This window comes from Scleropages formosus, chromosome 25, assembly GCF_900964775.1.
Source record: "Scleropages formosus chromosome 25, fSclFor1.1, whole genome shotgun sequence".
NCBI lineage: Eukaryota > Metazoa > Chordata > Actinopteri > Osteoglossiformes > Osteoglossidae > Scleropages > Scleropages formosus.
In genome coordinates, this window is record NC_041830.1 from 8,143,102 (window position 1) to 8,214,797 (window position 71,696).

Below are 71,696 nucleotides of genomic sequence, written 5' to 3' on the forward strand. Positions count from 1 at the left end.
AACAGCTAAAAATTTCCTAAGATCATGTTCCAAAGATCTGAATTAGGCTTGGTTCTGGATGCATCTGGACTAGGTCACCGATGTGTCAAATTAGTCAAACCCTGTTCAGCATCTTCCATAGCCTAGGGGCCGATCAAAACAGAGGCCGCCTGCGCTGGTCGGCGGCCAAGTCAACTCCACTAAACCCCATCCTTCCTTCCTGAACCGAAGGCATGAACACCGACAAGGGGGTTCCGCCAGCGGAGAACTCGGACCCAGAGGGTCGAGGCTCGGATGCGTGACCATCCCACCCCGCTACCTACTAGATCTGCAATCATATTCTCTGAACGTGACAAGGTACAAGCTTACTCGAACGATGCTCATTCAACTAGTGAAACAATGAACAGAAACATTCATCCCACCCCGTATCCTTATTAAAACTACAACCTGAATTTTGTTTTTGATCACATTATAGAATGCAGACTAAGAACTAACATCTGGTAAGGAAGTGCATTTAACTACTGCGATTCACACAAAACGCTCCCTCTGAAGAAATCTGGTTGACCCATGTCTAAGCTTCTTCAGAGAAGATGGATATTACATGATCTGATCACATTTTTAGGTCTTGGCCAGTATTACATGACCACCCCATACTAAATATGGTAACTGTTTGCCCTTGCATTGCATTATGTATATTTGCAATTTCAATATGAGTTGTGCTGTTAATGTTCTTTTTTTTTAAAAAAAAAATACTACTGCATTACTCTGCGCGCACAAGAAATAGGATAATGACGTGCTTTCCACAACTGAACTTTCTCCTGTCTGTGAGCACCAGTAACCCGATTTATTTCCTGCAATCTCTAAGAACCTAGAAAGCGCACATGGCTGCAAGCAAAGCAAGCCTGTTTACAACATCACAATCCAATCGTTTTTTTTTCTCAGCAATGGAAAAACAAACTGTGAATCCATTTCAAAGACGGGCCCAGGCGAAGGTCATCGGTTGTCGTACGCGTTATAAAAAAAAACCCTATAATCAACACAGAGGATAATATGAAACTTCAAAAAAGCCAGAGTCCATGTAATTGCACTGCTAAATGTCAAATGGAAAAGTAAATCAATGACATCATTTCCTTTCAAACCCTAAAATGTCCACATTGTTTCAGACATAAGACACCCCACTAATTCCACTCCAACTTCATGTCCTCAGCGGGGAAAAAAGAAAAAACCGGACACATCCAGCGCTACAGGAAGTGGCCATTATTACAGTAAATCACAGCCGAGATGATACCGAAAACCACCACCTTGCAATCAAACTGCTCACTTAGACCCTAAAATAGCCTGGCGCTGGCCAGGGTCGCTGGGGAAGCCCTTTATGGCTTGGATCTGTGCAAATGCAATTAGTGATTTCTGAAAGACAAAGATCCTGCCCAAACAAATTAAAATATCTAGAAAATATAACTCAGAAAATACAAAAACGCACAAACATGCACACAGAGTACACCCACACACGCACACACACACACACACACACACACACCAAGATGAAATACTGGTAGTTTTGGGAGTTTAGAGGGGAGGGGACCCATCATGTCCATGTGACATTAAAGAGCAGAAAGTTTTTTGACACAGGATTACATCAGCGGTAAAGTACCCAACTAGAACACTTGTTTCACTAGATGAGAGGCTGGCACTCGCAGGGTGTTTACCAGCAGCGGTGACATACTTTTTGCAGGAAAACAGCCTTCCATAACATAAATCAACCATTTATGCCAGTAATCTATAAGATGAAATGCACTGTAATGCTTATCAAATCGTGTCAGAGAGCCGTGTCTTTTTTCCTGCATCTTCGGCGCGCAGAAGTTTACCTGCTAGAGCCGAGCTCACGCTGGTAGACCCGTTCATCTGCACCGGGACTGTCGGAATGCTGGGGGAAAACACACAAAGAGACGAGCGGTAATTAGAAGCTCGGAACAATACGCAAAAAGACAGGCCGCGTGATGTTAGAGCATTTTCTTTATCTACAAATTGCATCTTTCCTGTTTACTCGTTTGAAAGCCACAAGGAGGTCGACCTCGGCCGAGAAGCTAGACGGCTCCGAGAGCGACGCGTCTCTCGCTCGCGACACACCTACGCGCGCGCAACTGACAGACGGTCGCACAAACGCGCGCCTCGGGCCTCCAAGAGAGGGACGATTCTACATAATTGAACGCGAAAGTCCTGTACAAGAGCAGCCCCCCCCCCAAGATATAAGCAGCAAACTCTGGCGGCACAGTCGGCAGGATGAGGAATTATCTGAGGAGCGTAATAATGACCTCTTTGTTTTAGATCATTCATAAATGATCCCTTCACTTGAGAAGGGACAGAAAACCCAGCTATTATCAGATGAGGGAAGGATGGATTCTGCAATTTTACAGGAAGACAGTCAGTCACACGCACTGGGTACTATGCTAAAATTAATCCCCCTCCCCCTTGACGCAGCTCCTGTGACCTTGCAGAAAAATCACGGCCAGGATCACGACCCGAAACAAAGGAACCCTAAATCAGGGCCTTCCTCCCTCTGTCCCCCGGTACCACATCCGACCTCCCTGCTTCCTGGCGTTGCCGGCGATTAGCTCTGATGGCGTGGAACAAGCACCGGGTCACGAGCACCACGCTCCACCAAACACACGCACACAGCATTCCTACTGCGGCAATAAGGGAATAAGATCGCCTTTCCAAAAGATCCACAAGCAGCATGCTTTGCAAAACCTTTGCGTACTCCAACTTTTTTTTGTACATGTCCACATATACATATTCATGAAGCCCAAAACGGAGGGGGGATGGGAAAAGCAGCAGCATTTCCTCTGGCACATCTCCTACCGAGACAACGGATTTGTGTGTCTGTCCCCTGAAATGGCACAATCTTTGCTTTTCCCCAGATGTCTGGAATAGATGTGCAAGTCGAAAGGACCGAACGGCAGCACGCAAAGCGCTCCCAACCACAAAACTGCACGCTTCACTTCAATGATCCCACTAACCCCGTGCACAGCTTTTGATTTACATTTCATTCGCTGCAAACATGACTCACAAGCAACAGCCAACAGCTGGAATACCGTTATTTCATTGAAGCCGTGGAAATAAAAGGCTGGGAAACGCTTTGCCGTTCCCGCAAGTCCACCCCAACGGACCCATTCATTCTGAGTCTCTGCGTTTAATATCCCAGAATCTCTACATTCTCTGAGGATATCCAAAAGCGACAGGGTCGAAAGAAAAAAAAGCGTTCGAAGTTCAACGCTAATAGGGTTAATAAAACCCTACACGATTTCACCCATTTACACAGCTGTGGGTATTTTACTGACAACTGGCCTTCAGCTTTCATTTAGCCTCAGAATAAACAACTTCAAAAAGCAAAAATCTAGCAAGTGTCACTTGAGCAGCAATACCATCTCCGCTTTAATCGCACTGAAACAGTTTAATTCAGCAGCTGGATCAGCATTTAAGCAAGAGAACAAAGATGTCAGCAGTACCATATATGCCTACAGTATTAATTACGCATACCTCTCACAGGGGTTAAAATAAACAGAGCTGACCGTATTACACAGGTAATCTTCTAAACCATCGGCAGGCTATATTTGCCGCACAAATACATAGAAATTCTGCTGCTCTCATTAGGGAAAACCCAGAACAAAGAATTTAGGTGAAACAGTTCAGGTTAACCCAACTTACAAGTTTCCACCCATTCAAAGTCATCTGGGGCAAAAGCATCACCTAATAAAACATACAAGCGTTTCTCCAAAAGGTCCTATTTAGCACTTCTACTTCTGGTCATACTTTGTCACGAAGAACAACAACTAAGGGTTAAGGCTCCCCCAACCCCCCATCTCCTGACACCTAGGAGTATATTTGTAGATCGTAATCTAGTGCTGTTAATTCTTTATATACACAAAAAAGTAAGCTGATCCCTTCTTATGAGGAAACCGTAAAACGTCAAACTCAAATAAACCTTCCCTCCTGTTTACGGTAAGGAAACCGTCTTAATTAGGAGTACAGTTAGACAGCTAGTATCTACAATGCCTTAGATCCCGAACAAACCCCATCAATGCGGACGTATGCAATCGAGACACACAGACGTCAATCTCTCTATCGTGAACGAAGACGACCGTATGAAAACGAGGGCACGCAAGCTGGCTTAGGAGAAAAGAGCAGCAGCTAAAAACAGCCAAGGAAACCTATGCATATTATTCAGTCAGCTGCGCGCTCATTCTTTCCACATCCTCTTTATTATAAGCGACATTTAAGGACATCGATCTGGAGACAATTACACACATTTCTTCAAAATTTATTTATCCTGAGAATGTGTCATGGACGAAGGAAGAGTTTGACCTTGAAGTAGCACTGAGCCCAAATTAGAGTATTTCAGCATTAGTACCAAATACTTTGTCCTGAAAACACAGAAGGGTGTGGGTTGTACAGCAACAATACATTATACATCAACAGTTTTATAAGCACTCATATAAGCGGAGTGGTTCAACATCACTTTGTATGCATGTTTCGACATTCTATGTATGGAGGCTTAGTTAAGGAGTCCAGTTGAAATGCATCCATATATTGCGTAAATTGAATTTACTTGGTAGGACTGAATCCCGTTCCCTTCCTCATTCCAGGAACGACTACATTCGGAATGGAATTTAGCAACTAGGCTCAACCATTACTTTCGGCAGCCAGGTAGCGCTTTGGCTGCTTTGACATTACCGCTCGTGTTTGAAAGAAAGCCCATAAACTGTATAACCCTTCAGTATCTTCTAAGCACAGCAGGTAAATCTTATTTTTACAGAACCGACAAAATCATGTAATTCTACCGTCACTAACCGTGATGGGTGGGTGGGCATTCGCTGTGTGTCATCCTACCTGAGGCTGCTGCTATGGCTGGAGAAGTTACTGGCTCCGGAGGAGGTGGCCGGCGTCCACGGCCCCCCCCCAGGCCGTGCCACCCACAGAGAGCGGCCTTCGGGGGTACGGGGAGTAGACCGAGGCAGGGCTGCTACTTGGAGCCCGTACGGGCCCCTGCGAAGTGGGCCGGCCTGCCTGCCCCGAAGAGAAGGAGTGGCGCGATCGGCTGGGAACGGGTCCACCGCCGCTGCCGGCGCCCGCACCTCCACCCAGGCACTGCTGGCAGGAGCAGGCTGGACCCGAGTGGATGACCGAGGCGGGGGCCGGAACGGCCGGTGGATAAGGCTGCCCGATGCGCCTGCGCACCTGCCGCTGATAGCCGGAGGCCCTGTTCACCTGCGCCATCGCCCGCAGGTCCACCACGTAGTTGTAGCCTTGGGGACCGAGATCCACAGCCACCTGCCGTGCCTGGTAGCCATGCTCCAGCATAATGGAGGTGCGCATCTCGTAAGGCGTCCAGCCCCCTTCGTCGTTCGCCCACTCCCAGTACATGCCACTTCCCAGGATAGAGGACGGGGGGAACAGGCTGCGACGTACGGAGCGCATTTTCCCTAGGCGGCAAAAGAACGGGGTCAGCTTCTCACCTGCAAAACACCACCTTCGGCAATTGTAAGCCTCTGCATTTTGAGGTCCCTGGGGCCAAATATACAGTGACAGGGCAACCAAAAAAAAAAAAAAAAACACCACACAATGATGACCCCTCTTTTTCTATTTAAACCAAATTTAACATTTAATCAAAAAGGAAAAAAACCATAATAAATAATATTTAGACGCTGCGCAACAATGTTGTTCGGAAAAATGGAATAAGTATCTCGGCGATTCCATCACGCTGGAAAGGGCGCGTTTCCACAATCCGACTGCCAACGAAAGCAGCGCCCATAAAACGTGAACATCCTGTTGTGGGCAGGTGTAGCACCGCGTAAAATGGTTTGCGTTTCCTTGTTTTCTCTCATTTCCCGTCCTTTTCATCATCTCCATACACAGCTGTTTTGAACCACTCACCCCCAGAGTACTGGTGCGCCAATAAAAACCGCAAGGTACCTGAGCCGCGCATTAACGTACATCACTGTTAACATTATTTTTCAGGGTCTATAGCATAATATATTTAAGCTTGAGTGCCAAAAAAAATTGCCTTTACGGCTAATAAGAGACAGCACTATAGAATAGAGCATCTAGAGCCAATCCCTTGCGATATAAGGGTTCTGGGTTCACGTCCGCACTCCTGCTGCAGAAGCACTGATCGAGGTACTTTCCCTGAATAGGTAGAGCAAGAATACCCTGCTGTAAAAATAGGTAAATTCCTGATGACATTTTAAGTCACCCTTGAGAAAGATGTCAAAGACATCTGACGAAGGGCACTAGAGCAGGAGGTGGGATTCTAACCTGGGTCATTCAAGCCCAAAGCTATGAGCTCAAAGCACTGCACCGCCTGCTGCTCCAAAAACTGACCACTTTGTTATTCAAGTGATTATTCAAGCTATTTACACACTACGGCATTCTTACAGCACCCTTTGAGGAAGAGTACCTTCATCGACGGTATTACAGCTGTGGCAGTGAGAGGGATTTGAACCGACAACCTTCAGATTACAAGGCTGTCCTGACCTACTGCTCTGCTATCAGCAGCCTTTCACTCCTGATACATCCAGAGCAGAACTCTTGTAAAATGTTCGCAGATGTGGGTCCAGTAAATGTTCCGAACCAAATCGACTCCACTGCTTTCCCGCCTTGTTTCTAACTTCTTTAAGTTTTAAAGTATTGAATTATTTTGTACAGGAGGGTATTCTTACGGGGGTCAGAATTCTTATTACCGCTGCATGAGTTGTGTTTGACCCATCAAAGCATTCCCATGATTCTCCTCTCATCTCATCTCTCTCCTTCAACTACCCGTATCAAGTTCAAGACTCCTTGCGGCTTAGGCCACCAGCAGATCAGCTCCACAATGCCTACAGTTCCTGAAACCCCCCCACCCCCCAACCCAGACCACCCCTGTGGCCACTTGGTGGTCCCACACAAACAAGAGATCCAAAAAAAAAAAAGTTCTCAGTTCTGGCTCCAGCATGGCACAATGCACTCCCCCCCTCTCTCTCTCTCTCTCTCAGAACTGCTGAATCCCTCTCAGCATTCAAGAGGGGTCTCAAAACATCTCTTCCAGGTCCACTTTTGATCTCATGTCTACTCCAAAAACTTCCACTATACCACCTTGAAATAAAATCACTCCCTACCAGTACTATACACAGCTAGTCATGTAATGTGTACAGGTTTAAAACAATTTTTTTTTTTTTTTTTTTTTTTTTTTTTTACAGTGACTGTACTTTAAGTGTTAGTGACGTCTCAGTGAAACACTTCTGCTGTACATCACGGAGAAGAGCATCTGCAAAATAAAAAGGATGTAAAGGGGGGGTTACCTTGATAAAGTACTAGGGCATGGGGAGAATGGGATGTGAACCAATAATATCCTTCAGGCAACAAATCAAGTTCTGTAGGTGCTGTCTAGTAACATGTAAAAAAAATAAATAAATAAAATAAATTTTTAAAAGCCTAGAGAAGGTGTGTGAATGGAGGAGCAGTGACACGCACACGGCACAGACCTACCCGTGTCCTGGCGGAACTGCTTGAGGCTGGGGATGTCGATGATGTAGGGCGCCAGGCCGGGCTCCGCGTGCCCCAGGGGGATGCTGGTGGCCGCGGGTCCGGCAGCCCGGGCCCCTCGCTGTCCCGAAAGGCACTGCTCGATGTAGGCGCTCACCTGGCCGCTGTAGGGGCGCCACAGGCCCTGGTCGTCCTGCCACTCCCACACTGCCACGGCGGGCGGTCCCTGGCCCGCTAGGGGGACGCCGGGGACCGGCGGGACGGGTGGTGGCGGCGGCGGCGCTGGCGGTGGTCCTGGCGGGCCGCTCCACGACCCGCTGTCCGCCGGAGCCGAACCGGACGCTGCAGCCATTTCACCAGCACCACGCACGCCACGCGCCCGAACGTAACAGCAACGGCCCGTAACTGTTAGCGCTACTGGCGGGACGGCTCGCGCGCTTCGCGGCAGAGCGCCGTCATCTCACTCAGCACCGCGCAAACCGAGCTCAACAACCAACCGCGTCGCCTCACTCCGCCGGTTGACACACACACACACACAAACACACACGTCGAATGACTTTGTGTTGAAATGCAGCGCTACCCAAAGCGACACGGACGCCCCGGGAGTCACGGAGCAGCAGTAGTAGCGGGACGGAAAACGAACCGCATCCGCCGCGCCGCCACCACCACCAAGTTGATAGAGCTAACAGCTCGCGAGGATTATATTCCCAACAACGCGCAGCAGCGCAAGTCAAGTGCACCGTCACAAATGCTGCACTAAACTTCGCGAACACGGGGCCCGAATGCAGCTACGCATATTTGTTGGCGCGGGTGCGCTGCTATTCTAGTGTAAACCGCATCGCAGGCCCGACTGATTTGTTGTGTATCCAAGCCAAGGCACCTTCCGGAGTAAGAAACCAGCAAACCGCACTTCGTTTCTTTGCAGGGGACCTCGGAACGGGCACCACTCGTAAACTACACTACGGAACACCCGTCGAATGCGAAACGTTCCTGACGTCTGACGCGACTTGTAGTTTTTAAAGGGACACCGGTCAAAGGGGAAACTGGGACGTGTAGTTTTTAAACTGACCCCGAAAAATGGAGCCTTCCGAAGATAGACTTGTAGTTTTCAAAGGAGCAGCAATTCAGATGGAAGCTGGGACTTATATTTTTTAAGTTGACAAAATAAAGCCTGCGCAAGAGCTTCTCGGACGTGTAGTTTTTAGGATCACAACGAGTTAAAGGATCTTTTGGACTTCTGGTTTTTAAAGCGACAGCGGATCAAAGCCCCTCTGGGACTTGTAGTTTTTAACATGACAGTTGACAGTGACGCGCGCGTCAAGTTACGTTTTCTTTAATAGTGCAGGCCTATATGTCGTAGTATTTAATATTCTCAAATATTATCCCACTGCATGTTTTGTACTGCAAAGTTAGAGTAAAAACCGATACGTATAAACAAGTAACTATTATTTTTCTATTTTAAGGATACTGATCATGGGTTTGTAAAGTTTGCGTTACATTTGTGCAAGGAATTAGGACTTGATTTTGATGCAAAATGTAATTCTGAAAATAGCATATTTTGCTGAAAATATCTAAGTTTTCATTGGTCGTACTGAATTTCCCTTAAATCATCAGGCTACATGAACAGACTGAAAAAAATGCAGAGGAAGCGGAAAGAATGTGTTTTTCTCAAATGAGAATATTAAACACTACATAATCACATATCAGACAGCTGTGAAAATATTGTTTCTAACATTGCAGAAATACATTGTTGTGGTTTTGCCCATCAGTTTTAATAATTCCCAACCACTACAAGAGGCTTGAAGGAGAAACAAAAATATAGACCTTTTTGTTGAGATCCTATAGATTTTGCAGTCACTGTTGTCAGATGTTTACATTTTTATTTATACTAGTGTTTTTGTGATACGTAATAACCTGTACAAGTAAATGCTTATATTTATCTATGCTAATGACAACTTTGTATAATTTTCTGAAGAACAGAATCCATCCATTCATTCATTTTCAACAATCACTTGTCCTGATCAGGGTCGCGGTGGACCGGAGCCTATCCTGGAAACATTGGCGCAAGACCGACCGGGGAGAAACACTCTGGATGCGATGTGAAGAACAACACTGATTGATTTTGTTTTTAACAATGAGGTGATGTGATGGGTTGCAATGTTTATGAATAAGGGGGGTGCGGTGGCGCAGTGGGTTGGACCGCAGTCCTGCTCTCCGGTGGGTCTGGGGTTCGAGTCCCGCTTGGGGTGCCTTGCGGCGGACTGGTGTCCCGTCCTGGGTGTGTCCCCTTCCCCCTCCGGCCTTACGCCCTGTGTTGCCGGGTAGGCTCCGGTTCCCCGTGACCCCGTATGGGACAAGCGGTTCTGAAAATGTGTGTGTGTTTATGAATATTTGGAATTTTTTAACAATTACTTTCAAAAAACAGTCAAATCTTCCCTGTGCAAATGACAAAATAAAACAGTTTAAGCTTGTATATGAATAGTAATGAAGTATGGGTTACCACTGTGAATACAGGGATATAACACCGGGTCTAAAATGTATACCTGTCTGAAGTTAGGGCTGGGGTAAGGAAATCTACATACGCTGATCTCGAGTTATATTCACAACCACTTTCTCTTGATGCCTGTGACTTTTTATATGGATCTAAGTGATACATATTCATGCTTAGTCTTCCGAACGCTCATAGAAAAAGCTTGGTTTTCAAAAGGTGATGTCTAATTACTGTAAGATTACCAGGCAGAGGATGCACTGAACTAACAGTGAGCAAATACTTGCAATAAAGGATCCTCACAATTTCAGCCAAGAATATATATTTTTACCCCAAGAATGACATGAGCAGATCATTATTCTAAACCAGCTGCTTAGGGATTCAGAAGATTATATCCGTATGGAGTGTATGGCAAAAGGCATTGTGTTTTAATTCATATACCACCCTTGCCTCTAGGGGGCGATAGAGTACTGTCTTAGTCAAACCTGAGTTTTTTTTTCCATTGTATTACTTTCAAAAAGTACATTTAACCTGATATACATTTAAATAACAGTGTGTTAATAATGGTCAGCTATGTGGTAATGTGTGACATCTTGAAAAGATGAAGCTGGCTTAATATATTTACTGGATTTCTCAGGAGAAAAACAACGGAAAAAAAAAAAGTTGTTTTACTGGAAATGTTGGTTTTCCTTAGTGATTCACTTAGATTCCAGTTTGCCACCTGTTTTTTATCCAGTTTCTGTGCTTCGTCCTGCTTCCCAGGGGCCTCACAACCCAGCAAGTGTCTCTGGCTGGCCTTCATTGCAAGGTCAAGTTCATAAGCGAAGCTGGATTTGTTAAAACATCCAGCATGTTTGAGGCAGTCTGTTTTCCAGTGTATTAGAAGCTAGGCTCCTCCTTAATTATTATTTGCTGCAGTGTTTTTTGTTTACATCTAATTTCGCTTTAACGTTGCCATCTGTGGCACAATTCAGACAGATTCTCTACTAAAGCCCATTGACAGGCATCCATTTGAGATGTTGTGTAAAGACCTGCGGGGGCACAGGGGCGCAGCGGGTCTGGCCAGGTCCTGCTCTCTGGTGGGTCTGAGGTTCGAGTCCCACCTGGGGTTCCTTGTGACGGACTGGCGTCCCATCCTGGGTGTGTCCCCTCCTCCTCCAGCCTTGTGCCCTGTGTTGCCCGGTTAGGCTCCTGCCTGGGACAAGGAGCCTCAGCCATCGTGTGCGTAAAGACCCAAAAAGAGCTGCTCATGCTGAAAAACCTGCAAACTTTGCTGAGCTAAAGCAGTTCTGCATGAAGGAGTGACCCAAAATTCTTCCACGGTGATGTGTCTCTCTGCTCAACAGCTACAGGAAGCATTTAGTTGCAGTCATTACAGCAAAAGGTGGCAAAATTACTTTTTCCACACGTATGACTGTACGTTTCATCTTCTATACAAAGGTGCTATAAAAGAATAACGGTGTCCCTTTTCTCTCTCAGGTGCGCTTCATACACCATCTGAACTTGCAGAAAGGTCTGATCGACCTTAAAGTTAGAAAGTTGAACTAATTGGAAAGGGGGAAAACACCGTTTCATAGCACTGTACCTTCCTTTAGCTGATGCAAACCAACTCGCAGCGTTGGGCTGCTTCCATGGATCTACCCGTTTATACAGCTGTTTAATTTTTACCGTTTCAGCTGAGGGCAAGTACCTTGATCAAGAGCACTACAGCAGGAGGTGGGATCTAATCTGGGTCAATTGCAATGCGGCAGCTCTAACCACTACTCCACCTGCTGTCCACATGCTAAAGAATATTATCCGCTCTCGCAAATCCAGAAAGGAGCAGATGCAGTTTGAGGCGTTTCCCTTCACTTTTTTTTTTTTTTTTTTTTAACTTAACTTACTCATCCAAAAGCCAGTCTACTATAAGGTGAAGAATGTTTCTCTTTGTACACTTTTTTCTTTCCAGAAATCACGTATAAGGCAACGGGCTTACGATTGTCACATGACTTTCTGCTGGATAAAATTTTCATTGCATTGTCTCCATTTCCGAAGACTCATCATTCTTTATACCCTGCGATGTCCTACCTGTTCCTGCTCCGCGTCCAATAAATTTCTGCACAACCAATACAGCCAAAGTATATAAAAATGCAAGGCAACACATTTTATTTCAAAGGCCTAAATGGCATTAAGGTACAGCATAGAAATATTGGTGTATCCAGAGAGACAGTCATGTACAGGATAACATACACCATTCACCTTTTTTTTTTTTAAAATCAAATTACATTCATATTGACATTTCCTTAATATGACTGGTTACAGTTTGAATATGCTACGAAAATAGGGAAAAAAAGAAAAAAAACTTATAGGGAAGAATAAAAATATGATTATTTGTCTGAGATATAGGAGGGTGCAGTGGGTTGGACCAGGATCCTGCTCTCCAGTGGGTCTGGGGTTCGAGTCCCGCTTGGGGTGCCTTGCGACAGACTGGCGTCCCATCCTGGGTGTGTCCCCTCCTCCTCCAGCCTTACGCCCTGTGTTACCGGGTAGGCTCCGGTTCCTCGCGACCCCGTATGGGACAAGCGGTTCTGAAAATGTGCGTGTGTGTCTGAGATATGGTGATGCCCCCTTATTTATGAGGTTACACTTGTACTGCATATATCCACAGACAGAAGTTATCCACATCCAGCTGATAATGAATCCATCAATAACTGTTTGAATTTCCTGTCAAATTACAAACTGTAGCTGTTGATGTGGTCAAAGGTATGCTACAAAGTTTTTTTTTTTTTTTTTTTTTGTGAAAGAAAAAGGTCTGGTAGACACACTTTTCAGACATTTAATTTGTTAACTCGGTGAATTCCGCAAAACATTACGTTTCACATCCCTGCAAATAAACAGCACGCGTCCCCAAATAAATAAATAAATAGTCATACACACATCTGAAAGTGTAAATCCGGAGTATTACTATAGACAAAAATCACGACAACTATGTTATCCAGCATCCGCATCATTTAAAAAAAAAAAAAAAAAAAAAAAAAAGGCGTTTTGTGTCTGAAAAGTAATTGACCTACAAGGTCTGACCTTTTCCTCTACAGCAGAGAAATACACTGTTAGAGTCCTCTTGCAGTGATCCAGGCAAAAGGACCCTAAGAAAATAGCAAATAGTTGTTGTAACAGGAAAGGAGAGGGGGAGGAAAAAAAAAAAAAAAAAAAAAGTTTGAAAGGGAGCATTTCGGATTTGGAACTCCATTAACTAAACTGCATATAATATACCACACGTCCAGCAGGTTGTCAGAAAGCCTGTGTAAATTAGTGTTTTAAGCACAGAGCTACAGTTTCATCTTCTTTTTACAACAGTAAAACAGCAAACAAGCGTGTGTCCATCAAACCCATTATGTAAAGGTTTATTCTAGTATTTTTTTTTTTTTGTGCCCTGTTGAAAAAATCCTCACGAACGAGCCTTCTTTTGACCGCAAGCACTTAAGCACTTAGCCTATACATTTGGCCTCTGTTCCATTGTCATAGGTGGGTTTTGTAGTGAAAGCGCTCTATAGAGACGAGCACCGGAAGCTGTGACTATACAAAAAGCCCGCATATATTTTTCGTCCTCTTTTCTTTAATACATTTCAGTGTCGTGTCAGCAGGGAAAGTGATGCAGCGACCGTTTCGAAGCAGATATTTAGCGCAAGTGCCGAATAAGCGGAAGAAATGCGCTCGGCCAGGTGCCTCCGACAAATGAGATTTGATCTCAACGGGATTTAGCTGGCAAAATAAATTATAATAAATAAGATTGTATCATCACGTTAATCGATTGGGCAAAGGAGAACTTTCGCAGTAATGTTAACACTTCCCACATGCCTGATGTTACACAAAAGCGTCGACAAAATGACAAGCCCACATATGACATGAAATCGTTCATTTTGAGAACGTGCCGATTTTATAGCGAGGGTGTTGCACGCTCAATATTGTGCGGTGACAAAAGTAAAACAAGCAGTAAAAAACACATGGGTGTCTCAATACATATGAAGGAAGGAAGGATATATAGAGGAAATGTGAGAATATAATCAAGGATATTTATGGAATCAAGACAATTCATAAATGCTTAATAAATGACTAAATGCTGCAATCCCACCTCTGTTTAAGTCATGCGTGTTGAAAACAAAAAGTAGCCTATGCATTGTACCTATGATATATTGTTTTACTCTATTAGAGAGGCATCTGGATATTTTGACTACATTTGGCATTGTGACATTTTCACTATACATGATCGCAAATATAGTCAAACTGATTGTTAGGGAAAAGAAATTATAATTAATCCCAAATATTATAATTGGGGGGGCGCGGTGGTGCAGTGGGTTGGACCACAGTCCTGCTCTCCCGTGGGTCTGGGGTTCGAGTCCCACTTGGGGTGCCTTGCGACGGACTGGCGTCCCATCCTGGGTGCGTCCCCTCCCCCTCCGGCCTTACGCCCTGTGTTGCCGGGTAGGCTCCGGTTCCCCGCGACCCCGTATGGGACAAGCGGTTCAGACAATGTGTGTGTGTGTGTGTATTATAATTAGCCATGTGCATGTGCTGATTATCTGCCAAACATGGGATGCCCAAAAAGACCATTTTAGGAAAACCCACTGAAATACAGTGACAGCTGTTTAAAAAAAAAAAAAAAAGAAAGGAAAAAAAAAAAAAACTATTCTGGGCCCTAGTCATAAATATTGGACTGACAAGACATACTACTCCATGTTCCCTCCATTTCAGCGGATATTTGGTGGATCTGCTAGTATTTGTGTTTCCCAAGAGCTTTTCCCAGGCACATTTACTCCACTGTAATCCACCATGTACATAGGCCATTGCTGTAGAAAGACAACAAAGACAATTAATGACATAATTTCTGCAACATTTACATTTGAGCAAGTAAAATGTGGATATTCTGAGTAATGCATTTAAGGCTTCTTTTTCTAGAGCAGTGTTGCCATTTCGGGAAAGCACTGGTCCATGGTTCATGCTGCTTACCATCACAGGAATCTGATTGGTGGATACGCTAGACTCCGCCCCACAGGTCATCACATGACCACTCTCAGGGGCCCTTTTACGTTTGCGCCGGCTGCTGGAGCCTTCCTTCCCTGAATATAAACGTAAAAATAGATGTAGTACTAGAAATTCAAACCTACAATCTGCAGAGTTGGCTACATTGTGGTGGAATGCATTCCCTCTGTGTCTCAGAACTGCTGAATCCCTTTTAGCATTTTGTAAGAATCTCAAAAACCCACTTGTCTCCTGATCTCCTAATGTCATCATAAAGTTGTACCACACTGTCTATTAGTCAGCTTTGTATTTCTCGTGACAGTACATGCAGCTACTCGAGTCGTAAGTCGCATTACAGAAAAGCATTTGCTCAGCGAATAAAAGTAATAAATATAAATTCCATGCCACTTAAGTGTTTCAATGAGTCATCAATTCCTAAGGTTATTCATGTCTTTCGCTTCATGACACCTGTCATATGCCACATTGGCTTAACAGTTCCGGATAAGAGTGAATAAAAAGATAAATTTGTAAATTTGTCAAACATATATTGAGCTCACCTGTAGTACATGTTTGGGTGCAAATTTCTGCAAAAGGCCTGTATACAATTAAAAAATATACATATTTATCAAACTGACCATCTTTTCATTCTGCATTTAATCAATATCTCAATATGCAACTACAAAACTTTTAATAAACATTCTTCTGGTTATTTACATTAAAAATATAGTTATGCAACGTGCACAACCGGTACGTGGGCCACACAGAAACTCACTGTAGCTGGCTCTTGATTTTTATGGTGATGCTGTCCCGTGCCTGAAGGATCTTCTCCAAACGGGAGATGTCGTACGTGTTTGGGTTGCGGAAGGGGATGTTGTCCGGGAGCCCAGAAACTTCCACGGAGTCTGGACTACCGCGGATCAGCTTGTACGGCACCAGGACAGAGCGATCCAGGCCAAGAGCTTCTCCTAAAGAGACATTGTGAGTTGCAGAAGATTCAATATTCGTGCATAAAAAGACGTTTTCAGGCAACGATCGCCCAGCGACGAAAATCGGCTACAAGAAACTCGACAGAAATTCAGCTTTGAAGGGCAGTAAGTGGACAACTGACCATACTTCTTGTTGAAGAGTTCTTTAACTTGTTCTCGGAGGATCACCTTCTCTCCCATGCGATTGATCTCTTCTTCATCTGCCAGTCGTGGAAAAGAGAGACAGCGGCTCTAACACGCTGTGGCCAGATGAGCCAGCGGACTGGATAATCACAGATTGGATAATCTGGACTCTATCGCATACAGGTGGTCCTCGATTTAGGACGGGGTTCGGTTCCGACGACCCTGCCGTGAGCCGACTTCGGCCTAAGTTGCGAACCTCCTTACGCAAAGCATAAGGATATACAAAACATGCGTTTTTCACTGATTTCACACATTATTCACGTCGAAATAATACTAATATAAAACGGTATTTTAAACACAGTACAGTGTTATAATTACATATTCACGCTGCACTATTGCCTTCAATTTCATTTCTAAATCTGTTGTCTTTTGCGTTTTCTTCACGGCAACATTCACCGTTTCACTAGCTACCTTTTAAATAAAGAGTAACCTACAAGTTTCGCAGTGCGACCGATATTAGGCACCCAAAAGTATCTGAGAGCCAAGCAATAGCAGATATGGTGTCTTGTAGCAGCACAGCAGCCAAAGCTACCGCGACCGAGCGGTCGTTTGTTAGACATTACGAGCAAATATTGGGACCCGAATAATACCACGTTAAAGGGACAGCTGTCGCAAGTCCGGGTGGACTTAAATCGCGTATGTTGTAAGTCGAGGGCTACCTGTATTTTCTTATTGGTTTTCTCTGGGTAATTTAATTGTTCATGGCATTTTTGGAACAGGATACAACAGCAACGGGATCCTTCCAGAAAACTTTAAGTCGTGAGCTACTTTATTAACTATACTATCTATCATATTAATACATAATTATCATTGGTACTTAGTGAAAATATTAAAGATTACTTTGATTGTAAGCTGGTAAATGTGTTGGATACTCACCACTTATTGAGGCATAGGCCTTCTTTAACAAGGTGATCCGCCGAGGTGCTAAGACACAAATAATGTATTGGATGAACATCCGTCGCTAGGCGTTAATTATTCTCCATGGCAACCAGTTCATCTTCTGTATATCAAGCTATAACGCTAATATCTAACAAGCTGTCTTCGTGAAAACTGTTAATCACAGCCCACAGAGCTCTTATTCAGGTTTGACCTACCTGGTTTGGGAATAAGCCCTTGGAAAGGCCTGTGAAAGAATTTAAAAAACAATCATGAGGTTCCAGTTGCAGTTTTGAACTTTACTTGTATGATTGAACTGTGCAGTGTAATATGGTCTGCTGTACATGACAACATGCGGAGAATATTGGCATACTGAGTGAGAAGCAAACAAAAAATAAATTAATAAAACACCCAGATCACGGCGTGCTCCACCTGGTGATGGTGAAGCAGATCTTGTCGGCCACAGCCAGGATCCGCTCCAGGTTCTGGGACCCGAAGGTGCATGGCTTCCTGAAGGGTATGCCTGGGGGTAGGCCCTCGATGATCACGGAGCCGGGGTTACTCTTGATCCGCTTGTATGGCACCTGGACCGGGTACTTAATGCCAAGCGCCTCGCCGTATTTTCTGTTAAACAGGTCTTGGACTTGTTCTCGTAGGGTGTTGGCCAAGTCAATTCTGGACAGCTTGGCCTCTAAACTGTCTGTGGAAAAAAAATGATAATAAATGACAAGATCCTCATTTCTTCCACTCTTACACGAAGTTGATTCGCTGGTCGATCGTGTTACGGACAGTTGAGTCACAAACTTTTTAAGATACAACGATTTTCAACTTATCTGTTTAATTTTAAATGGCGTTTTACTAACCGTTGGGTACGAGCGCCTATTTCAGCTCACTTCCGCTCCATTATAATCTTAGGGACCACCATCGTATATGCAGTGAGTCGTTAAGCGAAACGTTGTTAAGTGGTGCACGACTATACTTTGCACTTATATTTGTTGATCGGTTGTTACTGTGTATCTGAATATGGATTTTATGTGGAAAACACTTGGCTTGTCTTACCAGAGTAACCGGGTCTTTTCGATGCTGTCCCAGTACCTTCTAATATGTTATCTTTGGAGTCTTGGTCTGCTGATGGAGAAACATGGATATTTTGGTACAGACCAGTACTACTACTACAATTACTAGTAGCACTAATACACACATACACATACACCAAGCAGGGTCGTGGCGAGCCGGAGCCTAACCCGGCAGCACGGGGTGCAAGGCTGGAGCGGGGAGGGGAGGGGAGGGGAGGGGACACACCCAGGACAGGACACCAGTCCATCGCAAGGCACCCCAAGCGGGACTTGAACCCCAGACCCACCCGAAGAGCAGGACCCGGTCAAACCCGCTGCGCCACCGCACCCCCTATAATACTAATAATAACTACTAATTATTATTATGCCCAACTTGTAATGATCACCTTTGTTCTTTCATTGGATTTTATTCATTGTGGAAAATATTTTAAATGTAAAAAAAGGTCCTATTTATATGTCTGTAAGCGCTCCTGATTTTGGCTGTGGATAAGATGACAAGGTTTACCCACTTGGATTAGAGGCAGGAAGGGGAGGAGCTTCCTGCTTCACTGAATCGGTTAACAGTTCTGGTCTAGAAAGAGGGGGGGAAAAAAAGCACATTAATGCCTTTATTCAATGTCGCACTTTGAAACAGATTCATTCTGGAAGGAAAATGTAAATACTAAAATTCTCGGCAACGGCACCAGAGCTCAACGATATCGCAACGCTGCAAACTAAGCGTATTGCAGACTAATCGGTGTTACAATATTGCAAGGTAAGCTTTGCTGTGCTGTACTGTAAAATGGCAAGGCGCCTGCAATTTCTTGAATTTCACCTTCATTCATAACGCATAAAGCAGCGCCGCTCCCCACCTCTTGATGACAAAGTGGATTTGGCCGCTGGCGGCGAGGATCTTGCGCAGCTTCGCCGCGCCGAAGCAGCTGGGCCGGCGGAAGGACATGCCCTCCGGGAGACCCACGACACACAAGTCTTCGGGGTACATCTGGAACTTGGAGTAGGGCACCCTGCTGGGTTCTGGGAGGCCCAGTGCCTCAGCTGTAGTTGGGAGAGACCCCCCGCAAACGGTCACACATGAGGAGGCACCATTTAGAGTATAAGCAGGTACAATTGCGGTGAAAGACGAGGAGCATCCCTGATCTTGTACCCTTGAGTAAGACACGGTCATTGCCCGGTCACTGTCAGGGTTACGGACCAAAAACATTTTCTGCAAACCACGAGGCCTGCCCTGCGAGGTCCGTTGACCGGCACCAACCCAGATCAATAGTTGGGAAACGGCGACATACAGTGCGGCTTGAAAGTACGCGAACCCCTCGCGTGCCTTAGTTTTTGAACAGAATTACTTAATGAAAAGCAGCCTTTCTCATCTGACATAATCATAATAGCTGCGTAATTACCAGTTGCATAAGCTGATTTTTGCAGGTGCAAAACATAAACGAACCCCAATTTGAACTGGTTAAATCAAGTGGATAAATAGAATCGGGCGTGTAAACAATACTCAATTATTCATCGTATTCATTGATTATTTTAATTGACTCAGGTAATGACTGTATAATTGTTAGGAAAACGTTTTTCTATAAATGCAGAGGGCTTTCGGCGGACTCGGAGAAAAGACTTACCGTACTTTGCATTAAACACGCTCTCGACCTGCTTGCGGAGGCGAAGGATCATTTCCCCGAGGTCCTCTGAAGAACACAACATGGACCATCATGGACAACATGACCTGGTATCGGTGTTCTTCACCGAACGAACGAGGGCTGAACGACACCCGTGTTTCAGGGATGTTCTGCGTTTTACCTTCTACGGGTCTCTTAGGGAGATGCGGTGCTGCTTTCGGCGACACCGCGTCGGCTGAAAGGAAGAACGCAGCGTTTAAGCAGCGTACACTGCGTCGCATCGGAAAAGATTTCAACTTGTGGAAATCGTCAAGAGGTCCAGCTGCCGGTTAAAAAAGTCCCGCAGCAAAGGATGCTTTGCTGCGTCGCAGACGTAATTCAACATGTCGCAACTTACCAGCTCATCCATGTTGCCAAATTGTGATTAAAAAAAAAAACATTTCAAATCACAAATTAAACTACAGAGAGTTTAATATGAACACCTGAATTTACATATTGCCTTATTGCCTAAAATTTCCATTTCTTGCCATGGGTTTTCCCTCCTGATCCAACTTCCGGATAAAATTTTCGGCTGTGGACAAAACAACTACGTCCACTGGTAACCGTACGTTTCAGAAACGTAAAAATTTGGTTTTTTTTTTTTTTTTTTGCTCCCATCTGTATAAAGAAACAGGATATCCTCAAGTGTTCTTATTAACTTCGCACTGACATTTCGGGGCGGGGAAAAAAAAAAAGGGACGTGGGTTTGGGACTTCGGTTCTCTAAATCTACCAGGCTGGGTGTGGGGCATTCTGAAAGGAGTCCAAAGAATGAAACACAGCGTGAGTGAGCGGTGCAAGCCATCTCTACATGGCGTCTGAGTCGGGATTTGGGCTGATGAAACCCTCACGATGCAGCTAAGTCCTAAAGAACTGATATACACTGGTTTACATTTAATTTCACTCATTTATCCTACAGTTTTCTCCCAAGCGCGTTACAACGCCAAGCTATCTACACAGATTTACCTATTCGTACGGCAGGGTCATTTTTACTGGAGCAATTTAGGGAAATACCTTGCTCAAGGGTACTTTTGGATGCTGGGATTCAAACCCAGGTCTTGTAACCACTGCAATGTGCGCTTTGCAGCTGATTATCGTTATTATTTATTATTGGCATGCACTGTTCGTTGACTGTGACGTTTAAATCTGGCTTTCACACGTAAAAGAAAGTAACCCTAAAATACAAAAACGTCCTGTTGCAAATGCACACCTTTTTTAGCCGTACACAAGATTACGCGTCAAAATATGAAGAATGAAAGAAAAAGTCTGCTCTCGAGAAGTAGGCTTGACCCTAAAACACAGTACGATGTGGGTTATTTAGCACAGCTCCTAAGAAGCAAGATTCCATCAATTTTTAGCCCCAAGCCTCCCATTTTTATTGAATTTAGATTTATAGAGCTGTATAATCACAAGTCAAGCTTAACGTCTTCAAAGATGTTCAGCAAAATAGTCATTTTAAAATAAAATCTTCTACAAACACGTTCTCAGAGGTAAGTGTATAAATATCTCAATATGCTAAAATATAGTGAGGTTAAAAAAAAAAAAAATCTGCAGTTGATAAAAGTGGGACAGCTGGAGGTGGGTAAATATTGATGGTGCTTTTGCAGAAAGAGCAGGTCACCCTTGATGCGGAGAAGGGGCAGAAACCGTGTGGGATTCTGGGATTTGGGGCTCTAGAGAAATCTCGGAGATGGGATTTTGGGCAAGGAGGGAAGTATCTGCGAAAAGAGTCCATACGTGTGTGAGTAACGAGCCTCCCTAACAGAGGGAGGGAGACCGCTGGCCGGGGCCTCAGGGCGCCGCTGTGTCCTGGCGAAGCAGAGGGGCAGCGAGGCCACAGTTACCTGCTAGGAGCTCAGGGGGACGTCGCGTGTCGGGGACCGCGGCGTCGGCCGGAGACTCGCCCGACTCCTCCGCAGTGACACTGGCATCTGCGAGAATAGACAAGGTTGCACATAGTTGAGAAACTTGAATTTAGAGCCAAATATTAATAATAATAAATATGAATTAATAAGAAAATTCATCAGTTCCTAAGCAAATAAAGAACCGAATATCAATACACGGCAATAAAGCAAAAACACCGCATTTCATTCAAATTTTCCAATTCCAAAAACTACATGATTGAAACAGAAAGACTGCTTCTTCCATCAGGCTGATTGTCTGAAGGTTACAAAATCAGCAGTAATTTTCTGCAATAAAAATTATTTATTTACTTACATTACTTCATTTAGCAGACGGTTTTCTCCAAAGCGACTTCCACTGAACTCTATTTAGTGTCATGAGCCCACACACTTTATTCACTGCGGTGACTTACACTGCTAGATACACCACTTACACTGGGTCACTCATCCACACATCAGTGGAACACACACTTTCTGTCACACACATACTCGGAGTGACTTAGAGCCGCCAATCAACCTGAATAACACGTCTTTGGACTGTGGGAGGAAACCAGAGCACCTGGAGGAAACCCATGCAGACTCCACATAGATCCCACCTCTCCACAAGACAAGAGTCCTATGGCAGGAGGTGTGATCTGAACCTTGGTCTTCCCAATGCAAGCCAGCAGCTCTAACCACTACGCCACCTGCTGCCCCATGTTAATTTAGTTAATATAAACCTAACTTACAATGTGATTTCTATCTTAAGGCCGCAGGATCCTGCTGCATGTCTGACAGGTGTGCAAAGGGCTCACCTGGTACCGTCACTTGAATGATTTCTCCATCTGGTGGCTCGGTTTTAATCTTTTTCAACGGGACGCAATCTCCGGAAGGCCCTGGAAAAGGGAGCAGGTGTCAAGCGCGGCAGCAACTGGAACGCAACGCTGCTGGTGTATTCAAACCGCAGTACCTCGATTTCAGGTGTGCGCGTGTGCAATATTCACAGGTAACAAGGCACTGTGAAGCGCAGACTGTAAAACAAAAGTTTTAACCTGCTTCGCTGTCAGCCAAGGGGCTCACGCAAGTGCTGGTGGATCTGGAAGAACACAAAAGGGCACAAGGTCAACACAATTTCATTTTGAGAACGGGAATTTCCGTTAAAGCTAAAACGATGGCGATGGATCTGTTTGCTGTAAAATTTTTAAAAATCCCATTTCATCGGGGTGCTGGTAAAGAATGCACGCTCCGCCAGCGCCCCGCAGGAGAACCTAAGCAGTAGCCTGACCTGCTGCTGTGAGCGTTGTTGGCCCCTTCTAGTGAGACCGGCTGCACCCCTGCAGTCTCTGGGAAACCATCCTCCGAGGGGGACACCGTCTCTGATTTGGCCTCCTCCTTGGGCATCTTCCCAGCCGCTAAAGAGACAAAACACCAGAAGTCAAATCACGAGCCGTAGAGATTTTATCTGCATTGGAGCCACTGCATGGACCCATTTCTCTTTTGATCTCCTAACTGCAGCTCAGTATTAGCTCTGATATGATGGAATGAGCTCCCTCTCTCCCTCAGAACTGCTGAATCCCTCCTTGTATGCAAGAAGAGCCTCAAAATGCAGCTGAATGACTATGATTCAACTGACTCTGATTTAACAACCACATCTGCATCTATAACCCCTTATCTTTTGTAGAATTCACTTTTGTTTACTCGGAGTTGTAAGTGTCTGCTAAATGGAAAAAACAGAAATGTACCAAAGTAATGCAAGAACACTATGAGTGGGTCCTACTGCTGTACCATGGAGTAGGGTATAATAGCCTAAATCATTGCAGTAATGAACCCAGAGAGAGGAAACAGCAAAACAATTTATGACATTCATAGAAAACAACTCAAAAGTTTGAATACGCTTGGAAACTGGTTTTTGTTCACAAGACGTTCGGGTGACAAGTTTCGTGAGGAAATGAGCTCCTCTGCAACAGTTCCCAGAGCTGCAGAACACCTGCGGGATACTTTTCTTCCACACATTGTGTCCAGTTCATCCCATGCAGCTATTGCTCAGGATGCCCACATGTACTCAAACTTTTGACTGGGCCTATTTATTATTAAGGTATTTCAAAAGGGAAAGAGGAAAATCCAAAACGGTGGCTCCAAAAAGCCATGGATGTGACCCAAATGAGGACTGTGAGGGTTTCTTGAGGGCCACAGACACTCAGAAAATAACATGACACATAATGGATTACTGAAATAGTAATAGGAAAATAGATGAGCATAATATAGCATCCATATATACTGAATATAATAATATCTGAGTGTGTTCACTTCGAATACTCGTGCACTGGTAAGTAACACTTTTCTGAATGTGATAGAACAGATAGCACTGTGATTTTAGTGTTCTGAGCTTAATTACCGAATGTGCTTTTTATTCGTTAATTATTTTTAGTGAAATGAAAAATTCTGATTTTTACGCATTCGTAACACGATGTATCAAAAATAACTGGTCACCAATAGTGCGTGTGGCAGCCCTTAAGCTTCCCAGTCCAAGACAGGACTGTACTAAGGGTTGCGACCCAAAACATTTGAGAACCACCGAAATGGGGGGGGGGGGGGGGGGGGGGGGGGGGGGGGAGTATACCGTAGTTCGAAAGCCTTCAAAGGTGTTACCTGTAAAAATCCTCTCGTCAAACATCCTGTAAGAAAAGAAATAGGTTGAGTGCAGTAATTGCATGTCACACACAGAACCCCAGGTCCCCACACTCCCCCAGTCCCACATTTTCACCCCGATGCCCCGCCCAAGGAGCAAAATCACGAGAGTCCCTCTAGCGCCCTCTAGTTTCAAGTAAAAGCGGAGGAACGCTGTCCCGTCGGAAGCTGGCCAACGGCGGACGCCCTTTGTTATGAAAGCGCAGAGAATGGTCACCATTGTAAAGGAGACAAACATCCCCATTCTATTTCGGGAGCTGCTTCTCCTGCAGTGTTTGTGACTGTTAAGTAAAAAAAAAATACAGCTTCACCAGGGAAACAAAAGGTGGGGGGGGGGGGGGGGGCTGGAGATTTAAGCTCAACTTTAAGACTGAAAGCCAAACTGGGTGTTACAGCCCAAGCGGGTATAAGATGGGAATTTAACATAAAATATTAATGCTCCAACATCGAGGGCGCTATGCTTTGTCCTTAAGTGACACCGTCAGATGGCTCTGTTCATGATTTTATTATGAAATTTCAGCTTTATTGGTTTATTGTTTGACGCATTTGTCCCAGTTTAGAAGAAAAAATAACTGCAGCCCAACTGTATTTAATTACTCCCAAACTTTAATAAAAAGAAGCCTCTCTGCAGGCAAAAATACTCTTGGAACTTCTCTGGCTGCTTATGAAAAACCCGGAACTGGTTTGCTGTTCTTTTTTTTTTTTTTTTTTTTTTAAAAGTACGCATTACCCCGGTAAGGATCCGACTGAGCCGTCTTGCTCATATTAGCGGGAATCGATTTGGTAGGGAATTCATATCTACACGAAAGCCACTTGAGCGCACGACCCGGCTTCGGCGGGACAGCAAGCGCACGTTTACCTCTTTACCACGAAGCGGACTTTGTGTCTCTCCTCCAGGATGCGCTTTAGTTTAGGCACTCCGTACGTGCACGGCCTCTTAAAAGGGATCTTGTCCGGGATCCCGATGATCTCCACCGCCTCTGGGTCACACGCAATCTTCCGGTACGGCACGGGAACCATGTGGTCCAAACCCAACGCCTCAGCTGAAATCAAATGTGGGACGATAGTGAAGGAAGGATATATGGATTTATATGTGTGTGTAATATATATATATAACTTGGGATTCAGTTATTTTTGCACCTGCACTACTTCCATGTTTCTACTACATGCATGATTTCCTCTAATGCAACATATAGAACTGGTCATTACTCACCTATTGTATCAAATGAGAAAGCTGGCTTCCCATTAAATAACCATTTCGTGGTAAAATTATAGAAACACAGAGGGTTCACATACTTTCAAGCAGCACCGCATATATCATATATATGTAAGTATAGACACACCTATATACAAACACTGTACGCACTATATACACATATACATAAATAACACGTGAGTATAGCGTATATGGAATTACAGTACTGCATATGCGCACGCACACACACACACACACACACACACATCCAAGTTAATACTCTACATCCAATATGGGGCTGAAGTGAAGTAACTACTGAGCTTAATTCAAATACTGAAATATTTCTGTATGGTAATATAATAGCCGATGATCTGACACCTGGACGAGGTGAACATGTGGTCTAAAGTAAGGAAGGCTCGTCTTACCATATCGGCTGTTGAACAGGATCTGAACACACTCCCGCAGCGTGTTGATGTCTTCTGTTTCTCGAATGAATGAGTCCCATTTCTCTGTCGCAGCAAAATTCAAGAAACACACAATTAACAACAATGATCGTGACTTATTACTGCCACAGCGCAACCTGAAACCTTAGAGCGGCCAGTATCATCCTGGACTCACTTCCAGACAAAAGTGGGAATTAAAAGTGAATTGCAGATTTATCCTGCAGACAGATCATCTTATGGAACTAATTCAGGAGTTTTTTTGAAGGATCCAACATGAGAACTTCTAGAACCTAAATCACAGCATCTGAGTCTTTGTCCTTATTGACCACACCACCTGCTGCTGGTTACCTGTCATTGGAGGGATGGGATCTGGTGCCAACTGGCTGCGACCTGTCATACTACTCTCACTCACACACACACACACTGTAATGATGACGTATCATGGTGGAGACTAAGGGGTTGCTCCGCCCCCTCGTTGCTGGCTCCCGGGCGCGCAAGCTGATATACGTGGCCGTGTACACCCTTTTGTGCCTCGCACGTTTTGGAGATTGCTTTAATGTTGGTTATTTTATTGTAAGGACAGCTGTGTGAAATATGTTATCCATAGTTTCCCACAAGATATTAAAAAGAAGAGCGTCCTTTTGTCCGTGTCCATCTGGATTTATATACTTTTACGCCTTTCTGGAATCCACGTGAGGATCTGGGCTAACTCATTAGCTTAGCCGGATCGTTACAACACGCACTGTGTGAAACCGCTTGTCTCAAGCGGGGTCACGGCGAGCCGGAGCCTAACCCAGCACCAGAGGGCGCAAGGCTAGAGGGGGAGGTTACACACCCAGGAGGGGACGCCAGTCTGTTGCAAGGCACCCCAAGCAGGACTGGAACCCCAGGCCAACCAGAGAGCAGGACCTGGACAAACCTGCCATGCCACCGCACCCCCACACCCCCGTCATATTACTCACTATCATTAAACGTCACATGTTATGAAAGTACTGGAGAGACTGGTGCTGATACAGCTGAGACCACAGGTTAAATCTAGTCTGGACCCTCTTCGGTTTGCCTATCGGCCTCATGTGGGTGTGGATGATGCCGTCGCCTATCTGCTGCATCGAGCTCATTCACACTTGGATGGTAGTGGCAGCACTGTGAGGATCACGTTTTTTGACTTCTCCAGTGCCTTTAATACCATCCAACCTCTTTTGTTGAGTAAGAAGCTGCTGGGGATGGGTGTCAGCGCATCTACGGTCTCCTGGATCTCTGACTATCTGTCAGGCAGGCCTCAGTTTGTACGGCTGGGGAGCTTCCTGTCTGATGTTTTGGTTAGCAACACAGGAGCGCCACAGGGAACTGTTCTGTCACCATTCCTGTTCACTCTGTACACCTCTGATTTTCAGTATGATACTGAATCATGCCATTTGCAGAAGTTCTCTGATGACTCTGCAGTGGTGGGGTGTATTAGAGATGGACAGGAGTTGGAGTATAAGCACCTGGTGGATAACTTTGTGGAGTGATGCAGCAGGAATCATCTGCTCCTAAATGTCAAGACCAAGGAGATGGTCGTCGACTTTAGGAAGACAAGAACTGCAGTCAGACCCATAAAGATCCTGGGGGAGGAGGTTGAGACTGTTCAGAAATGCAAGTACTTAGGTGTCCACTTGAACAACAGTCTGGACTGGAGGGACCACACTGATGCTGTGTACAAGAAGGGAATGAGCAGACTCTATTTTCTGAGGAAGCTCAGATCTTTCAATGTGTGCAGCAAGATGCTGGAGATATTCTACCAGTCTGTTGTTGCGAGCGCCATCTACTTTGCCGTGGTCTGCTGGGGGAGCAGCATCAATGCCAGAGATGCAGGCAGGGTGAACAAGCTCATCCGTAAGGCCAGTATCACCATTGGACAGAACATGGAGACGTTTGAGTCGGTGAGGAATAGGAGGTCACCGAACAAACTGCTCTCCATCACGGACACTCCTTCCCACCCACTTCACAGCACGCTGCAGAGACAGCAAAGCTCATTTTCTAAAAGACTCATTCAGCTCCGCTGCCGTAAAGAACGGTTCAGGAAATCATTTCTATTGTTCGCAATAACTTTGTACAACAGCTCACCTCTGTGTGACAGATGAACTATTCACCACTATTGTTAGTTCATCTTGTTACTGATTATATTACCGTTTTGTACAACTTGCACTACATACTGTTATAATTTAATATACTTTTTATTCTTTTATTTTTCCAACAGTATACATAATTGCACATATATTTTTATCTTGTATTTTTCCACTTGTTTTATATGTTTTTTAAATATATATTGCAAGTATTTATCTGACTTGTGTTCTGCTGCTGTAACAATTTCCCTTGTGGGATCAATAAAGTATATCTATCTATCTAAACAAATACTGAGTCTCACATACGCTCAATACGTCACGCGTGGAATACACTATCGTAATAAATTAAAAAGGGGTGTGATCGCATGGGATAATGGCCCTCCAAGTGCAATTGTCTATTTGCCTTGCAAATTCAAGTAGCAAAAAAGCAAATTAATAAAACATGGCATCTAATTTTTAAGATTAAGTAATCCTTATTGTTACCAATTTCATTTACAAATAACACTCTAGTACTAAACATTAGAAATGTGAGGCTGATATTAGCAAATGTTACGATGGTTCAACATGATTTTTTCGAAATTACGATGGTGAGCTGGCAACAGAAATGCAGTAGGAACTGTACTTCAAATTTAGAATTTTGATTTATTCCCAGACAAGCGATATGCAGAGCGATACTCTCTCACGATGCTGGTAGCGGCAGCGATCCGCATCTCCCAGTGGGTCACGCGGAGGTGTGTATTAGGTGCGTTAAATGCATTGTCGACTTTTCGAAATTCGATATTTTCGACTTACGATGGGTTTCGCGGAACGCAACCCCATTGTAAGTCGGGGACCACCTGTATAACAGAATTATAATGTGTGCATGTTCATTCATATATTCATTCAAAAGTCGTCGTCGTCAAAACTTTCCCTTTAGTGCTACTGACATCACATAATCATTCCTAATGTTTGTCACCTTCGAGCCACTTTCAACTTACTTTATTACGTACACAATCAATAAACGCTTAATAAAATGGATGTCCCAAGATATATTTAGAGGTAAGGTTATAAAAAATGTTGGCTATGTCGAACACCTTAACTGTAAACTACATTAAAATAAAAAGTCATCTGATATGACTGAAGATGGAAATGTCGCCTCCACAAACCCCTACAGAATACCGATTTTTGACAGACTCATCCAGTAAACTGGTTCGCTGCTCCTCATCTTGCTATTGATCACCAACACAAGGATCTCTTTATTTTTTCTCTCCAACCAACAGAAATTTTATACAACGTGAAGGGAAATTCAATTAAAAATACATTTTAAAAAAAACTGGACATGCATATTTTCAAAAATGAGTAACTCCAATGTTCATAACAAGAGGATCCAGTATAAAGTACAATGCAAAAATAAAGCATCAACATAATAAATACACAGTTTTGACATCCACAGGAGGCATGAGTATCTCTGCCTCCTGTGTCATTGTTTAAATCCGTTGTCCATCTGCAGGGGTGAGATGTGGCTGCTGGAGGGGAAAAAGGCTCCAGCATTTTAACATTTACATTTTCCATTTATTCGTTCAGCTGATGCTTTCCTGTAAAGAAAAGGGCTGACTTAATATGTCTTGATAAAACAAATACTAAAATAACCAGAGGTACTTGCCTCAAGCGTTCAATTGCCCGGTCACCTGAGTGTAACGCATTCACCTTAATTCAATAAGAACCTACCGAAGCGTACTACAAAAACACGCCTTCGATCTAGTTAGATTTATTATTTATTCGTAGACCTTCTGCAGGACAAAGGTAGTATAAACATGAGTAGTAAGGGATTTATCAGATGCTTTTGTCACAAGGCTGTTTGAACAGGAAGATGGAGGCGTCACTAAGCACCAACCTGACTTCTCGTGAACGATGGAGAAGAGTAGCCGCTTGGAGACGTGCAGCCCCGGGGGGCTCTGGCCCACATCTCCTGGGACGCCAAGCCGGTCTCCTGGCAATGCGAAGGAAGCACATTCTCAGTGAGGCCGGAGAAGGCATTGCCCTTTTTTTTTTTTGCCCCCGACCCCCAAACAGCTGAATTCTTCATGCAAAATTCAGATCTATCCATTCATCCCATGTGTTTCTCCAAAGCAACTTAGAATTATTTACCCATTTATACAACTGGGCAATTTTTACTAGAACAATTAAGGTAAAGTACCTTGACCACGGGTACTACAACGACAGGTGGGACTGAAACCTGGACCCGTCGATTCCAAAAGCAGTGACTCTGACCACAATGCCACCTACTGGTAATAAATTATTTTTCTTATGGCAGGCTGGCTGCATACATTAGATGAAATATCCCAGCTCTGTCACAACGAGCGCTCCCATCAGCTCTCCTAGATGCATCTGGCCCATTAGCAGATCTTCATGTTAAAAATAATTGACTCTCCCTGGGGGAGCCATCGCCGTGGCAACGGGTGTTAGGTTGCAAAGCTTGCACTGATAAACAATGTCACCCAAAGACAAGATGATAAAACACACGGTCTCTCTTTCCGATGCAAGAAAAGGAGGTTCAGCAACTTACGGTATCTCAGCAAGTCCAAAAATCTTCGTCTAACAAGCTGATTGGTTTGTATATTTGATTTATAGCAGTTATCGTTCATTTATTTATTTTTAAAAAAGACGCAAGTTGTTCTGCAGTGAATCCTGACAACTCCTGACCCCACATAAATCATAATATATAAAAAAAGTGATAAATGGGATTGCTATTCATTCTTTACAGCCATTCTACAAAACACTTGGCAATGTAAGGAAAAATTACTTTATTATTCATGCACAGTAAATAAGAGGCAAACTGCATCCCCCTTAGCATCCAGGAATGAAACTTCAAGCTCATTTAGGGACTCTGCCTCACTCCAGCGAGTCTTCATGGAATATCTCCTTTTGTTTTAAATGCAAGGCTGTCCTGGGTACTGGATGGATGGACACACACACACACACACACACACACACACACACACACACACACACACACACACACACACACACACACACACACACACACACTTTCTGAACTGCTTGTCCCAAACACAGTCGCGGGAAGCTGGAGCCTAACCCAACAACACAGGGCACAAGGCTGGAGGGGGAGGGGACAGACCCAGGACGGGACGCCAGTCCGTCGCAAGGCACCCCAAGCGGGACTCGAACCCCAGACCCACCGGAGAGCAGGACCCGGTCCAACCCACCACGCCCCCCATCCTGGGTACTGTTACACATTTATTCTAGGAATGCGATAAGAGTTAGAAACGCACTGAAAAGGAGCTCACTCAACCCCTCCAAAAACCTTTCACAAAGACACTGATTTGTCAGCCTCTATATTTTTGTTGAATTACAATCTAAACTGGGTGTTTTTAAGTTACGAAACACAGGCTGATTACTCTACACATTTGGCAAGGACACACATGTGGCCGAGTCAAGTGTCTAACTTGGGCTAGAAAAGTTAGCAGGTGACTGCATGGTAAGACAACTAATTCTGAAATATGTGGACGGGAACCCTTTGAAAGTTCTTAGTGTTACACCAGTCATGCTAATTATAAAATTTAGATCTTACATTACACATGTTGATGTACACCCATTCCTTGGTCTACAGACCTCATTCCTTCCCAGAAAACCACTCATTAAGCAAAAATTCACAAAGTGACATGACAAATACCATTATTTCTTATGGGGAAATTTTTTAACCCATTCCAAGCAGAACTTGGGTCCACCCAAAAATAAATAAATATATAAAATTGAAACCAAAACACACCCAAAAGCCCCAATACCTTAAGAAATATTATTCATACTTTAGAATACGATCATTCTCACGACGGAATACAATTATCAAAATTCCCAACAACAGTTAAACAGTTAATTATAGTAAATAAAATACAGTACGGTACATACATACTAAATATATCTCTGCATGTCTCTGCTCTACACATGTATGCAGTGTAAGTATGGTGAAGAGAAAGGAAAGACTATCAAACAAATTACTAATACAAAAGGTGATTGCTATTTACATTTATTCATCTATACATCTGGGTAATTTCACTGGAGCAATCTAGGGTAAGTACCTTGCTCAAGGGTACTACAGCCAGCAGTGAGATTTGAACCTGCAGCCTTTGGGTCCAAAGGTGGCAGCTCTAACCACTACGGAACAAGCTGCCTATATTTTATCATAAATCAACGTAAACATAATAAACGGGTGAACCAGTAAAGTAAAAGAAAACTGGTAACTAACTCAGCAAACAATCCACATTAATTCGATTTTTAGCATAAACAGTCATAACACACGGTACAAGCTACCACCCTTCAGGGGATATAGCCTATGATCTAATACGGCGTTTGTTCCCATAATGCTCAGCACCTGTGAGATGTTAGCTAAAAACTGCCTTTTAAACAAATGGAACAGGTTTTCATTTTCAAAAATACTGATAGTAAATCAGATTTAAAAGATAAAAAAGTCAACGTGTTCGCAAAAGGGAAACTAAGTGAACGCCTGCAAAACAAATCATTTCTTGATGTGTTTCTGTTTGTGTGTCACTGTGTCCCAGTTTTGCTCTGTTGATAATTGATAAAAATAGATTTAAAAAAAAAAAAAAAAAAAAAAAAAAAAAAAAAACCCACACACACACACACAGAGAGAAAGTGAGATGAGGGGCATCTCAGGAAGCACCATACCGTTGTCGGCACAGTCCTTGGCTGGCGTCACCTTCTCGGCCACCGGGGCCCACGCGCCGGGCCTCTCCTTGGCCAGGCTGTGGAGGGAGGTGGGCTTCAGCTCCAACTTGCCGTCCACGTGGGTCTGGGAGGGTGTGGGCATACCGTACAGGAAGCTGGAGAGCACGGAGCCGCTGGTGGATGCCTCCTGGCCTCCAGGCTTCAGCACGGTGTGGTTGGCGTGGCTTTTGGTGCTGGATGAGTTGTGGTTGAGCTCCACGCAAGTTTTGGCCTCCCGCAACGGCTCCTCTGGGGGTCTGTACATTTACACAAGACAGTTACGAGCCTTCGCTTGATTATTAAATCACTGCGCCAAAAATTCCCTACCAAACGCTAATAAGGCAAAGGATAAACAAGCTACGCGTTATAATTAAAGTGTAGTTTCCACACAACAGTCGCACTAATTTCCCTAACTTCTGGGAAACTGACAAGCAGAAGTATGAGGGAGGCGGCAGGTGGCGTAGCGGTTAGGGCTGCCACCTGCGGACCCAAAAACCCAGGCTGAAATCCCACCACCCGCCGCAGTACCCCTCATGGTACTTACCCTGAACTGATTGGGTAAAAAATTACCCACCTGTTGGGTACTTGATCATGAGATGGTTGGAAGATGCTTTGAAGAAACGTGTCAGCTAGATAAACATGAAAACCAACTTAATGACGGTGTAAAAAAAACCAGGCGGAGGAGACCTTTTGACAGTGAAGCGAATGCGATTGCTCTGCTCCAAGATCTTCATTAAGGTCTTTGTGTCGTACTCAGAAGGCTTCCTCAGGGAGACGCCGTCGGGCAGGCCGTGGACAATCACGGAGCCGAGCTCCTTCGAGATCCAGTCGTAAGGCACGGGCACCAGGCTGCTCTTCCCGACAGCCTCGCCTGCGGGTCGTCACACACATCGGGCGTCAGAAATCGAACCGAGTGCCCGTCGCGATCGCATCTTCGGAACCCGCATAATGCAGGACCGACTCCTTAATCGAGCAGAACCACAGCCTTAAACTTCAACCGCACCACTGATTATTCATAATTGTGTTTTTTTTTACTAATTTTACAGTTTTTCGCAAGCCGTTGTGTATGATCGTACAAGACATAATACACCCGTTCCTCAATTTAAGGCAATTTTTTGTGCCCAAATTCATAAGGTGAAAAACCTCTTGAAACGTCGAAATATGGGAGCTGGAACTCACCCCCAACACTCTAAATGGGTTGTCCACCACTGCTCTAAATATGTGCTTTTTTAAACACAAAATTTAACAAAATATAACAAAAAATAGCAACCACTCAAATGTGAACAAGCACAAAGTGTGTTTTCTCATGAACAACACACCTCCTCTAATGAGACATCATTACTCGCACCTAACGAGACACTTCTTTGCTTGTTTACTCCCACTTCTCGGCGTTTATTTCTTCCAAGAACAATATCGACATTCTTTAAATATACATGAAAATAAACACATATGTAAGTAAGTTTTCAGCTGAGAAAGAAGAGCAATGTATATGAGAAATAACAGCACTGCAACAGGGAAAACAGGGCTGCGAAATGTAAAAACGGTGTGTCGTGGTGTGATCTACGCTCTCTGCTAGCTCTGCTGCACCGGTCACCACACAGGTAATCGAGGACTCATGTTCTGTAACAAAATATTAATCTTCATATACCGTGGGAAGTGCGTACAGTGCCTGGGTGGTGCGAGAGGACGTGGGTTCGATCCCCACTCAGTCTGTGTGGAGTTTGCATGTTCTCCCCGTGTCTCTGTGGGTTTCCTCTGGGTGCTCTGGTTTCCTCCCACACTCCAAAGACATGCTGTTCAGGTTCCCCCATAGTGTGCGAGTGACAGAGAGAGTGTGCTCCACTGATGTATGGATGAGTGACCCATTGTAAGTAGTGTATCTTTGGAGAAACTTGTCTGCTAATCAGAGTAACGTAAAGAAAGTGGCGCATCAACATCAAAAAAAAAAAAAAAAAAAAAAAAAAACACAGGGAAGTCTGTTTGCAACTTGGCTTGTTCATAAATCCAAACCCCCTCATTCATAATCAGTAAAAACTTAGTCATTCGGGTATCCCTTGATTTAGACTCTGCAAAAACCTCAGAAAAGTTATATTTATCAAAGATACAGGGCAGCAGGTTGTGCAGGGCTCAGACTTGCCAACCTGCACTCAAAGGGCCCAGGTTCAAATCCCACCTCTTGCCACAGTGCCATAGAGACAGGTACTTAGTCGATGCCGTGAAATGACCCTGATGTATATGTTAAATGGGCAAATTATTGTGAGCTGCTTTGGAGAGACACCAAAGTGCACACTCTTTGAAAGGGTAGGAAGGCCAGAGCTGAATATGGAACGGAGGAGACGGAGACAGGCTTGCCCATGTCCTTACTGTAAAGCACACTGAAGACCTCCTCCACCATCTTCCGCAGGACAAACACGTTCGAATGCGACTCCGCCGAGGGCCACTGCACCACGTGCCCCGTGTCTTTGCTGGTCTTACCAGCATCGCCATCCTGGGCTTTGGTGTGGGCATTTACCGCAGTCGGCGTCTGCAGACATGGCACTCCTGGAGGAAAGCACAGATTCGTTAGCAAAAACGTCCTCGAAGTCTACTTTGCGGTATGAGAAACAGAAAGCACATCTTACAGTTATACACCCATTCCTCGGTTTCCAAACCTAATTCATGCCTGCAAATTCATTTGTTAGGTCAAAAATTATTTCCGATGGGGGAACAAATCAACTCGTCCCGAGTACGATCCAATTACATCCAAAAATCACTCAAAAACCCCACACGCAATAAGAAATACTATTCCTGTCTCACCAGACAATACGACGATCAGTTACTAAACAATTACAAATATGAATAAAATACAGAAATGTGCATACGCACATCTGTACGTACGAACTGCATGTATTTATATATTTAGGGTATTATGTTGAAAAGAAAGGAATAAATACTAGGAAAAAAATTACAAATATAAAATACTATTGCTATTTATCATATTTATCATCGTAAACATAATAACAATCAAGTTAAATCAAAGAGAGGGCGCCTAGGGAACAATTCTTATTAGTCTGATTTTTAACAGTAAATAATCACAACGTACAGCTCAGAACGCCTCCTTAAGGGAACGCAGGAACTGATCATTTGTTCCTTGCCACGATGCTCAATGCCGGAGGGACATAAACACTGGATTGCTTGGTGCCACATTCGAAACGGAGTGCTGAACCGAAAGAAGTACGTACAAAATCCACATCATCGCGGAAACGTTTATAACAAAAATACTCATTGCAAATCAGGTGTAAATGCATACAGGTGGTCCCCGGCTTACGATGGGGCTACGTTCCGCGAAACCCTCCGTAAATCGAAAATATCGTAAGTCGAAAATGCATTCAAATATACCTAATACACACCTCCGCGTGACCGACTGGGAGGTGCGGATCGCTGCCGCCGCCCAGCATCACGAGAGAGTATCGCTCCGCATATCGCTTGTCTGGGAATAAATCAAAATTCAAAATCCGAAGTACGGTTCCTACTGAACGTCTGTCGCCAGCCCACCATCGTAAAATCAAAATCGGTAGTCGAACCATCGTAAATCGAGGAGCACCTGTGAAGGCAAGTCCCCATAATTTCAATGTTCACAAATCAAGGAAGGGGGGGCGGTATTTGAACAGCACGGCACTTTTACTACATTCATTCTACAACGTGCATTGCAAGAGTTATGCTGGAATTCCAACCAAATATAAGACATTTAAAGATAAAAACAAAACGTCTAAATCTAAACTAAAAACATACGTAAAATGCATCATGTTGTTATCTCTGACCTGCTGCAGCCTAACCTGAGATAAGAAGAGCACAGCAAATGATGCAATGGAGACAAAGTGTGAAGTGCCCCCCCCCCCCCCACACCCCACCATAACATTTTCATAACATTTCATCATTTTCGTTCCTCATTAACATGAAATGACTTAACTGCAAAACTTTTGGAAGTCAGACTGGATTTCCTTCCTGGAGTTGAGGAAGACGCGTCCCTTCTCCGTCCCCACGGCGATCACGCTGTCCTCGTGCACGGTCACGCACGCCACCTCGGCGTTCAGCTTCGACATGGCGGTGCACTGCGGAGGCGGGTCAAGGAGGCAGAACGGGGCCGTAAATCAGGGGATCGAGCGGCGCGGGTCCGATGCGTCTCGGCACCAGCCCGACTCAAAATAGACAAGTCCGACGCACCCTATTTTTGGAGCTGGCAAAGTCACTGTTCTCCTGGTAATAAGGGGCAAAGGAGTAAGAAGTATCAAATGGGGACAGCAGGTGGCGTAGTGGTTAGAGCTAATAAATCCCACCTCCTGCTGTAGAACCTTTGATCAAGGTACTTACCCTGGATCAATAAAATGTACCCAGAAGCTTAACATTTTAAGTGGCTTTGGGGAAAAGCATCGGCTAAATACACACACACACACACACACACACACACACACTTTCAGAACCGCTTGTCCCATACGGGGTCGCGGAGCCTACCCGGTAACACAGGGCGTAAGGCCGGAGGGGGAAGGGACACACCCAGGACGGGACGCCAGTCCACCGCAAGGCACCCCAAGCGGGACTCGAACCCCAGACCCACCGGAGAGCAGGACTGTGGTTCAACCCACTGCGCCACCGCAGCCCCCTCATCGGCTAAATAAATACATTGAAATGCATTACCCACAGGTTACTTTATCATTTTGTTATCATCATCATCATTATTATTATTATTATTATTACACACGCATTTTCTGAACCGCTCATCCCATATGGGGTCACGGGGAACCGGAGCCTACCTGGCAACACAGGGCATAAGGCCGGAAGGGGAGGGGACACACCCAGGACGGGACGCCAGTCCGCCACAAGGCACCCCAAGCGGGACTCGAACCCCAGACCCACCAGAGAGCAGGACCCGGTCCAACCCACTGCACCCTCCTATTATTATTATTATTATTATTATTAGATTTATTCATATAAATGGTGTTTGCACCCAAAGCAAATTACACTGTTAAGATATTTACACTGATTTACCCATTTATACAGCTGGGTATTTTTGCTAGAAAAATTCAGGGTAAGCACCTTGATCAAGAGAACTTGGCAGGAGTGGGATTCAAGTCTGGGCTAGTTTGGCTCTAACCACTATGCCCCTTTTACAGTTACGTGCCTGAAAGTTGTAAGAAAACTGACATAATTATTTAGATTAATAAAAACATTTTAATTTTTTTTTCCTTCTTCCCAACGTGACAGTCCGTGTCTGACACCTTTCGCGAAGAGCACAACATCGGGTCCAAACCTGAGCCCTGAACGGGCTCCCTTAAGGTTACAAGTCGACATCGTGATCGTCGTTGACTGTTGCGCGTGCTGCTCCGCTCACCTCACCACATCACAGCATCCTTATTTGCATATTAAAATTAATGAATTTGAATATTTCCACCCTGTCGCCTCGAAACGGACACGCGGTGCCGCACCGAGCCCATCATCCGGCAGGGCGGCCCTGGAGACGGAGACGGAGCCGGAGGAGCTTACCACCGAGTCCAGGGCGGACACCAGGCTCGTGAGGATCTCCTGCCTGGCGGACACCTGGGGAACCCGCAGCTCGGCACGGGAGCCGGTCCGCATCCCGTCGGCCCCGGGTTTCCGCGCATGCGCCATCCGCCCCCCTCTGCGAGCGAGAGCACAGCACACTTTTTTTGTCCCTGCAAACGGACGGCACACACATAAACGGCACAACCCGACACGTCACACGGAGGAGAATCATGAGACGGCGCTGGGATCTCCGAACACTCGTGACAAAACACTTATTTGCGCCTAATCCACTTAAAGAGAACGCGGATCCTCCCCCCCGTCCTCCCCTTCGGTACATGAAATCGGTGCTCCCGCTGCTGCCTTTCAAAACATGGCCTTCTGATGCTGAAGAAAATGTCAAACACTATTTTTAAGCGCAAGCACGAAAGCGGTCAAATAAGTAACAGATGACGCCATGGGGGGGGGGGGGAATCACAGCTACTGCTGAAGGGTCTGAGTGACAGATATCACCGAAAGTATATACACATTAAGCGCTATATGCTCATTATCAAATTCACATGCGTTTTCCCATTGCCCTTTCTTCCAAAGCACCTCAGCGTTAAGATGCTTTTTATAGCAGTGTACCCACTTACACAGCTGGGTCGTTTTTTTACTGCATCAATTCAGGGTAAACAACCTGACCCGGAGCGCTACGGCAAGAGAAGGGATTTGAACCTGCAACCTTCAGACAGCAGATCTAAGCGCTACGCCACCAGCCGCCTTTCAACATGCATAATAATTTTTCATATATTCACTTTAATAATGACTTTGTTATACATATTGTATGCATTATGTATATCCTGTACAATTATATTAATCTGTTATATTCATGTCTGCTCGAAGGTCAAAGGTGCATTAATGTGTCTTCGGGAGAGTGACGGTCCCCCCGAGCTGCCGCAGCTGCGTCTGCGAAAAAGAGGAACGACGTGGCGCCCGCTTTCGATACCGTCAACGCCGGAAGAGCGGGCGAAGGCCACGGAACAGGCTGCTGGCGCCGTTGGTGGAGCGCGCGCAAAAGACTAATTACTCGAACGAAATCGCCATTTACTGCTAATTAACGTTTAAACAGTTTGTTGTGTTGCTCTCTCCGTCGAGATCTTTTTTTTTTTTTTTTAATATTATTCCTGATGCCAGCGCTCGGTGCCCGGCCAAACTGCGAGGGGATTACCTGACACTTTGCATGTTGTATCTTCCGAAACTGTTGATTCTTCCAAGAACGCGCGTGAAACAGGAAGCCGAATGAAGAACCTAAATGAGCGTGCGATTAAAAATAATTTGTTTCTCCTCGCCGACGTGCTGACCAAAAAAATATGAGCCAACGTTCATTATCGGTGTCTATGGAGTCATTGCTGTAAGCTGCCTTGCGATGAATATGTGATGAATATATTGCTATGTGCACCTTGGCAAGAAAACTCATTTGCATTTTGTACACATCTGCCTTAATCCATTTATCTGATGCTCTTCTCCAAAGCATCTTACAATGTTAAGCTAACAATCAGTTGTACATTTATACCTTTGGGTAATTTTCACTGTATCACAAGTACCTTAATAAAGGGTACTACGCAGGAGGTGGGATTCAAACCTGGGTCGCCTGGGGCCGAAGGTGGGAGCGCTAACCAGTAGGCCACCTGCTGCCGAAAAATACCTTCGGTAGGTCAGCGTTTGCCCTTTTGTAACTCAACGGATTCCAGAGTGCTCGTCTCAACAAAGGAGGGATGTGCCAAGCTTCTCTCACCTCATTCTATAGCAGTGCAAGTTCATAGAGTATATTCAGTTATTCAAGGATATTTTCAGACTCACTCACACACACACACACACACAGTCTGAACCGCTTGTCCCATGCGGGGTTGCGGAGAGCCGGAGCCTAACCCGGCAACACAGGGCGTGAGGCTGGAGGGAGAGGGGACGCCCAGGATGGGATGCCAATCTGTCACAAGGCACCCCAAGCGGGATCCGAACCCCAGACCCTCCCGGAGAGTAGGACCGAGCCAAACCCACTGTGCCACTGCGCCACCACGCCCCCCTTTTCCAGAATCAGTTCTTTCAAATAAACTTCTGAACTGTTCATTCATTCATTCATTCATTCATTATCAATAACCATTTGTTGAGTGCAGGATTGCAGTGAACCAGACTTTACCCCAGAAGCAAAGGGCAAGAGGCAGGGTACACCCCAGACAGGATGTCACTCCATCTCAGGGCGATGTCCCTCTCTCTCTTTCTCGCTCTTACACACACACACGCACACACACAGCACTTCAGAGTCACCGATTCGCCAGAAATGTCTTCTACCCGCACGCAAACATGAGGAGAACATGCAAACTCCACACCGGCGGAGCAGTATTTGAACCCGCATCGCAACCCGCAGCCCAATGCTGCCCGCTGTACCACCGCAGCATCTGATTTTTTTTTTTTAAATATTCCATCAACATTCCCTTTTTCGCACCCAACACCACACCGTTTCTCTGTTGGAATTTAACACATAGCAGGACGTTCCAACACTCGTCATTACGAATAAACTAATATAACCAAACACAACCGGACTCCTAAACCCGATGTAGACATATAACAAGCCTGCAGTTTACATCTACTTTACCAAGAGTTTGAATTCTGAACTGTGCAGTGGGGGGGGGGGCTGACTGGGTGGTTTTAAAGCGCTAGTAAGAGTCTGGATGCAATATTCTAATACCGAAATCCATTACACACGTGAAAGTAGCTAATTACGATAAGCTTTTGTCAGCCAATTAACACCGACTCAGATTATTTCTTTAAACCCCTTCATCTTTAATTTGCTCTCTATAAAAGTGAGACAAGTGCCAGAAATGTAAAAGTGTCTTCCAGGCACAGCCCCGGAATTTTGGTGGAGAATAAAACCACTTTAGAAAAATTAGGGGGGGGGGGGGGAAAAAAAAAAAAAAAGTTATTCCCTTTCTTTACTTTTATTCCCCTTTTACACAGACTTATTAGGGCCCATCTACTGTACCAGGCCTGGAGCGACACCTCAAACTACTCTGTTTCCCTCTTCCGCAGCGATTCCCAGGCTTTCTCCTCTGCAAAAAGCAAACGCGCACGTTTCGAGATAAAAAAAAGTTAGTTTCTGGCATTACAAACAAATGGAAGAAAGAAGGGAAATAGAGGAGGGATTTTTTTTTTAATAAATAAATTTAAATTAAAAAAAAAAAAAAAAAGTCACAATCCTAATTCCTGCACCCCCCACCCCCAACCCCCCTTGTGTTCTCATGGCAACCACAAATCGGTCTCCTTGGAAACTAATCTCGAGGCATTTGAACAATGCAGCTCTGGCCTTTAATCTCTCCAGACACTAGGAGCCATTATCCTAGCCTCGGGGCAGCCCAAACCGCGGTCCCCCGGCTGGATCTGCACAAACCTCCCTCGACAGCCACGGCAAAGAAGAACACATCCCACTTCCACCGGGTCTCCCGGGTAAAAAAAAAAAAAAAAAAAAAACAGAAAGAAAGAAAGAAAAAAGAAAGAGAAAAAATTAAATTTTTAAAGACGCCGCCACCATCTACATTACTTACGCTTACGTAAGACTGTTATTGATCAAGTGGGGCCCCAAAGGAACACGGTTATTGGAAATGTTCCTATCCACGGGCCATCTTAAAGTAACAAGACTGATTTCAGCCGAACAAAACGGTTACGCTTCTCATAAGTTTTCCATTAAAAAAAATACCTGTTTTTTAAAAAAAAAAGATAGAAAATTAAATTGATTTGCTAAATGCTGACTTTCAAACTGCTGTCCCTCAGATGAGAGGGACTAAAGCTTTGGCGAATGAACATATCTGTACATCATTTATTCAAGAAATCCATTTGCACGTATCTTTCTGTGTTTTCGGATAAAATGCAACTGCAAAAAAAAATATTAACCTCAATTTCAAACAAAACGCCCGAAGTAATTTGCTTGCGTTCAACTATAAACGTGAAAATAAATGGGGAGGGACCAAAAAAAAAAAAAAAAAAGGGGTTCGGTCCATGATTCGTATCTGAAATGATAATATTTACATTTGTGATATGCACTGATTACTTAAGGGTGCTTCACGAGACATTAGCGATTCGATGAGTTACACTTTACAGATGTTGCCCGTTCTAAGTATAAAGATTTGCATAAATAAAACCTGACAGTCCGGTAACAAAGCAAGGACTTTGATTCCTCCCCCCCCCCCCCCCGTGACATCAGCATAAAGTCCTGCCAGAAGCATCACATTTAATATACTTGAATGTGCTTTTCTCATCGCTCAAACATACGGCCGGGATGTTTCTCAGGGTTCCGCCGCCATCGCAAAATCTCAGCGAGCGAACGGTACGCAATACCTTCGAACCTTCGACCCGCTGGAGAAAGCGATGGAAAAATTAAGAACGCACCCTGATTTAGAGCGATAAGATAAGGCTTTGGCAGCCAAACAAATTCTTCAGCAATGACACCCAAACCAATCTCACCCACTTCTCGTAGCGGACAGGGGGGGGGGGGGGGGGGGGGGTTGAGGCCCTGGACTTGTTGAATAATTCCCCATATGGTATTTACAGATATTACCGTGATCTCAAAGAGGGTATCATGGCCTACTGAGCGGTTTTGCGCTAAGAAGCTTGAGGCCATTGCTGCCATTGATACAACAATGCCCAGCTAATACCCTCAACAAGAGATCCCCGGCACAGGATCCGTTTAAATAACCCCACTGTAACTAAATCATTCAGGTCAATGCTGATCATTGACTTTTAATTGGCTTTAAGCACTTACACCTCCAAAAAGCGCTCTTTGCTGGCACCGCTGCCGTTTCTAAGTTCGCTTTTGCTCCGTTTCCTTGCAATCTCAAGGTCTTCGGTACCTTCAAGGAAGGTTCGTACCCTGAACTGGAAAAGTACGAATAGCCTGCTTTTCAACTGGCCACACCACTCTCAAACTGGATATCTAACATTTACATTAATTTTATGCGATGCTTTACTCGAAAGCGACTCACAATGTGAAGACAGTTTGTGTTTTACCCCTTTACGCAGCCGAGTAACTTTACTGTATCAGTTCAGGGCAACTGCTTACATTTATTCATTTAGCTGATGCTTTTCTCCAAAGCAACTTAGAATATTAAGCTTACAATTATTTACCTATTTATACAGCTGGGAAATTTTTTACACAAGTAATTTAGGATATGTTAAAGGGTACTTCACCGGGTGGGTGATCGAACCTGCGACCGTTGGAGCCAAAGGTAACAGCACTAACCACTACACTACCAGCTGGTGCTAGTGCTTTACTCATTGATACTAGAGTAGGTTGTGGGATTCAAACCTTGGTCCTTTGCCATAAGAACTATGCCACCTGCTGCCTTTTTTAAACAGTACTATAGAAAAAAGGAGCTGGCAGCATAGTGGTTAGAGCTACTGCCTTTGGATCTAAAGGTCACAGGTTTGATTTCCACCTAGAGTACCACTGAGCAAGGTACTTACCCTAAAATTGCACCAGTGAAATTACCCAACTGTATAAACAACTATGTAACTGTAGCCTTACTGCTATAAGTCACTTTGGAGAAAAGTGTCGGCTAAATGAACAAATGCAAAAAAGGTCTCGGTGAAATGAACAACTTCTTTCTACACCAAGAAAGCTGCCACCGGTGTAATATTAAATACAACATTCTTTCTAGCGTATTAGATTAAAACAAAGAAGTGACACACGATCCGCACCGGCGGCGACTTCTGAGGACGAACCAAGACAACAATTGGCATTTCCACCCACTCTCACATTCCAGCACCACATCAAGAGATGGTCTGCAAGAGAAACTTGACATATGTGACATATTCACACAGATGCAATCCACTTTTTTTTTTTTTTTTGCATTGTCCTCTGAGCTGCATATTGTTTTGGAGAAAAGCATCTGCTAAATGAATAAATATAAATGTACATTCAATACCATGAGCCTGTACCTTCAGAACTGGAACGCCCGGGCAATTTGCATGGCTGTTTCACGATGAAGCACATTCACATCTATATTTACCCTCCGTGAAATCATGTTAAGCATCTCGGTTATATTTACAGGAAAAATCTGATTTCGCCAGGAGGGGGTTGTTTCTAACATTCTGGCTCGGACAGAAAGGGAGCAAACCTTAAATCTGTTTAATGTATGATCACATAATTACATCTTATTTCCCTTGCATTTGGCCACGACTTGCAGCGGTTATGTGTAATGGTCTTCCTGGAAAAACAGATATAACTTAAGGCCATTAGAAACTCATGGAAATCCCATGACAATTTAAAAAAAAAAAAACACACACACACAAACTTCATTTGTTGCTTTTTCTGCCAGCAGTATGAGAACCGCGGGAACCCTCCCAACTTTTCCTCTTCTTCACGTCAACTTCCACCATCAAAATTTAGGAGGAACACAAAGAATTCACACAGTCTGTGGCAATGGGACAAGAGTGAAAATCCTGATTTTTGTTGACCGCCTAAGTAATATGTTCACGACCCATCACAAAATGCTTGGGGTGGAGGGAAAAAAAAAAAAAAAGTAGCCGTTTGAAACACAGTCACAAACTTCAGATACGTAAAGTAGAAGAAGAACATCCAAAGATTGGGTTATAAAGGTCTTTTCACGTCCAAGTGTTTCTGTTCGGGTGGTCATAGGTTCGAGGCCTTGAGGGCTGCGAACCAAACACCACCCGCCCCCCGTGCAGGGCACGCCCCAACCCCCAAGGTTTGAAGTGACTTCCTTCCAAGCCACCCTTTTAGCAATGTTTTCATATTTTGATTCAGGCACAAAACAAAAGCGTCGCTGTTCTTGTCGTGTTACTAACGAGGTGGTCCCGCACGAACGAAGCCGCGCGACAAAATAAAAACAAAAAAGTGAGGCGATTATTAAAGAAGCCCTGCCTTCCTTCCCTCCTCGGCTCGCGCAGCGCCGCGCGACCAAGGAGAAAAGTGTGTAATATTCATAAAAAAAATAAAAAAAAAAAACAGTGCCGCGAAATTTTACTTTTTTTTGTTGGCGAACAATGACACGAAGTGACCATTTTCGCACAGCAGTGAGTGAGTCTCCGCTCCTCCATTTCCACGTTCTGGCCACTATTTTTATTTATTTATTATCCCCGCGCGAGTTCGTCGGCCACGTCGAGAAAACACACACGCGCGCGCACACACACACACCTTTCCGAAACCAGCATCCACCCGCCACGCAACCACGAGCGACATTTAACGCGATTTTATTTCCCCCCATTTCCCCGCGGTCGGAAACCATGTTGTTAGCGCCGTAAAGCATCCCTCCCCCAGAATTATAATCCATAATTTCGCTATTCCCCCCCCCGCCCCGTCGCGACGCTCGCTGTACGAGGCTCGTCTCATTGTTACTCTATATTCTCCGTGCGTGTGGTAAATATTAAATGTGTGATAAATATTAAAGAAGTCACTCTTACCTAAAACGGCTGCGTTACGTGCCGACGCCGTCAATCCCGGAATACAAGGACGGGTTTATATTCTCTATTTAATCCAAGCGAAACTGCGAGGAGGATTTTCCCATCTAGGAGGATAACATGGCGTTAATAAGAGTCCGTAATCCGAAACATCGCTCCGGATCGCCTCGCTAGATTATTCCCGTTTCTCCTTGTTATTACCATTAATGTTTGTGCCCGTTTCTTTCTGTTTTCTTTAACGCGGCACACGGTCCCCTTTCCCCCCTTTCTTTGTTCTGTAATCCAGTAAAATTGAAAGCCATTCGCCTCCGCTAATCCCAGCCCAGCTCAACGGCCGCATCCATTGGCTGCCATTTACATACAGGATTAAGGAACCTCGGCGAAAAGCACGGGGGAAACTGGCTTTTTAAACACGGGAATATATCCGCGCTCAGGACCCGCGCGGCGCCCTCCGCTCTCGTCGTGTCCGCGGACGGCTCGTGGCGGCGACGTGATACGTCGCCCGGCTCGCACCGCTTGCCCAAAGTCAGATTAACTCCACAGATTATTGTCCCTGCAAGGATCATAAAACAAACGGGCAATTAACGTTTTAAAAGTGCCACTTTAAAAATACTGGCCACTGAGGGAGCGTTCTGCAGCTCTCTTTTTGTCTTTTTTTGGGTGTTTTTACTCAATATAAAACTAATGCACATTTATTAGGTTGTTTCTGACGTGAACGATGGTGTGTGTGGGAAAGGTGATTAAGAGCACCAGGGCTGTCATGTTCGTGTCCGCCATGTGACACTGCCTTTGACCGCGGGCTCCAGCGCTGGCGCATAATGTGGTGGCCGACAGGAGTCGTTCCCTGGGTTTCGCCGCGCGCCCGGCCTTTGTCCGTAAATCGAGCATTGTGGAACCCTCCGGCGAGGCTACGTACTGCAGGAGGCGTCTGCCACATTTCTTCTTTATTACGATTATTCACATTATTAAAATGTCATTTTTTTGCCTTTTTCGTGCCCCCTCACTGTCCAGCGAAACCTCTTTGACCCTGGGAAAAAGAAATGTTTGTCACACATCACACATGCTCGTCAATTGATGGCTTCAAACGGAAAATATTCATTATTGGCTTGGAAAAATTGATCTGAAATATTACAGTATTGATCTAGTGTACACTCGATGTAATTTCATACCTGCAAATTACCACACTTATTATTAACTTGCATTTCAAATTGATTTTATTATAGAGTGGTCGCCAGGTAAAATTGTTGATACTGATGTCACACTCGACCTAATGTTCGGTGTTTGTGTTAATAATATTGAAAAAAAAATGTTCTGAATAAATACATATGCTGCACTTTGTGCGCTTAAGGAAATTATTGAGGGAAATGGAAATGTTATTTTCCTGTCAGCTGATGGTCGCCTGAAGACTTCTCCAACACAGATTGAAGAAGGGGATTGTGGGTAAAGGCCGGTGTTCAAGGAGGAGGTCACTGACTGGTTAACCGGTGTCTGGTTAACTGGTTAGCTAACACCCTGAAGGGTATTGAGCGCTGCTGTCTCACAGCGCTTGGGTGGTGGGAGAGGACTTGGGTTCGATCCCCGCCCAATCTGTGTGGAGTTTGCATCTTCTCCCCGTGTCTGCGTGGGGTTCCTCCGGGTGCTCTGGTTTCCTCCCACACTCCAAATACATGCTGTTCAGGTTCCCCCATAGTGTGTGAGTGACACAGAGAGAGTGTGTTTTACTGGTGTATGGATGAGTGACCCAGTGTAAGTAGTGTATCTAGCAGTGTAAGTCACCGCAGTGAATAAGGTGTGTGGGCTCATAACACTACATAGAGTTCACTGGACATCACTTTGGAAAAAAGTTTCTGATAAATTAATTACTTAATTAGTGTAATATAAATGTGTTCACACTGCAGACAGGCTTCCTTCCAGTGACACCATGATCACAAAGAGTCTCTTTATCGCTGGAGTGACCGAACAGGCGCAGGAGAGGACAAGAACATAACTGTTAACTGCAAAATTGAAACGGTGAACTAAACACAGTAAAAAAATTTTTTAAATGATGGAACTCTAACCTCATTTTCTCCCGAGAAGCACTTCAGATACTGGGTTCCCTTGGATGCCGCTCAGCCCGTTTTTTTTCTTAAGCTATCTAAGACGAACGTTTTCAAACATGTATTACCTGTGTATGTGTTTGTATCTGAGCTTGCATACTGTCTTTGTTATATTAGAAGTGTTTCTTTGCCATTGTTAACTTTATTTTTCTTATGTTTTTGGTAAAATGGATTTTGCTAAGAAACACACTATCATTTTTTCAAGTCAGTTTGTACAGTGAAATAAACAGAAGGTCAATACATAGATAAAAATGGCTATAAATATATAAATCTGAGTATGTACGGATATGTCAGTTCAGATATACTGGCCTTTCATGTGCAACAAATTGTGTTTTGTGAGAATTGTGCAGTCAAAAGGGGGTATCGGAGAAGAAATATTAAATTGTGTAAGATTATATAAGATAAAGAAAACAAAGCAATATATCTCAGAAGATCTGTTCATTAACATGATGACACAGAGGGGTCATGTATGTCAGACAATAAGTCTGTGCTGGCGGAAGTTGCTGGACATTAACAGTTGTGATCCCTGAGCACAATTGCTGCTCGTTATGTGCCCTTTTCACCCTTATTTCATGGCCCAACTGCATTGCATGCCTATATACATGAAATACTCCAGAAAAATCCTGTGCCTTTACTGAGGAAAAGCAGGGTTTACAAAAGCTGCCTTGTGTGGCCTAACACAATCTATTGCTCTTTTGGTTACATCCAGTCTTGATTGTAGCCTGTAATACATTGCTATATCATTATATAGCATGTTTTATCAACTACACACACACACACACATCGTCTGAACCACTTGTCCCATACAGGGTCGCGGGGAGCCGGAGCCTAGCCCGGCAACACAGGGCAAAGGGCTGGAAGGGGAGGGGAGGGGAAGGGACACACCCAGGACGGGACGCCAGTCCGTCACAAGGCACCCCAAGCAGGACTCGAACCCTAGACCCACTGGAGAGACCCCTTTTGCACACCCCCCTTTATCAACCAGAATTACATTTTTAATTTATACATTTTTACGGTATCGGCAAAAATACACAACAGCTCGTGTGAAAAGAAAACAGCAACGTCTTTTGCTTATACTGTTAATATTTAATGACTTGATAGAGCCTCAAAAACCATTTCATTACAGTATTATAGAGTATGAGGAGGATTACAGCAGAAAAAAATGGCATTATGCTTGTTTGAATGACACTGATAAATCCTAATTTTAATGGTGGCTGATGTGGGTTAGGCTGTTTCTTTTTTACTTAAAATATCTTACAAAATTTCTTTGAATTTTTGAAAATGCCGGGAATGTTTTGCAATATGCTCAAAGCACTCATTGCTGTCCAGCAAATGCAATACCGGATTAAAGTAATGGAAATTCAGCTGAGTGAATATGGAGATAAACATGTTTGGAAGACTGAGTGTGTCACTTACTTTACAACAGCATGTGGATGAGCAAACGCAATTATGTTTTTCAGTTGTGGAGCTGGATGGGCAAACCTCAGTAGAGTTTTACATGTGGAGTTGTATGGTTTCACCTCACCAAGAAGTGCCCTTGTTGAGAAAAGACCAAAGCCCTTCTGACCAGCTGGCCCTAACCGAACTCCAGAGGGCTGGACAGTGTCAAGAGTAGAGAGCAGTTGTTTGTATTATTTATAACACATAATAATACTGTTGTTTAAATAAAGTCATCCTCCCAACTGACCAGATTTAGTGTAAACCATAAACGCTGTGTCGAGTTTGGTGTAGTTCGGCAAGTGCTGTTGCACAGTCCTCTTGGATTGATTCGGTTGGTTTGAACATATTACTCAAAGGTCAAAAAGTGAATATTGAAAAACTCAGAAAAAAGGCCCCAGCTGGATCCAGCAGCCTTTCCGTATTTTGTTTGCTTTTTAAAATTTTACATGTACACAACAGACTCTGGGGAGGGTAATGAAGCTCAAGTCATTCAAAGTAGATGAGGTTTAGCAGGTTGTTCTGTCCAAATGTGTGTGTCACTGGCCAAATCATGTCACACAGAGATAATGTTTAATTTACAGCACAGCAATAAATTAAACAGAAACATCAATCGAGGCCAAAAATCTTGATTAACTTCAGCTAGTCCCAAAATTGCAGAAGTCTACAGAAGGCATTCAATAAGTCCTCAGAAGATTTAGAACTCATTCTATACAAGAAAATTCCGGCTCCTTCACGTGTTCTTTTATGCTCATACTTCTATCGGGAGGTAGTCCAAAGGGTATACATTAGTTGCAAAGAGCTGTTCTACAGATTTTACCTCCACGTTTTAAGAGTATTCAAGGGAATTTCGAAAACCTTTCGAAAGCAGCCTCCACTAACGCACTAATTCGCCGCTTCGAATCGAGAATTTATGATTTTGGCGATAACTGTAAACGTAGAACACCGTCAAGCGTCTGGTGATGTGTCAGAACTTTTCCCCAGTGTTGGAGGTTGAGAGTGGCTGCTCTGTTGTTCACAACGTGCTTCTGACATGTCCCAAATCCCAACACCATTTCCCACCTCTCCTTCATCAGTGAGTTTCCTGGAAATAAAAAAGGAAATCATCAACAGCCAACTGTTTCACAATCATACGAAAACACACAAGTTTCAATCTGTTAAATTTATCTGTAGCAGAACTACGCCGATACAGTCATTGCCTGATTAACGTCAGGGTTGGAGCCCAAAAACACTGTCTACCCAACTGCCCGTTTGTTGGATATGCCCCTTCTTGTGAGGTTTTAAAGAGTTGGCAAATGGCAATACAGATGGTCCTCGACTTACGATGGGGTTACGTTCCGCGAAACCCATCGTAAGTCAAAAATACATTTAATACACTTAATACACACCTCTGCGTGAAAGACTGGGAGATGCGGATCGCTGCCGCTGCCCAGCATCACGAGAGAGTATAGCTCCGCATAGCGCTTGCCCGCTCACCATCGTAAAGTCGAAAAAATCCTAAGTCAGACCATCGTGAGTTGGGGACTACATGTATAGCTATATGATATATATTGACTTTTCCGTTTATTTCAGTGTATTTCCCCCCACCAAAAATACAGAAGACTGGAAAGCCTTGCCTTCTTTATTTAAAGTTAGGTATTCATTATAATGGGGAAGCAGTGGGACAACGTTTCCCAGTTTTTCTGTATATCTGCACCCCCCCCCAGACATGCATGAATGAAAGCGCCGGCAAAGCACTTCTGTTTCTACCATGAGTTGGGTTCTGCTCCTACTATGAGTTGAACTTGACTCAATGACACATCCATCCATACATTACAGTTTGTGTTTCAGATTGTTATTGCAAAATAATTAACGAGCATTGATACTTATTCATTGCAGGTGTGCAAGTACAATCATGAGCTGCGCCGCTACAGCAGAGGCCAGTATTATTAGTAGGTCACGCAAGTTCAGTGAAAAACAGATTTTAGAAAAACGAACTTGTGAGCATGATCCTTGAAGTGAAATCAGGTGAACATGGTAGACGACACGGTTGAAAAAGCACGCTATTTGTAACCATGAATGGCATTAACCCAGCAATGACAGTAATAATTTTCACTTTGAGATTCCATTATAGAAAAGCATAACATTGTCTTTGTCAATAAAAGTAGCAGTTCTTACCTCTTCTCTATACGGCTTTTCTTGCTGATGAATCCCGTTGGCAGAACTGGCACTGCTTTGCGCCTGTGAGAAATAATTAAGGACTTAACAACAAGCCATCACACCTTCTGGTCCCAAAGACGGGGTTAGTTAACATCCCCACAGCACATACCTTTTACATTACTTTCAGCAAAACTGTGTTATGAACCAACAGTAAGTCTCTACCGCTTAATTATCTAAACAATAATTAAGAATTCAAGCGCTGTTGGACAGCTAGTGGTGTGCGGTTAGCACTACTGCCTTTGGATCCAGAGATCATGGGTTTGATCCCCACCTCTGGCTGTAGTATCCTTGAGCAAGGTACTTACCCTAAATTGCTCTAGACCCTGCTGTGTAAATGGGTAAATAAGTGTAACCTTAAAATGGTAAGTCACTTTGGAGAAAAGTGTTTGCTAAATGAATAAAATGTAAGTGCTTTTTCAAAACATCAAGCAGATCATTTAGGGTAGCAAGCAGTGAAGTGTTTAAGAACTTAGACGTGTAACCTGTAGGAGTAAGTCTCACGTAAGGTCCCTCATTGCCGCAGTAAGAATTCCGAGGTCAAAGAGGTTGGTATCAACGACTGAGAATGAGGTGTGTAAAGGCCCTCAGCCGCACCGTATATACCTGGGTTCTCTCGGGCCGGGTGCGCATGGCCTCCACCAGCTGATCCACCTGCTGGTTGTGCTCGAGAGCGTTCCTCAGGGCATCTTCAGTGCACCGCAGCCTCTGCTGCAGCCTGGTCATTTCGCTGTCCAGGGCCGACGGGTCCATCATAGAGTACCTGCGGTGGTCTGGCGATGACTTCTCCCGCCCCTGGTAGGAAAAAAATGTGCGTTCATGATGCTGCTCTCACACTAACACATTTGAATGCAACACTACTATGGCAGTCTTAAGTCTTGCACACACACACACACATCATCTGAAGCTGCTTGTCCCAGGAACCAGTCAAACCCACTGCGCCACTGCACGCCCCCCCCTCCCAAGTCTTGCATTTTCCTTAATTCTACATATTTTAACAGACGTTAGTGATCAGTAACAAACTCACAAAGACAGTAGGAATATGGGACCAGATAAATTAAACTCCCATCCACAGTGTCTACAGCTCATGTCTGGTGTTCCTGACTGTTGGGGATCAATAACAAGATGATACATATCTCACATTCCTACAGGATACATCAGTCAATGCTGGATATTAAATATGAGTTTGTGGAGACAAAGTATTTTTACCATTAGTCATTTGAAATTAGCTTTAGATTTAATGTAGATCAAAGTTCATGAAAAATATCTCACAGTATATTTTTATTTATTATTGCTACAGCAATGAATTTGAATTGACCGTGTAGACAGTAAAAGGAAACTGAAAGCTGCCAGACGCCGGCAAACATTGCACATGCTTATGGCATGAATTGGATGAGATTGAAAAGAAGGTAGCGGAGATAACGTATTTTTATTTTCAGTGATTTTAAAATGGACTTAATTTACATATTATCTCAATGTAATAAATATCATTAGATGGAACAGTCCCTGCCTCCCACTCTGTGTTTCTATGATAGGCTCTAGACGTTGTAGCCCAGCAGTGGACAAGCAGTTGATGAAAATTATATAAATAAATAAAAGCCGTTCTAAGAGTTTTGAATTCATTATAGCTCTATCTGCGGTTGAACCTAATTTTGTGAATAAATCATCGGTCGTCCGCGCTATTAAAGCATTCACTGATTGCGAAAACTACAAGAGAAACACATTATTTATGATAGTGTAAAAGTATTGATGTTATAAAAGCGGTTAAAATTATTTAAATAATTGTGTTAATATTTTCATGTTTGTACAGTTTATTTGGAAAAAATGGTAAGAAATGTAATATTTTAGATATTAGTTAAGTTTACCATAATCAGCGTTGGGATTCGTTAAGACTATTATTGTGACAGGACGTAGGAAGTACGGAAGAGGCTTTTTAATTGAAAAATCATCATGTCAGCGTGCTCTGCAGAGTGAAACGTATAGTAGGCGGTGAATAAAATAGCTGTTGTGGGTGTAAAGGTACTATGTCACCAGGAAAAAAAATGTCATTGTACTGGTTAATGGAAATTTGTATTTAAAAAAAAAAACTGGATTTATTTTTTTTTAAGTTGTTCTTCACGACACTTTTTCATTGCAGGAGACACTAAGTGGTGGGTCTACACTCGTCTTCTTTGCATTACCATGTTCCTGCAATGTTTCTGTTTTATTCTTTATTACTGTAACATTTTATATAAAATGCAAGACATTGGCATGACAATAGGAAAATACAAAAATTGCAGTCCTCAAGAAGGAGTCAAGTCCCATGAATAACCAATTACATTTATGTTGTATGTTGTATGTATGTAGACTAGCACTTTCTATAGTGGGGTTCGCAAAAGGTTTCCAGGGAGTGTATTTTGACTTTTTTTTTTTTTTTTGATTCGCTGTACATAATGTCGCCGTCTATGAAAATCAAAGAATTATGTCCACAAGAGGGACAACAGCCCCCCCGCTCCCGTTAATCTACTTTTCAAAACTGGGATGTCTGAGTGTGTTGGGATGTCCATCCTTACCATTATACAGCATGTTTTGTTATTGAAAAAGTGCTGAAAATTATTGGAAATCCTGAATAAGCATTTTATTTTATCACTATTTTCAGTTTTTCAAAAAATAATTTCTCTAATATAGTAAACGCATATAACATTCATAATACAGGGGTACCCCGGTATGCAGACTCCAGGTTTGCAGACTTTTGGTATAACGGCCCAAGAAAAGTTGTACCCATGTTCAGTATACAGAGCGTCTGCTCCTGGTATTACAAACTTTTTTTGGGTGTTTGAGGCAGACTTCTTCGTGATGACGTAGAAGTCATGAGTCAATGAGGTGCAGACTTTTCAACAACATATGATAACCTCTGAGATATTTTTTCGTTTGATGTTTTAAATGTTTTTTCTGTTCATGTACTTCTTTACATTTAGGGGAGGCTCAGAACCCACCTCATTCAGACCCACTTCTACTGTGATCTTACAAGCACTCAATAAACTTGTGATTGTTATGTGATGTGTAATAATTTTTAATAACAATTTGTTTAATAATGGAAAAATCCTATATGTAGTTACTCATGTGATGTATATTACTTTATAGGATTGGAACTGCTGGTAGTGTAGTGGTTAGAGTTGCTATCTTTGGACCCTGAGGTTGCGGTTTGATCCTCACCTCCAGCTGTAATACCCCTTGAGCAAGGTACTGTATAAATGAATTGCAACTATGTAATGAGGGACACCTGTACATTAAATAATTGGAAATAAAAACTATATTTGTTCTAATCTAGATAAAAGGGCAGCAGGTGGCACAGAGCCTGGGTGGTGTGGGAGGATGTAGGTTCAATTCCTGCTGTTCCTGTGTGGGTTTCCTCTGGGTGCTCTGGTTTCCTCCCACAGTCCAAAGACATGCTGTTGAGGTTCACCGACAGTGACAGAGACAGTGTGTTCCACTGATGTATGGATGAGTGACCCAGTGTAAGTAGTGTATCTAGTAGTGTAAGTCATTGTGGTGAATGAGGTGTGTGGGCTCATAACTCTACATAGAGTTCATTGGAAGTTGCTTTGGAGGAAAGTGTCTGCTAAATAAATGAATGTAAATAGCATTATCACTTCCCTCAAACTATGTTTGCCAAAAAAGGTGTACATGGGTAAGATTAAAGCCCCAGAAGGGGTGCATGATTACTGAGAGTTTGGGAAGTACTGATATATAAAGGTTTTGAATCAGGTTAGCCCTCTCGCCCCTTTCTTGCAAAGTTCCTCTTCTCTTTCTCTCACCAGAAGGACCAGTTTCTCCCGCAGGGTCTTGATGTCATCCTGCAGCATCTGTTCCTTCATTCTCCACTCAGCCTTGTGCACCTCCCAGCTGAGATCCCGGTCCAGGCCGGTGGAGTGCCGGGGGGAGTCCAGCAGTAGCACTCGCAGCTCATTCAGGCTCCTGGGAGACAAATGGACAGACGCACAAACATTTATATTGACATGTATTCATTTAGCAGACGCTTTTCTCCAAAGCAACGTACATCTCAGAAAATACGATGTGTTCATTACATAAGCAGAAAGAGAGGCTTAGATGCAGACTTGCGATTCTTAAGTACAGTTAGTTTCTTTCCACCATATGAACCAAAGTTCATCACACAAGTAGCTGTATAAAACTTTATCAGAATATCACCTGGTCCTAATCAGCTTCCTAGTAGTTTTTTTTTTTTTTTTTGAAAAACCTCCAAACACCATCACACATCAAGGACAAGGTGCCCAAGTGCTGCTTACGGTCGGCAATCACTCGTACACTGGTGCTCCGCAGCTATACATATTAGATGGCGGTGTCACATATGGATATTATAAGAGTTCAGCATCAAATGTGCTGACTGATAGGGGTTGGGGGGGTTCAGTCATGGGACTGGAACTGGGTGTTCCAACGTATCATGTGCGATTGTCAAAATCAATTTGACATGAAAGTAATCCCATACATAAATGTTTTATTAACATGCCAAGTATGCTTGGAATGTACTTTAAAATATTTAAATTGTGATTTTTTTTTTACAATGAGTGTTTCACTTCATAATAACCAACTCCTTGAGAAACGGACTAATGACGATGATGCCGTGCCATGTTGGAAGACAGCACGCTTTCTAACCAAATCGCCATTTTTGTGAAATCACTTTTAATATTATTAGTAAAAGTTGTGTGCGTATCATTTTCAAACACTGTCTTTTTTTTAAAATTTGTGTTCCATTTTGCTGACTTTTTTTTCCCCCCAATTTTTCTTTCAAAAATTGTGGAAAGTATATTAAAAAAAATACTGCGATGACCTGGACTGTCTGGTTTTTCCAATATCTATTGTCCAGTGAGCTTCTGGATGTTGACGCCAGATCGTGGATGTGAAAGTAATTTGGGTTAAAATGACTTTGGAAGCAAAAACTGGGCTTTTAATATTTTTTTGTGAATCCACTTGTCTTCCCTTGAGCTGACAGAAGCAGAGCAGGGAGTATGTAGAGATATTTGCCTAATCGACATCCTTCTTGTAGCCCACCAGTCATCCGGGTGCAGCAGGGGGCTGTGAGTGGAGTGGGGTGGGGAACAGGTCAAATAATAGGTCGCTGCTATGTGGGAACCCAAGAATCTGTAATTTAACTTTAACCCTCAGCAATGTTTAACATAGCTCAAATAGTTTTCCCAGCCAGAATCGGAGCAGCAATTCCGAAGTTCAGTCTAATTACAGGCAGAGCCAGCAGTGCCACGGAAACTGACCCCGATGAGGGCAAAAATCTTGGGAGTGTTTATACAGCTTTTGCAGCGAGTAACGCACTCATTTCCAAGAGGCAGACTGGCCAAAGTCGAGGCATTGATCCCAACGGTGGAATGTCATTCTGGCCTCAGCATTAATCTGGCTAAGCGTTCTAATTACTGCGACCGCCTTCCCTCTAAGCGAGCTGACTTTAGCAGAGCGGCCGGGTCAATGCTGACCGTAAGCTGGAACGCTGCACGGCCGTTCAGACCCACCGAGGTCAAGCAAACAGCTGACTTTGGTAAAGCAAGTATGAGCACGGAAGTCAATTATTGACCGCGTTGTCAATAAGTAAAGTCAATTTACTCCCGAACGTCGCTTAAATTCATAGACCGCTGATCTCTAATGGTCAGGAGTTAAATGGCTCGCTTTATCATTATTTATTAAATTAAGTGCTTATGAAAAGTTGCACTTTAATAAGCATCATCTCCCACTCCCCTTAGAAAAGCCATTCACACCACACCCCTTCATGAACAAGTCATAAACGCACACATCTGCTCCCCATATAATGAATTTTTCTGCTCCGTTTATGTAGTTCAGTATTTAGAGGTGACTTTTGTTTCCCTTTTCCAATCCAGGAGATCGGTATCGGTGCCCATATCACATCTCATCTTGGACTCACCTCAGATAGAAAAGGGAGAAAAATTTGCCTGCTGTAAGCTTTATTTCCTATGATATCTTTACTTACATTTTTACATTTATCACTTTTGCAGTTGTTTCTAACTTGAAGGTTAGATACATTTACATTTATTCATTTAGCGGACGCTTTTCTCCAAAGCGACGTACATCTCGTAGAAAATTACAGTGTGGATTTTTGCATTTTTTTACATTATTTTTACATTTATGATACATAATGATGCATTTTTTATCGTAAGAAGCTTACAAAAGGGTTACAGTTAAACTCTCAACGGTTCCGGACGAACTCAACATACGTGTATTGATGGATGTCACGTCTCACCTTTCCTTTTTTAAGAGCTCCTGACTGATGAGAACCAGCTGACCAGATGCATCATGGGATTTCTTGCTCATCGATTCCAGCTCAGCTTCCAGGCGCTGCTTCTCCCGCTGGAGAGCTTCGGCTTTCTTCTCCCCGGAACGAACCTTGCTCTCCAGGCCTAGTGCACCAACACAGTCGAACCCAATGCCGATCGAGTGCAAGATGATACTGGCCATTCAACTCAACTGCCTTTGGAGAACTTGGACACTGGGGGCGCCGTGTTCATTGTATGTATCATCTTCTCTCAGACTACTAAGTAGCATGTTCAATAGTCTTCTCTCAAATGTCCATCTTTGTTGATTAATTATATGTTTTTAGGGATGACCACTATCAATTTTTTTACTTCATATTTAGAGCAAAAACACATTTTCCTTATAATCGCTGCTGTAGTATTTGCCTGCTTTTCATCTTATTTAAGTTATGGATTCATTGTGATGCTACAGCCTCATAATTTAAGTAATTCTACATTACATTTATTCATTTAGCTGATGCTTTTCTCCAAAGTAACTTACAACAATAGTCTACCGCCAATTATTTATCCATTTATACAGCAGGGTTATGTTAGTGGAGCACTTTGAGAGGAAGTACCTTGCTCAAGGGTATTACAGCAAGGGCTTGAACCCATGACTTTGGGGTGCAAAGGCAGCAATGCTAACTACTAGGGTACCAGCTGTTCCCCAAGACTAACATGAGCTGGATTCATATTCACATAGGAAACAGTGTGACATTATTTCTAGATACACTCAGAGTCCACACTAATACCTCCCCCAACAATATTCATGAATGAAATGGATCGTTTACCGGTTACTTGAGATTTGAGGGCTTCGACCTGCGATGACAGCGTAGTCACCTCCTTTTCCCTTTTCAAAAGCTTCTCCATGGTTTCTGGGAATATTAAATGAAGAGTGTTTGTACCACAGTACAAAGTTTACAGTCATATGAACTAGCGAGGGCACAGACTGCAAGCTGCAAGAAAAGAAATTTAAAAAAACAATAATTTGAACACAAACACTGTACTATGAGACATAAAGGATTTGAATGGCACTCAAAATCTGTTTTATTTATTAAGAATCTCAATCATGTAACAAGCACTGGAAAAAAGAGAATCCCACTGCAATAATTGGTACATATAATCAATGTTTACCATACCTTCCGCATTCTGCTTTAATTTGATCTTCTCTTCACTGATGTCATTATTTTCTATCATCTAAAAGGCAAAGAGATATAGTGCTGACATTACATTGAGCACTAAAGCTAAAAGCCTAACATCCGTTTCTCATTCAATGCACTTCATCTTTAATACAGCTCATGCGAGTGACTGGTCGTTCCAATATATCCCATAGATGATTTTTTTTTTTTTAATCCTTTTGACATCACCGTAATCTTGTTCGAAGCACACAGAATGCTTTATTTAACTTGAGCTGCACACTTGGAAATCACTTTTAAAAATTACATAAATTAACAGATATTTAAAAATGATTTGGTTTTAATTTCCCTTGACGCTCGATAAAAAAAATCTGTAACAATCATGATGTCATGTTGCAAGATCGTGTATCATATAGGACACTTCCATACCAAATTTGCATTTGCAACAAAAAAAATTATAATAATATATTTCTATTAAAAGTTTTATTCAAGTAAATCACCCTCAGATATTGAAAAAGTGATTTTTTCTTCAATAATCTGTGTTCCACTATTATTTAAAAATAATAATATTGCAATACAGTGGACAGTCCTGCCATCCCAATATCCTGTCGAGTGCAGATAACCTCTATTTGCATTTGCAGTGACGAATAGATGCCATTGCAGTAGCAGGGTCTCAGGGCCAAAATAAAATCTACAGCCTGGATCATAGTAGATGGTAATTTACACAGCTGTGTGAGAATTTAATCCAAATATAGATTTATAGTAGGGGGTGATTTCACTGGATAGCCTCCCCTCCCCCACGCGACACTCACATTGGCGTCCTGAGGTGCATGGACAGCCTCCATTGCCTGCAGGCGGTTCTCAGTCACCCTCAACTTCTCCTCCAGACTATGGATCTGGGACCGACTCTGGGCTTCAGCCTTCTGCAAAGCCTCATAGTCCACCATCTTCTTCTGGGCCAGGGAGAGCTGCTCCTTCAGAAGGTCTTTGGTGTGAGCCTGCTCCTTGTACTCCTCACAGAGCTTCTCCAGCTCGCAGAGCCTCAGCTCGGCCTCCTGCAGCTTATCCGTGTTCTCCTTCAGCTCCAGGGCGTGCTGCAAGGCTTTGGACTCCACCTGCCTCCTCCAGTTCTCGCTGCTCTCCTCCAGCTCATCCTGCACCTCCTGCAGCCGGGCTCGGTGGTCTTCCTTCTCCTTGGTCAACACGGCTGTCTCGATCTCATGCTTGGCCTTCAGGTTCTCCAGCTCCAGCTGGTGCTCCATGCGGAGGCTCTCCAAGGCTGTCCGCAGCTCCACCAGGTCCTTGTCCTGGCCACCCTTGGCACCGTCAGTCGTGAGGGAAGACTTGAGATCCTCCAGTGATCTCTGGTGGGCGTTCACCAAAGTATCCAGCTTGGACTTCCAGCTGTCCATCATCTCCATATTCTCCCGTGTGGCTTGCTGCAGCTTTTGCTTCAAGTCTCCAATTTCCTGGGCCTGACGATCAGCTGTGGTCTTCAGCCTCACTGTCTCGCGTCGGCTAGCGGCAAGCGCCGCCTCGTACTTCTCCCGCAGCTGGTTGCTCTCTTTGTGATGCTCACGACCAGCTGTCAGGAGCTGCTCCCTCAGAAGGAGGGCCTCGGTGTGCAGACCGGGTGAGGTGTCGCTGCCCTCGGCCGGGTTGGGGCTCTGGAGTCTGACCTGGAGCTCCTCGATCTCAGCCCTGCGCAGGGCCAGCTCTTCCTCAAGCTGCATCACCCGGCTCTTCTCCTCCACCGTGGTTTGCTGCGAACAGAGAGTGACGGGGTCAGGCAAGGGCTAGCTCACACGTGCAAACGCAACTCTTACGAAAAGCATGCGGGCCAAAGCAGGAAGCGTGATCCTAATGCCTTTCCTTGACTTGTGCAAAACCACGGAGAGACATACACTGTGGGCCATAAGTCACCGCACCCTTTACAATAATCACATGCACATGCATACTGCTCGCTTCAGTTAACTTCAGGAACAGGGGCCACAAAACCCTGCCAGTAATCGCATTTGTCCAGTAACCATGCACCTGGGGGACATCCCCTGTCCTATGAAGTCCTATCACTGATACCGTCTTAGTTAAACAGTTGGGAAATGGCAGTGTGTAGTTACATTAGTAGATTTTTTTTTTTTTAAATGACACATTAGTCATCGCCAAATTTCCGTCAGATGATAGAATGAATGAATGAATTAATGAATATGTACTCATGAGTGCAGTCACTGAAGCATGCACTAGTGAAGACGGTCCAAAAATGGTATGGCCATTAAATTGCATTGTCCACCATGTACGACTGTGTCGCTTGACTGTGTCTCCCCATGAATGTTTTTAAAAATATTGTAATGACCCACGTTACGTGAGTTTGACCAGGAAATCTGTTCATTGTAAATTGTTGAATTATGGGAAAAATGTAAGCCTTCAACCATTGGGGGGACTTACGGGGAATGTAATGGGGTGACTGTGTTTGCCAGCAAGAAAGAAAAAAAGGCATGGGGGACACTAAGCAGGGTGGAAAGGCTGGCATGAGGCGTAGGTCCTTGAGGAAAAGAGGTTCTTGGATCAACAGCATTATTTCCCAGCGTGCTGGTGTTCTAATAAAATGTTTGTAATGAACGCTGCTTCTGCATCCTTCTTCACCCCCATTTAAACCCAGAGCGCTGCATGCCATAATATATTTGCATTCCAAATTTGTCCATCATAATTCTGATAGCTGTTTTTAGAGAAAACAGGGTATAGCTAGAGGTCTTCTAGAGTACAGTACCTGGTGTGTTTTCCACAGCACTGAGAAGATGGCATTAGTTGCCCGCTGTCAGTATTCGATCCACTGTGCTACCTTAATGTATGGAATATTATTCTAAAAATACCCAAATACAGAAACAGTTTGGTTAGGAAATCCATCTTAACAGCACTGTTAGGTTGGGAGAAAAGAGCTTTTCACCTGGGGGGTGTGAAGGATAGTCCGTGAACAGATCGATCTTGAGCAGTTGCAAATTCGCCAAATCACCATGAAAATGAGGAGTCGAACTCGGGATACCATGTCGGCCACGCAAGGACGGTAGGAGAATGACCTGCTCTTGGGTAGGCCTATGCAGGGACCATGATGGTGCCATACAGAAGGAACCCCCTAGTTAGGTACGGGTTCGGTGACTTATGGACCACCTGGTATTTTGCAAGCTAATCCTGTGCCGGAGCCCACAGTGTAACAAGCAAAGGAGAAATCTCAGCAACACCCTGTGCATAAAACTCGAGAGCAGCGTGGTTCCTGGGCGCTGTGCAACCTACGGGCAAAACGGGATGCGTTCAAAGAGAAGACGTGTTGCAAACGGCAGCCAAGCAAAGTCATTCATTGTAAGTCCATCTTTTGAAAGCAGCCAGCAAGAGGTGAAATGAAACACCCGCATTAATCCCAAAGCAAATGTGAAGGTTTGTGCAAACGCAATCGTGTAAAAGGCGTAATGTTATTAAGCAAAATGTGTTTCCATCGCAAAAGGTCTGTTTATCATGCAAACCATGCCGGCGTTATCATACATGATTTTAAAATGGTTATTTTCGAAGTTTGCGGTGTGAAAGGAGTGAGGAACACCAGAAATAATGTTGAACTCTGCATAGTCAATTTGAAGGAGTTACATCGGAATGCATCACACAGCAAAGGCATACGGTACTTGGCCATTTCATTTAGCTTTACACCTGGAATGCACTTTTTCAAAGGTAAAGCAGTGCTAACGGCTCAGATTTCGGTTAGAGATCTCATTTCACCTGTAGTCTCTTACCCAACCTCAATGGCACTGCGGTATGTTTGCCTCCACCCTGTTGGCAAACACCACATCTTACAAATACATATTCAACAATGTGTATTAAAGAAGCGATGCCAGGTACTGGAGGACTGTCTTTTAACCAGTTTAACCACAGTGAGACTCTTTGCACACTTTGGATGGAATTTAAACAGCATTAATTAAACCCTGCAAAAAAAAAACCCCAATAAATAAGATGAACTAGTCATATGTAGCAATTAATTAATTAGCAATGTTTTTGTATAATGATATGATATCCTAATAACTAGCCCTTACTGATCAGAAATTTTATTGCTGGCTGACAGAAAAATGGAAAATATAACCTCAAGGCAATTGAGACTGAGCTTGGCTTAACACCCTGGTAAAAACAATTATATCAAGTTGTGCATTTTTAAAACAACTCAACATTACAAGCACATTGCCGATGAAAATAATTTTATAGATATATTGATATTATAGGTATTAATTCATCAAATCATCTTTGGACATTAAAACAAGGCATTTGTCATAATCTAGTAATGTATAATTAGTTCATTTATTAATTATTCAGTAACGTACAATGTATGATCCTAAAATAATGTATTTTTGTTACTGTATTGTATAATGTATTTTAGTTTTTTAACAATGCTGTTTATTGTTTTTTTGGCATGGGACAATATCAGCAGTGCAGGACTCGTGGAATCCCCAACCGGTCCCCCACCTCAAAGGCAGGGACAGTATAAACCTTAAAAAGTAAAGGAAAAAGAAATGAACGCTGCATATGGGTGGAATGAATTCACTACTCCTGATGGAGAGGCAACGCTCCTCCACAGGTAGCAAGCGCAGCGCAGCGTTGTCCAGAACTCCAGCGTTCGCCGCACCGCGTGCTGTAGACGGAGCTGAGCAGCCGAGAGCAGCGAAAACAAGTCGAGGGTTTGCAAGAGAAGAGGAGCGCTTTTAGACAGATAAAGACAAGTAAAGGAACCCCTGGAGATTATTTACAAGGCTTTTGGCCTTTGAACCTAATTTTTCATTAATTCATTTTTTTTTTCTTTCCTTGCTGCCTGCTTGCACTGTCATATCCAGTGTGTAAAAAAACGGTTATATCCAATTGTGCACTATTATTTTAAGCAGCTTTCACCCACTTAAACATCTGGCTATTTTTACTGGAGAAATTTGAGTCAAGTACCTTGCACGAATGAGAATTTTTCACGTCAGAGCTCTTTATAACACTAATTTGGGCATTTATGGACACCAAAGACCATTTTACTAACAGCTTTTGCAGTTCAATCTTATGTTTTTCACCAAAAATGCCAATTTCCGAAATTACCAAAACGCACTTACCATGATTTGAGGTGTAATTAACGGTGGAAAAAGTCTTGGCATTGTAAACGAATACTTCTTCTTCTAAATGAAATAAAGAACATCTCACATTCCATATGTCTTCAGCCTACATTTACAATATACAAATGAACTGCTACTGGTCTTCACAATAATGAAGGTAAAGTCCACAAAAGACGAATTTCTGAAGAAAAAAATCCCTGTAAGATTTTTGGTCTTTACCTTCTAGTGAGGTCTCAGTGCACATCACGCCTTGATTTCACATTACATCACATATTTCAATAGGAGAATGACAGAGAAGTGCAGTACTCAGGGCGTATTTAAATATGTAAAAAAAAATTCCTCCGAAAAATCATGCCGGCTTTCATTATTTGGCCGTGCAAGCAGTTGCTCTGTTTCTAACTTAAGACGAGTGTGGACGTTGAACGGATTTCTGCGGGGTGCTGGAGAGCACCTCGAGCCAATTATATATATTTTATATAACTTATAATTTATCATTTTTAAATTTTATAATTTATAGATATCCCTATTTATTTATGTATAATAAATATATATAAATAAATAGGGATATATACACACACACACACACATTTTCTGAACCGCTAGTCCCATATGGGGTCGCGGGGAACCGGAGCCTAACCCGGCAACTCAGGGCGTAAGGCTGGAGGGGGAGGGGACACACCCAGGACGGGACGCCAGTCCGTCGCAAGGCACCCCAAGCAGGATTCAAACCCCAGACCCACTGGAGAGCAGGACCCGGTCCAACCCACTGCGCCACCGTGCCCCCCTACCAGGGATATATAAATAAATATAAATATTATATATATTTTTGTAGAAACAACAGCGCTATTAATACCCAGGTTAAGTGTTGCAAAGAGCTCGGATGCAAAAAAGGCAAGAACCACCCCTGAAAGCAGTACATTTACAAGAAGCAGGGTACCTCCCAGGACTCGAACCGGGAACCCTCAGGTAACAAGTGGAAGCCCTGAACCGCAGCGTCACCTGAGGGACCGTTATAATATCTCGTCATATGGGCTCATATTGTCAATGGATTCCAACCGTTCATGAAAACGTCTCCCCTTATTCTTTCTGACAGGCAGCCAGGAGTAAACGTGGCTGTGAAGGTTGGAGACCTGGGATTCGGTGCAGGCCAGGCGCAAGCAAGAGCGGTGCAGAGGAACTGGAAGCACCTCCCAGCCCAGAGAGACCAGAAGAGAAAGCAACAGACAAGGGACAGCTGCAGGCAAAGAGGGGCGACTGGTCTCATTTTTGCAGTTACCCTCTTTTCCTCTAATTCTGTCTGAAGCTTTTCCACTTTGGACCTTTCTAACAGCAGAGTCTGCTCGAGCTGCCGAATACGGGCATGCTCCAATTTCGTCTGAGTCTAGGGAGAGAGACAGAAGGACAAGACAGAGGGCAAGAAAGAGAAACAATGCACAGGAGGACAGGTACGCAGTTTCGTTAAGATACAAAGAAAAATCACGATTGCGTTCGGAAGGGAAGCGGGGTTTTGGAAAGTCGAGTAAAAGGCAAGTTGGATCGCTGCGGACAGCTGGTTAGGAAAGTGGACAGCTGGATCACGGCACAGTGGACATTTCGGCTGCCGCTGTACACCAACAATTACTCAACATCCCAGCAGCTGTTGTTCAGGGCAAAAAAAGGGGCATGCAGTGGACCAGCTTTTACTCTCTGCACCTCATTTGTTCAGTCAACGGGTTCTCCCGTTTCGTGACTCTCATCTTCGTGGAATCACAGGTAGAGCTGCACAGCACAGCCATCATCAACGTCGCTTTTGGTACAATGAGTAAGACCTTCACAGACAAATACACCTATGTTTGCACCACGTCTGTCTGCCGCAGTATGGTAAAATTCCTCTCTCTGAGACACTTTTTCACCTTTTTCATAAAGAATTACTGGAAACACAAAATACAAAGATAAGTGGAGCAGTTTCAGAAGCAAAGCTGTTACTCATCCCAAGCCGCTTAGCAAAATACAGGTGGTCCCCGACTGACGATGGGGATACGTTCCACGAAAGCCATCGTAAGTTGAAAATATCGTATGTCGAAAATGCATTTAATACACACCTCTGCGTCACAGACTGGGAGATGCGGATCGCTGCCGCTGCCCAGCATCGCGAGAGAGTATCGCTCTGCATATCGCTTGCCCGGGAAAAAAACAATCAAAATTCAAAATTCAAAATACGGTTTCTACTCAATGTCTATCGCCAACTCACCATAGTAAAGTCGAACCATCGTAAGTCGGGGACCACCTGTAAAGGCTGTGCTAACGTAATATTGTGTCTTATGCATAAATCCAAGCCCTGGTTTTCAGTAAACAACAAAAAATGCAAATGTAAACATAACATCATTAATACAAACCATGTCATTTCTCGACAATTTCATTAAATGCACAAAAATGTGAATTCGACTTTTAAATAACAACTAAAAGATCAGCCCGTTTCAAACTGGATTCGGCTAAGGGAGAGTGTTTCCGATTCCATGCGAAATTCCATTTGCCCACTTTTAAATACCTCGAGGTCGCCTTTGGTGATGGATTCCTCCTCCACTCGGAACTGCAGGTCCTCCACTTTCCTGCAGGAACACAGAGTGTCCACCAGGTATCAGTGCAGCACTTCTCAACACAGACAGCAAAATCCAAAATCCGCGCAGACTCAAATATCCAGAACAAAGACAGAACAGGACCTACCGCTATAAAAAGAGCTTTTCATTTTTAATATGAAATACTGAGATATGATAATAGTGATAATGACAATTATTTCCATAGTACTGTTGTTGTGGATGTACAAGCAGATATAGTACAAGGCCTAGTAGCAGAAAAAGCATTTTTATAGCAAAAGCAAAAAATAATTTTTTTCTCTTATCTTTATTAAGCAGCTCATATGGGCAAAAATGAAACCTCGCTATTCCCATTTTTTTCACAAATAACCTTGAGCCTAGCTCGTCCCACGCACCTTCTCTCTTCTTCAAGCTGATTGGCCAGTTCTATCTTGTCCTTCTGAGTGCTGGCCAGCTGGGACCGAATCTGCTGCAAGTTGCTCTCAGCCTCTGCTGCATACTGGATTTGGAATTGAAAGGGAAGGGATGCAGAAATATGTTTTATTATTGTCGCTTCACCTCAATGCGATCCGGCTGAATGACCGAACATCGACACGCATCTTGCTTCATGCAGCTGCCTCATGTGGATCTCATCACACCTTTTACAAACTGATGAAAAAATGAAAAGGGACACAAGCCACAAGCGGTGCTTTGGAAGGAAGAGTAAAATTAAGACTTATTTTTTAATAAAAAAGTGTAGAAGTGTGAAAGACAATAGTGACAAGGTGTCAAGGCTATTAACATCATGCAGCCTCCCTAGGCATTACCATATTCTGCACACTGCTGTCATAAACTAAGTGATATATTTGTAGTAATTTCAGTGGTCTCATTAAGAGGCTTTACTCTACTTCGTTGTACCAGTGATGCAGCTTAGACTTACTGTACAAAGAGTTACTGTGATGAGTCAGCCCCTCCCTAGAAGTTCCCCTCCCTTCTCTGATTCTATACAGGTGTCAGAAGTGGGATATGAACCTCGGGCAACTTTTCGAAAGGGAAGTATGGATACAGGAACTTTGAGTGCGTGTGGGCGTCATGTAGCAGGGGTCAGTACCAGCCCAACAGCACATGGCGATCGCTCAGAAAAGCACAGTACAGCAATACTAAAAACTCTAATGTAAGATTTTAGCCTATTTGTTATGCAATTAGGACTGTTGACTTTGATGTGGGAGGCTGTGGTTCATTTCTCACATCTGGCTCTTCCCAGTGCAAATGCTACACATTACAAATACACATTCTAATGAGTTATTCACATTCTGATGGCACAAAAAACAAAGATTCTCTCCAAAAAACCGGAAAGCACAGCCGCAGAGGAATTTCGTTCGGAAGGACGTCATAAAGGCCATCTGTTTCGCGAAATTCAAAGAGTGCAGCAAAATATGCATGAAACACAATTAGGGGAACATCTACCTTGTGTCAAAATACAATCACTGCTGTACAGCTATGGAGAAATGGTAGGTGCCAAGCGGTTTCCTGTACCTGTGCATGCTGGGCTTTGAGGGCACTAAGCTCCTTCTCCACTTCACAGATGTGGCTGGTGGCCTTGGCCACCTCAGCTCGCTCCAGGTCACGCTCAGCTAACAGCTGCTCAATGTGCTGCTGCTTCTCTTTCAAGGCCTCCTGCAGTGCCGTGGTGCCGGAGATCTTGCGGGCGTAGCGTGAGGACGTCTCCGTGAGCTGGCCCAGGCGGGCCGAGGTGGGGAGGTAGGGGGTAAGCAGGTACATCTGGTTAACTTGAGAGATTTAAATGTTGCCTGCTTTCACTTGATGTCTTGAAGATGGCTTTTCATCAGCAGAAAAGAAGACAGTCAACCCTACTGATTTATGTTATTCATTCTAATTTAGCACCAAAAGGATATTGCATGGCCATCGAAATTACTGCAAAATACACGGCATAAATTGTGAAAATACATAACATAACATATATATGAAAGAACAGCAGCTGGAAGAGGAAGAAGTTTAAAAATAAAAAAGTAGCCCTTCAAGTTGGGTGTATTGTTTGAAACAAGTGGTTGTGATTAAAGACTCCCTGTCTTACCAGGCCAGTGCGGCTGGGCCGGCCACCCACAGAGGAGGCCACAGAGCTGACAGAGCTGATGGAGGAACTGCTCGGGCTGTGTGCCAGGGAGGAGACGCCCATGGCCATGCGCTTGCTCTTCTTGGCCTTGGCCGGACTGGTGGATGGGAAGCCGATGCGGATCACTTTGTGGATTGGTGCGAAGAGGCCGAATTTCGGCGGGCACTGGAAGTACCTGGACACACGCAATCCGATGTCAGCAAGTGTTCTTATGTCACTAGCTGCTGTGTACTTGGAAATGAAAGATTGCGGTCACCACATCTAGACTTGAAGGACCCAAGATCGAACCCCACCCCTTGCTGTAGTTCCTATGGGTAAGACACTTACCCTAAATTGCTCCAGTAAAAAACAACCCCGCTGTATAAATGGGTAAATAATTGAAAGTTTCTTTGGAGAAAAGCACCAGGAAAATAAATTAAAGTAAAAGCGGCTTTTACGGACAATAAATTATCATTTAAAGCCTGCTAGTTCAAGATGAGGAGCCCTGTTATTCTTCGAGTGAGATATCCAGCAGTGTAAATGGATAAAATTTACCCATGTGCCTCAGATATAGGAGCTGGAGACACAGGAATCCACAATTTGTCCACATATCACACACACATCTTCAGAGCCGCTTGTCCCATATGGGGTCACGGGGAACCGGAGCCTAACCCGGCAACACAGGGCGTAAGGCCGGAGGGGGAGGGGACACACCCAGGACGGGACGCCAGTCCGTCGCAAGGTACCCCAAGCGGGACTCGAACCCCAGACCCACCGGACAGCAGGACTGTGGTCCAACCCACTGCGCCACCGCACCCCCCCACATATCATTGTTCTGAATTATTGAAGAGGCTCTAGATACCATTCAATTTCTATGCGTGGGATAAACACACTACGCTATTAAACTGTCAGGGTTGTTTTGACATTGACAGCTGTTGTGTCACCGAGCATAATCACATTCATGACACTTGCCAAGTGAATGTCTCTGGCTGTATAAGCGTATAAATATTAATGTAAAATGCATGTCCTACAAGGTAGAGAGGAAAAGTGCAATGCACCTGGTGCCAGCGACAGCGCCATCGTTTTTGCCCAGAGGCTCGTCCAGCTCCACGCCACACCATTCGCCTTTGGCGAAGTCCGTCTCGCCCACGTAGCGGACCACACCCGTTTTGGTGCCTCCCACCTGAGCAGAAAACAGGAAAGAGGTAAAACATCTGCAGAGTTCACGCTCTTCAGTCGAACACAGTGATTAATCAGACCAAAATACAAGTGACAAATTAGTCATGATTAGTCATGAATGAATGAATGAATCAATCAATCAATCAATCAATGACTCAATCAATCAATCAACCTTTGAATTAATTAATTATGCTGTATTTTCTTGCTGTCTCTTTCTGTTTCTCAGTAGTTGCAGGCAGAGGTATACGAAACAGATTTATACCCTAAGGTTTACCTCTCTCAGAAAGCATACTGCTATTGTACTCTACAGAAGGTATTTAATCTGAATTGTTCCTATGTAATAACTAGCAGCAGAAATAGAGAAGACTGTACATTAAGGGTCAAGAAAAAAATTATTATGGTAATAATATTCTAGATACCGTTCACACTGGGTGAAATTAGGCTTCAGAGCTTTGTACAAGATGCCATTTGAGGCCATGTGTCCATTTCACAGGACAAATAAAATGAGTAATAAAACAGGGCATCAGTGAAACCCGAGGCAGAACGTGCAGCTGAAGGAGAGGGTGGGAAACTTCACTGCTGCTACATGACGCATAAAATCCAGGTTTAAGAGTTAAATGAGGCAGGCGACGGAGACCCCTCTCTAGAAAACACTGACACAGACAGGGGGACGGCAGAAATGGTTAATTCTGGGTGACTGGAGAAGCAGGGGATGTCCTACATTCACTGGATTTACCGTCGGAAATGAGGTCGCTGCCATTTATGCTGGTGAGCAGAGACAGATTGACGGCAGATTTAGTGGGAGAAAAAAATAAACAAGTAAAAACACAAACACTAGTAACCTGAGAGTCCTAGCTTCCTGTTCATGACTCCCAGTTCATGAATTAACCCTGCATCCCGGTATGAGCATTGATCCACATCTAAATATGTGTGTAATAATGGATCATTGGACTGGATCACTGATGGATCATTTGTAAATGATTGAAACACAATGTAATGTTCATCTCTTGCAAAGAGGCCAGATGTGCGAAGCAGGGAAGTTGGGTCAGCATCAGTCCCGTATGATGGACTCCGGCCATTGGATCCTGTGTCTTGGAACACATAAATGGAGATGCAAACCCATTATCCCAGTCCAGTTAACCAAGTTTTACAGCCTACTAGAAGATTCTTTCCAGTCTAAGGAGACTTCAAGACCTTCATTTTTATTCATGGCCGTAAGAGCTGGCAGATAAATACATGGACATAAACTCATGGGGTAACAAATGAGGTCATGGATGAGTCCCTAAAAAATCTCTGCTCTTCCTGGGTTTGTACAGATTATTAGGATTTGCAGCTGTCACCACATATGCAGGAAATGAGAGTGCAAATAAGGGCATCAGCTGAGCCTGATGTCATCATGGTCGCGGCCCAGAGGCCACGGGATGACATAAGCGCAACCTGTTTGACTCTAGAATAAAGACCTTAACAAAGAGAAGCGGACAAGTGCAGCACAAACTGAACTGTGCTTGTGGCACATTTTTTATACATCCATTACACTCTGCGGAGAGACATCTTTCAGAGTAGCTTTTCTTTTTTTTTTTTTAAACAATAGAGATCATCCGCTCACAGCCTGACCTTGACTGGATGGATACTGGAACAACGGAACAGTCCAGGGCATCACAAAACATTTTTAAGAATATTTTTTTGACAATTTCCCAGAATTTCTCAGTCAGACATCACTAAGTTCCGATATGTTTAATTTCCAAGGATAGAGCTGTCAATACTCTAGATAATTTTTTTTGTGAAATTGCAGAATCGGAAGA

At 43.9% G+C, this 71,696-nt stretch overlaps 3 protein-coding genes across 10 annotated transcripts in view; all 3 read right to left on the bottom strand.

The window, feature by feature from the left end:
* The window catches only part of dtx2 (deltex 2, E3 ubiquitin ligase), a 17,996-nt gene extending 9,509 nt beyond the window's left edge, over nt 1-8,487 (bottom strand). Inside the window, 4 exon segments of the mRNA XM_029249389.1 lie at nt 1,845-1,903; nt 4,867-4,934; nt 4,936-5,459; nt 7,501-8,487. Coding sequence (XP_029105222.1) covers nt 1,845-1,903; nt 4,867-4,934; nt 4,936-5,459; nt 7,501-7,849 — 1,000 coding nt within the window. The 5' untranslated portion in view covers nt 7,850-8,487.
* A 4,248-nt stretch (nt 8,488-12,735) lies between these two features.
* Nucleotides 12,736-46,239, bottom strand: gtf2ird1 (GTF2I repeat domain containing 1). 4 transcript variants are annotated; one of them, XM_018742082.2, is made up of 28 exons: nt 45,959-46,238; nt 45,761-45,864; nt 38,309-38,444; nt 36,738-36,879; nt 35,153-35,329; nt 33,476-33,659; nt 32,750-33,045; nt 29,940-30,035; nt 25,944-26,027; nt 25,183-25,366; nt 24,285-24,310; nt 22,921-23,047; nt 22,688-22,731; nt 22,451-22,531; nt 21,600-21,686; nt 19,899-19,952; nt 19,721-19,786; nt 18,956-19,139; nt 18,614-18,675; nt 18,088-18,156; nt 17,461-17,728; nt 17,247-17,275; nt 17,029-17,076; nt 16,092-16,169; nt 15,756-15,948; nt 15,541-15,578; nt 14,972-15,081; nt 12,736-14,811 (listed from the first exon to the last, which is right to left on the bottom strand). In XM_018742082.2, the coding sequence occupies exons 3-28, from the start codon at nt 38,432-38,434 to the stop codon at nt 14,713-14,715; spliced, it is 2,952 nt and encodes a 983-aa protein (XP_018597598.1). In that variant the 5' UTR covers nt 38,435-38,444; nt 45,761-45,864; nt 45,959-46,238; the 3' UTR covers nt 12,736-14,712. The 4 variants fall into 4 exon arrangements, with proteins under 4 accessions (XP_018597598.1, XP_018597600.1, XP_018597596.1 ...); XM_018742084.2 differs by having other exon boundaries at nt 18,088-18,153; nt 45,761-46,239; XM_018742080.2 differs by having other exon boundaries at nt 45,761-46,239.
* A 2,724-nt stretch (nt 46,240-48,963) lies between these two features.
* clip2 (CAP-GLY domain containing linker protein 2) overlaps nt 48,964-71,696 on the bottom strand; it is a 46,810-nt gene continuing 24,077 nt past the window's right edge. For 3 of the 5 annotated variants that reach the window (XM_029249255.1, XM_029249254.1, XM_018742118.2), the window contains exons 4-17: nt 69,774-69,898; nt 68,698-68,911; nt 68,139-68,336; nt 67,019-67,122; nt 66,578-66,638; nt 62,693-62,743; nt 59,746-60,696; nt 58,937-58,994; nt 58,589-58,672; nt 57,749-57,905; nt 55,284-55,443; nt 52,093-52,281; nt 51,448-51,510; nt 48,964-50,374 (exon numbers count right to left, since the gene is read on the bottom strand). In XM_029249255.1, the coding sequence (XP_029105088.1) occupies nt 50,363-50,374; nt 51,448-51,510; nt 52,093-52,281; nt 55,284-55,443; nt 57,749-57,905; nt 58,589-58,672; nt 58,937-58,994; nt 59,746-60,696; nt 62,693-62,743; nt 66,578-66,638; nt 67,019-67,122; nt 68,139-68,336; nt 68,698-68,911; nt 69,774-69,898 (2,427 nt within the window). In that variant the 3' untranslated portion in view covers nt 48,964-50,362. Of the gene's footprint in view, nt 50,375-51,447; nt 51,511-52,092; nt 52,282-55,283; nt 55,444-57,748; nt 57,906-58,588; nt 58,673-58,936; nt 58,995-59,745; nt 60,697-62,692; nt 62,744-65,326; nt 65,432-66,577; nt 66,639-67,018; nt 67,123-68,138; nt 68,337-68,697; nt 68,912-69,773; nt 69,899-71,696 lie in introns of all 5 variants that reach the window. The other 2 variants (XM_018742122.2, XM_029249256.1) reach the window with 2 other exon arrangements.

Bases quoted from the DNA above. Each gene is read 5' to 3' on its own strand.
- gtf2ird1 (XM_018742080.2), bottom strand. From the start codon at position 38,434: ATGGCGCATGCGCGGAAACCCGGGGCCGACGGGATGCGGACCGGCTCC. The intron at 36,880-38,308 runs GTAAGCTCCTCC...CCGCCTCCGCAG, and splicing joins TGTCCGCCCTGGACTCGGTG to TGCACCGCCATGTCGAAGCT. The intron at 19,787-19,898 runs GTAAAACGCAGA...TGTGTTCTTCAG, and splicing joins CCCTAAGAGACCCGTAGAAG to AGGACCTCGGGGAAATGATC.